The 72,089-nt window shown below is 41.1% G+C and overlaps 1 protein-coding gene across 7 annotated transcripts; it reads left to right on the top strand.

Moving 5' to 3' along the window:
• Positions 1–14,074: 14,074 nt before the first annotated feature.
• Positions 14,075–63,958, top strand: POSTN (periostin). 7 transcript variants are annotated; one of them, XR_014710242.1, is made up of 25 exons: positions 14,075–14,303; positions 15,776–15,874; positions 22,818–22,882; positions 24,090–24,247; positions 24,958–25,122; positions 26,306–26,452; positions 30,100–30,241; positions 34,423–34,635; positions 34,884–35,018; positions 36,158–36,306; positions 36,902–37,038; positions 38,651–38,781; positions 43,342–43,472; positions 43,657–43,759; positions 44,620–44,687; positions 46,472–46,517; positions 47,597–47,668; positions 49,842–49,904; positions 51,360–51,437; positions 54,738–54,827; positions 55,681–55,761; positions 56,390–56,470; positions 58,727–58,874; positions 61,744–61,785; positions 62,750–63,958. XR_014710242.1 is itself a non-coding variant. In XM_084619227.1 (25 exons), the coding sequence occupies exons 1-25, from the start codon at positions 14,182–14,184 to the stop codon at positions 62,785–62,787; spliced, it is 2,643 nt and encodes an 880-aa protein (XP_084475353.1). In that variant the 5' UTR covers positions 14,076–14,181; the 3' UTR covers positions 62,788–63,958. The 7 variants fall into 7 exon arrangements, 6 of the variants coding, with proteins under 6 accessions (XP_084475356.1, XP_084475358.1, XP_084475353.1 ...); XM_084619227.1 differs by having other exon boundaries at positions 14,076–14,303; positions 58,727–58,813; XM_084619230.1 differs by lacking the exon at positions 58,727–58,874.
• The last annotated feature ends 8,131 nt before the right edge of the window (positions 63,959–72,089 follow it).

Below are 72,089 nucleotides of genomic sequence, written 5' to 3'. Positions count from 1 at the left end.
CCAGTCCTTAAATAGCTGCTGAAGCCCCGCCGCTTCCCCAGGTCTCTGGTAGCTATTTAAAGGGCCTGGGCGGGAGAAGAAGTCCTTTAAATAGCCCCCGGAGCCCTGGACTGCTGATGCTACCCCGGTGGGGGGGACACTTACCTTACAGGGTGGGCCGGGGCTGGCTCTGACCCCCTCAACCCCTCCCCTTCCACCCTAGGCTCCGCCCCTTCTGGGGGCCAGAGCTGGCCCCAGAGTACCAGTAAGTCACTCGACTTACTTTCACCCCGGCTGGGTTTTCACATAACATTGTCGGTAAGATGACAGCTCATGTGAAAGAGATACAGAAACCCTACTGTGGAGAAAACTGTAATCTGGATGTTGTATTCTTTTAGATATTTTGCATTGTACAAAACAGAGAAGAAGACACTGTCTCACCAGGAAGGATAAATAATAGAGTGAATTCTTGTTTTTTGTACATCAGTTTTACTATCAGACTCCTGCAGAATTCTACAATTAGGAATAATTTATTGGAATATTGGATTACTGTACCTCTTGGTTTAGAATTATAAATATTTAAGAGTACTGTCTTCTTAAATCAAGGAGTATATTCCACTTAAATAAATAAGGACTATTTTGTAAAAATCAAGGACTATCATATGTATCTTGATATAGTGAGTTTTTAAGCATAACTCCTTTCTCCCATCAAAAAAAGTATAAGGTAAAATTTTCAATAATGGCTGAGTGATTTAGGCGCTTAAATCCAATTGACCTTCAGTGGAGTTGGGCACCTAAGTCATTTATGCACTTTTGAAAATTTTACCTGTGGTGAGTCTGGGCTCAACAGAACCTTCCAAACTCTGAGTGTACATTGAAAAATCGGTTATAGATCTTAGACACACAAGTGCAGAAGCTGTTTCTACAAGGTTTATGCTGATGCATGAATCCATAGTGGAGGGAAGAGAGTCCTTATTTTGTGTCAAATATTGTGTCAAATATTTTGTGTCAAATCTCCCATTAAAACAAAATATATTCTTGCATCTAACCCAGTCTCAGCTTTATCCCCCTCAAATCCAGCACTTCCATTCGAAATATACTCCCCTCCGACCCCAGATATACCTCCTTTCTTATCCAGTTCCATTACCTTCTTCTTTCTTTTACAGTTCTTTTATTGTCAGTCTCCTGTTCTATGGTCTGTAACCCCAATCCAATAAACCACATAAGCATTTATGAAACTTTAAACACACCAGTAGTCCCATTGAAGCGGGGGGCTATTCATGTGCTTAAAGTTACACACATGCTTAAGTACTAGATCATGGCCTCATGTAACGTTAGTCTTCCAATCTCTTATCAACTTCAGGTCCACCCCATTTTGACATCTAATGTTATCTATTTATCAAAATACACTCATAGAATCATAGAATCATAGAATATCAGGGTTGGAAGGGACCTCAGGAGGTCATCTAGTCCAACCCCCTGCTCAAAGCAGGACCAATCCCCAATTAAATCATCCCAGCCAGGGCTTTGTCAAGCCTGACCTTAAAAACTTCTAAGGAAGGAGATTCTACCACCTCCCTAGGTAATGCATTCCAGTGTTTCACCACCCTCCTAGTGAAAAAGTTTTTCCTAATATCCAACCTAAACCTCCCCCACTGCAACTTGAGACCATTACTCCTTGTCCTGTCCTCTTCTACCACTGAGAATAGTCTAGAACCATCCTCTCTGGAACCACCTCTCAGGTAGTTGAAAGCAGCTATCAAATCCCCCCTCATTCTTCTCTTCTGCAAACTAAACAATCCCAGTTCCCTCAGCCTCTCCTCATAAGTCATGTGTTCCAGACCCCTAATCATTTTTGTTGCCCTTCGCTGGACTCTCTCCAATTTATCCCCATCCTTCTCGCAGTGTGGGGCCCAAAACTGGACACAGTACTCCAGATGAGGCCTCACCAATGTCGAATAGAGGGGAACGATCACGTCCCTCGATCTGCTCGCTATGCCCCTACTTATACATCCCAAAATGCCATTGGCCTTCTTGGCAACAAGGGCACACTACTGACTCATATCCAGCTTCTCGTCCACTGTCACCCCTAGGTCCTTTTCCGCAGAACTGCTGACTAGCCATTCAGTCCCTAGTCTGTAGCTGTGCATTGAGTTCTTCCGTTCTAAGTGCAGGACCCTGCACTTACCCTTATTGAACCTCATCAGATTTCTTTTGGCCCAATCCTCCAATTTTATCTGTCTATCTGTCTACTCTATCTGTCAACTCTATCTATCTGTCTTTGTCTTCATATTCAGAGTATGTTTTATCATAGTTTTAAAAATGTACATAGCTTATTTATGACACGGGTAATCAAATGGTATCATATGCTTTTTCTTGAAAAAATGTTACTAAATTTAACGCTTACAAAGAAAACAAGGAAGCAGAAAACATGAGATGTAGAAATCAATAAGAAAACTAGTGAAGGGTCCATCACTTTAGACTTTTTAAAAACTGGACTAGATTTGAATAAATGTACAACAGTGAACAATTCCGCATTGGCAGGATGATGTGCTGGATTACCTAACAGATGTTTATTCTTTTCCATTGTAATTTGTATTGGAGGATTTATCTCTACAACCCCAGTCACCCCCTCTGTGGCCCTACATTTGACTCCTCCACGCATCTGTCATCTGTCACGGACTGACATAAAAGGCAAGCCAAGGTGGAGTTGGGGAGGTGGAAAGGTACAGTGCCAAAAGGGATGCTGCTACAGTCCTATTGTGGTTTGCCCCGTCAATGATAGGCAGTACCAGTGATGCTATCATAACAAAGGCTTCCTTCCAGGCTGCCTAAGTTATGTCTAGGGCTTTTTTAGCTCCCAGATCAGCCCAGAATTGGGATGGGTTAAAACCACCTTTGTTCTCCTCCCTCTAGGCTGGATCTTTTGTGCTGCATCTCCTAGAAGGACCGCACAGAATCTGGGCTTTTGAATGTATCAGTGGAATACCACAGAGACGTTTTAGGGCTGGCCACATTTAATATCTTGATTAATGTCCTTGGAGAGGGATTAAACAGTATTGGTGGGATTCACAAAGGTACTTGAGTTCCTACAGCCCACACTAAGCAGGGAGCTGGGTGCCTAAGTCTGGGTTTAGGCACTTAAGTCCTAGTTTTAGGCTCCACTGCAATTCACAAAACTCCTGCTGAATTCTGTAGGTGCCTAAACTCACTTGGCACCTAAATTTTCAGGATAAAAGTTCCCTAGGTGTTTACATTCCTACCTCCGGGTATGCACAGGGCCAGATTAAGGCAGGGGCTTTAGGGGCTGCCAGCCAGGGCCCTGAAAGGGGGGGCCCTCAAAAATAAATCACAGCCAGCAATCTCCAGGCCGCTAAAAGGGGCTCTCAAGAAGACTGCCTGCATGCCGTGGCCCCATGCCACTCCCAGAAGTGGCTAGCTGCTGGCATGTCTCTGCAGACCCTGGCGAGGGGGAGGGAGGCGGCTCTGCATCTGCCCCCACCCACAGCACCGTCCCCGTAGCTCCCATTGGCCAGTTTCCGGCCAATGGGAGTTACGGGGGTGGCGCTTGTGGACGTGGGCAGTTCATGGAGACCTGCTGCCCCCCTCCCCCTAAGGGGCTCTCAGAGACATGCCAGCAGCCAGCTGCTTCCACGAGCAGCATAGGGCTATAGCAGGCAGGCAGACAGCCTGAGCCCTGCTGCGCAGCTGGCCAGGAGCCGCCTGTGGTAAGTACACCCCAGCTGGAGGCTTCACCTCTCACCCCCTCCTCCACCCCAACCCTCTGCCCCAGAATCACCTCTTAAACTCCCTTCTAGACCCCACACCCCCTCCTGCACCCCAATCCCCTGCCCCAGCCCCCTCCTGCACCAAACTCCCTCCCAGGAAAAGGACTTGTATACAGGGACCCCACAAAATGTAATAGCCCCGGGCCCACAGGAGAGTTAATCTGGCTCTGGGTAAGCACACTGCTATCTCACTCTAAGCATCCAATTGCCTATCTCCCACCTCAGCCTTCAGTGTGATTCACATACTGGGAGAAGATAGACACCCCTCCATCTATCTCAAGTACAGGACCCAATGTGATAGGCGTGCTACGAGGCCACCTCACTTAAAATCTGGACAGAGGAGCAGAGGGAGATGGTAGTGCTTACCTTATAACTTTTAGCCCATTGTTTGGATAATTGGGATGTGGGAGACCCAGGTCGAATTGTCCCCAATGAAGGGGGAAGAGTAATTTGAGCCATGGGATACTCTGATGTGGGATTCCTTCAGTCTCTGCTTGAAGCTGTTCCATTGTGGATAAAAACGTAGAGTCATTGGGACAGAAAGAGTGAGCAAGAGGGTGACTCTTTAATCTGATAGTTAGGGTACCGTCTGGAAGGTGAGAGACCCGAGGCCCCCTCCTCCAATAAATTGGGTGCCTAACTCATTCTCACAAGAAGTGCCTTAGGTGTCTAAGCCATGTGATTCAAGGAGAAGGGTTACCACTTGTGAATCCCTAAAGGAGATAGGTGCCTATCTCTAGAGGGCTAGGGATTAAGACACATTCCTGTTGTTGGCATCTCCCATTAACTATCTTAGGCAGCTCCCTGCCTAGTGTGGTAACTTTTTCAAATCACAGTCCAAGGCGCCTGTCTTTCTCCATTCATTGTATAGGGAGCCTAGCGCCAAAGTCAGGCTTTGTGATTTGCAATTTTGTTCCTGTGATTTCCAAAATGTCTAAAAATTAGGCATTGCCACACTCAGCATCACAATGCCTAAGCCCCTTTGTGAATGTAGACCCACAATAATACAATATGGAAGGTGTCTCAAATACCAATGAGAGCGAGAAATAACACAAATGAATAAGAAACTGGGAGAGAAAATTATCAGCTGAGATTAATTTCAAGCCAATGCATCCAGGCAAAAAAATGGCTTTTAGCTCATGTGGTAGAGGCTCATGCTCTAAGCTCCAGAGGCTCCAGGTTTGATCCTGCCTGCCGATGACTGGGGTTGTCGAAAGAAAGCATAAGCATGAAAGAAAATACCTGCAGTGGGGTACATGTATCTGCATCTGATGTGATTTATATTCAAATATTCTGTTTATGACACTGGAACAGTTGGTTGCTGATTTATAAGACGATCCCAAGGGATCTTTATAAAGCGGGGGGAGGGATAGCTCAGTGGTTTGAGCATTGACCTGCTAAACCCAGGGTTGTGAGTTCAATCCTTGAGGGGGCTATTTGGGGATCTGGGCCAAAAATTGGGGATTGGTCCTGCTTTGAGCAGGCGGTTGGACTAGATGACGTCCTGAGGTCCCTTCCAACCCTGATAGTCTATGAAATACAATAGGCTGTATACACAATGACATTGCATTATGGCAGAGCAGACCAATAGTCTATGGGAGCTAATTATGCAGCCACTTCGTATGATTAGCTCCCATTGAAATCAACAGTGGCTCCTCAGACAACAGTGCAATCACATAGAAATGTTGTTTTCATGTCTGGGCATTCCATTGCTAGAAGGATATTGACAAATCTGAGGAAGTTCACAGGAGAGCAAAATAAACAAATAGGGGCTGGGGCAGTTCAGTGCTGAGGAATGGTTATAAGATCTGTATTTGTGCAGCTTGGCAAGAAGACAGCTAATGGAATTTCTGAGAGCAGTCTGCAAAATATCTGAATACGTGTAGACCAAGATATTAGGAAATTAAGTAGCTTTGTACAGGTGTGGTATAGCTAGGATTAATGGAATGAAATTAATAAACAGGAAAATGCAGGCAGAATGCCAGGAAAGCGTCTTGAGGGCCAGATCCATTAGGCTGTGAAATAAATGCCTTAGGAAAGAAGTGGAGGCCCCATTGCCCACTGGAACACGTATTACAGAGAACAATACTGCGTTGACGTAACATGATAGGTTTTCTCCATCTCTAACATCTATGAGTCTAACCCTCACCCCTCCACGAACCCACCACTCCCAGCATCAAAGCCTATAGCAATATTTCCTTGAGTAGTGATCTTACCAGAAATCATAAAATAAGCAATGTCAGGATGGGAGACCTATGGAAAACTCCAGTGTTGTTGAAAGACATGTTGGTAATTCAGCAGGTGGTGTTTTTCTCAATGAATTATTACTGAACCAGTAAACCCAGCCTTGTGCTAACGAGTGCTGTGCTGATGGAAGTATCAGAAAACAGCCGCCTTACAATTTATTGTTATTAAAGATTTTATGGGACCATTGCAAGTGTCAGAATATTAACTCTGGAGTCCTTGCCAAATTCCAGTTTGGGCAATGTTCTGCTCACTGAAAACTTCCTCTTTCTTCAGCTGGTATTCTTCACGTGGTTTGTGAAATAAATAGAATAATTCAAAGAGTAACATGCACTTACACTGGTGGGCTAACTCAGTGGCCCCTTCACACAAGAACCTCTTCAGAATTCCAGGCTTCAGGGCTTCTGTTTTATTTCTTCAAAATAACGTAAATTCAACATATCCATCACATCTTTTCCCCCAACCCAGGGTCTTCTGCAGCGGCCCATCTACACCTGCAGGATTATACTTTGCAGGCCACCTGCCTGAGGCTCATGCATCAACTGGGATCTTGCTCCTAACACAGGGACAGATATATGTCTGCTTCTCTGTCTAACCAAGGTACTTGCTGGCTTTGATGAGGACCAGGATATCATCCAGCCAGCTGTCACCTGATCCTTCAAAAGAAAGCGCAAGAAACCCTGCAGTGGTGAGTTATGGGACAACCTGTCCCCAGGGAAACCATCCCTCTAACCCCCAGTTATTAGAGATTGGCTTAATCTTGAAGTATGAGGGTCATGTCCCTCTCCACACTCTTGTTTACTTTTTCTTTAGTATTTATTGTCATGACTCTGGATATTTGTGTTATCCACGTAAATGTCCAGTCCCTTTTTGAATCCTCGAAACCCAGGGGAGCCTTAGACTTTCTGTGGAAGCCAGGCTCCATCCCTGGGTCTGGGCCTTTCTAGGTCCCTCTGCATTGCTTTCATGGATCTCCCTTCTCATGGCAGTACAGCTCTCTTGGCCTGATTCTCCACTGCCTTGTGTAGTCATTTTCAACTGTAGAATGTGAATATAAAGTAGGTACAAATCATGACTGAGTAAAGCTGGCCATGTTCAACACCCACTTTGCACAGATATTCTCCTTTTGGTGGCTTCTTCTTAGAGCCCCTTAGGGTACATCTCCAGGATACATGCCCATGCTAGCTGTGGCTGCAGCTCAGGCTCCGAAGCCTGGGGAGGCGGGGTGGGCTTCAGAGCCTGAGCTCCAGACTGAGCTGCAACTTCAAAGCACTTTCTATGCAGCTATTTTTAGCATGCTAGCCTGAGCCCCTCAAGGTTGACAAGGTCTGAGAGGCTTGTAGACATGCCTTAAATGTTTGCTTAGCCAAACTCTTAAATATTTGAATTCAAGGATTTTCCTGTCAGGGAATAAAATTAAACCTTTGATGAAATAATTAAACTAATTGTTTGCAGTAAAACACTTTTTATTCAGTCAACAAATTATTTAGCATGAACATTCAAAGTGTTTAGGGGAAAATAAATATTACTGGGTTTTCTCCACTAGAGGTCTCCAGAGAAATACAAGTAGCACTAGTCAGAATTACTACAGATGCATTAACATTTTTATCTTGACACTGTTCAAATGACTAAAGACAGAAACCAATCTCTACATTTTGTTAAAAGAATGAATTTTGTGATCTATCTCTGTATTTGTTCTGATACTTTTCTCTTACTGTGGATAGTATGTAATCTTTGCAATCATCACTAAAACAAAGGAATTTCATCTCTTATTTATTTTAAAAGTATTTTTAACATATTTTTAATTAGATTTTCAGGATCATATACCTTGGGAAGTACAATATTCCAAAAAGTAATAAGCCCAGGCAAAATAAACAAAGGGATCAGGCAACAACATTGCTAAAAAATTAAAGAATAGATTAAAATAAAAATAATTCTAATAATTACAGGTGAATAAACCCAGGATTGGTTAACCAGCATAGTAGTTTGGTTTATGAATTACAAACTGAACATATAATAGTTTCCTTTGGTGTGCCATACATCTCATTTTTTGTGATACCTTATGGTATGTATATGGGCCTGAGGGTGTGGGTAGGTTATTTATTTTAATCATATAATTCTCTATATTTTATAGGGCACAATTATTCACCTGGAATATGATTCATGAAGCCTATTTCCTTTTTTCTTTTCTAGATTCATGGTGATTTATGTTTTTTTAGCATATGTTTGCTAACTGGTAAGATTGCACAATTTCTGTCAGTTTGATCAATTATAAAATGACTATTTCCAGTATTTACAGAATTTCTTTAGCCATAGAGTCATAGATAATAAGGCCAGAAGGGACCATTGTGATCATCTAGTTGGACCTCCTGTGTAACACAGTTCATAGAACTTGCTTAATTAATTTTTGTTTGAACTAGAGCATATCCTGTAGACAAAAATATCTCATCTTGACTTTAAAATTACCAGTGATGGTGAATCCACAACAACCCTTGAGGTACATCTACACTGCAGTTAAAAACCTGCAACAGACCCATGTCAGCTGACTCAGGTTCACAGGGCCCAGGATAAGGGGCTGTTTAACTGTGGTGTAGATGTTCGGGCTCAAGCTGTAGCCCAGGATCTGGGACCCTGTGAGTGGGGAGAGTCCTAGAACTCAGGCTCCAGTCCGAGCCCGCATTTCTATGCAGCAATTAAACAGCCCCTCAGCCCTGAGCACTGTGAGTGTGAGTCATCTGACACAGGTCAGGAATTGGTATTTAACTGCAATGTAGACCTACCCTTGGAGATCATGTGTATTTGTAGTCACACTTTCCCAACAATGCTTAATACAAGCAATATTAGGCCAATGGCTTATGCACTTTATAGGAATATTAGGGTTGGAGGTCAAAGTTATTCATCCCTTTTAATTATGTTTTCATTTGGCTCACAAAGGCCTCAATTCTGCACATTCTTACACATGTCAATCACAACCATACTATTTCTGTAATGTTCCTAACTGTTCTCCTAAGATTGCCTGAGGTAAGCTTTGTCAGGAAAGAGCGACTATATAAAAAAACCAAACAAACACATGGCTACTTTGCCATGGGATTATTCATATGCTTACAGTTAGGTGTATGTATAAATCTTTCCAGGACTGCACAAAACCATTATTAGACATGGCTAAATCTATGTCTGTCACCATGTCAACAGCTTCCTTGAACAGTGTTTGTGGAATCTCATGCAGCCACAAGATATATGAAATTCAGTTTTCCACACTTTGCTCCCGTGAAGAGAAGAACAGAAGGGTGACCTGCATTATTCGGATTTTTACAGGAGTGTACGTTTTTCCTCCCAAAACTTTACATCTCTGTTGCTTTATTTTTAATATAACCTTTGTCCATATTACTTATCCAGCAAATGAACAGTAAAATGACATGTCACTAGGGATGCTACAAATTAAGGTTGATTTTTTTCTAAATGGAACTAATTAATCTGACTCAATTAATATTTATGTTTTTCACCACCATTTGCCGTGCTGTCTTACCACCTTTGGGAGCCTCCTCTGATATTAAAGCAGCTATATACTAAAAGTGAGGCATGTAATATTAATTTTAAATTCATTTTTAAGCATTTGAAATGGAAATGAGAGTTACTTAACACTGATCTTTACTCTTTACATATGAATGGAAAGCAAAAAAGGTCTTGGGATTGCTGTGATTTAATGCTTAATATGGGGTCTACACTCCCATTGGTACATTTGTGCAGCTCCTATTAGCATTAGAGAACTGCAAACCAGCAATAGATGTTAGAAAGGGATTTCTGCCTATGAGTCAAGGCCCAATACTTTCCCTGCAAGCCAGCAGAAAGCCATCCATACAAAGTCCATTCAGCTGGGGTTCTATGGGAAGCGGGGGGGGGGGGGGGAGGAGAATCTGTCTAGCCAGATGTGAGGAAGAGCCTGAAAATAGTTGCCCTATCCAGCATACTCCTCCTCCAAACCTGGAGGATGTTCCTCTAAATGCATGGAACCCAATGTTGCTTGGAGCAGCATTGACTTCCACCTCATGCTCAGTGAGCCCCACTGAAGTTGTCACAGTATAAGCAGGAAAGGGAACAAGGAGAAAATGACTTCTAAGTTGGGCCCTGCTATCAACTGGGAGGGGAAGTTGGAGAGCAACTCTGACGAGCTTGCTGCAGGGATGGAATTAGATTTCCCTGAAGTCCTTAGCATCCTTGAACTCGTTAAATCTGCATCTCTTTTAAATCAAGGTTTGAATCTCATTTCTGTTGACCTTAATATTTAAGGGTTTGGGTTTGTTTTTATTTTAAATGAGATTCGAAGGTTACACATTCGTGTGATCATGATACCGACTGCAGTTTAAAAGTACAGCCCACTGTGGAACAGGAAATACATAAGGAGTTAAAAACCAAATTCTGAGTGCAAATTCAGCCCAATTCAATAATGAACGAAAGGCATTGGCACTTTATGGCTGTTCTATGGTAAATTAATTTGGTGAACTCACTTTAGTTCTGAGTCACAAAATCATATGTTGCACTAATTGGCAACCTTTTTGGAAGTCTAGAAAGCCAAGGCAGAATGAGCATAGAAGAGTCACTTAACCTTCATATCTCATAGTTTGCCCATCTATAAAATCATAGAATTGTAGGAGTGGAAGGGACCTTGATAGATCGTCTAGTCCATTCCATTACACTGAGGCAGGATTAAGTATTATCTAGACCATCCCTGACAGGTGGGAACATTAATATTACTTACCTACAAAGGTTAATTAATTAATTAAGGTTTTATATATAGTGGCTCTGGTAGGCACAGTCAGAGTTGTGGATTGCAATGGAGAGGCCTTGCAACTGGGACTTTTCCCAGAGACCAGAGGGTGATAGAAGGCTTCCAAGGCACTAGAGGGAGCATGCCAAGGAGAAGTTCCTACACTTTCTATTTTAGAGTTGTACCATATGCTTGCCCCATCACTGTCCCTGGACCACCAGCTGGTATGGCAAAGGCGAGTTCATGGCCTTCGCTCTTCCCCTTTGGAGGGACTAGGGATACTGATGACACTTGCAGATATGACAAGCATTGAAATTCTGTCTGCAATAGAGAAGGGCTCTCTATACTTTCTCCCTGCACTTTATGTACCTGCATGGTGTCATCCAGAATCTGGTCCTTTGAAGACATAAAGTGCTATATTGGTTCAATGTATTATTATAATCCTAAACTATCTTCTCCTTCTTAGATATGGTCCCTCCTTGTACTTATGCCTAGGGAAAATCCCACTGTCTCTGCCCAAGCTGTACCTGTTCTATAGTGAAACAGAGGGCTTCAGTCACAGGAATGTCAATCCAACATTTTTCATGAACACTGCACTCTCCTGCACCACACAGATACACACCTGTTTGTTTAATTTCAAAATGTGATAATTACCTATTTTTATTTCACTTTAATGGCAGGATGGTAGGTCTTTTGAACTTAGGGTTAAGAATTTACCCATTTTCATAAATGATGGATTATTAATTAAAACTGTATGCATATATTTGTTTAAAATATTCTAAGAACATTTCTGGCTTGAAATGGAGAAATTTGCACTGTTCTGGGGGTCAGAAACTCCGGTATTCCAGCCCAGTCCTCTGACACTGACTCACAATGTGCCCTCAGTCATGTTACTTCACATTTCTGCTTCAGTTCCTTCATTTATCAAATAAGATTGACACTTAAGAACATAAGAACGGCCATACTGGGTCAGACCAATGGTCCATCTAGCCCAATATCCTGTCTTCCAACCGTAGCCAGTGCCAGATGTTTCAGAGGCAATGAACAGAATCGGGCAATTATTGAGTGATCTATCTCCTGTCATTGAGTCCCAGCTTTTGGGACAGCCAGTGCATGGCATTGTGTCCATAACCATCTTGGCTAATAACCCTTGATAGACCTCTTAACTTATCTTCCATTAACTTATCCAATTCTTAAACCTGATGCCCAATAATTTCATTGGGTGACCCCCTGGTTCTTGTTTTATGTGCAGGGAAAATAACACTTCTCTATTCACTTTCTCCACATCATTTGTGATTTCATAGACCGCTGTCATACCTCCTTATTTTCTAAACTGAAGAGTCCCAATCTTAATAATCTCTCATAATATGGAAGCTGTTCCATAGCCCCTAATTATTTTTGTTGCCCTTAGCTGTACTTTGTCCAATTCTAATATTTATTTTTTGTGATGGGGCAACCAGAACGGCATGCAGTATTGAAGAAGTCATATAGTGGCATTATGATATTTGTCTGTCTTATTATCTATCCCTTTTATAATGATTCCTAACATTCTGGTTTTTTGACTGCCAGATCCCTTGTGTGATCCCTTCGTAACTCATCCCAGTCACCTTTGGACAAAACTGTCTTAAGTAACTTCATATCATCTGGAAACTTTGCTACCTCAGTGTTTACCCCCTTTTTCCAGCTCATTTATGAATATGTTGAACAGCACTGGTCCCAGTACAGATCCCTAAGGCACCCTGCTGTTTACCTCTCTCCATTGTGAAAACTGGCCATTTATTCCTACCTTTGTTTCCTGTCTTTTAACCACTTACTGAGCCATGAGCAGACCTCCCCTCTTATCCCATAACTGCCTACTTTGCTTAAGAACCTTTGCTGAGGGATCGTGTTGAAAGCTTTCTGAAAGTCCAAGTACACTATCTCAGCTGGCTCACCCTTGTCCACATGCTTGCTAGCACCCTCAAAGAATCCTAATAGATTGGTGTGGCCTCCCCCACCTGCCTCATAGGAGGCTTGTGAGAACTACTAAGGCCATATTTACACTAGGGATGCTATAGCACCATAGATATGGTGCCGTAACTGTGCTACTGTTACCCCGTAGTGTAGATGCAGACTACAGTGATGCAAGGTGCGTATTTCTGTCACGGTAGGAAGTCCATCTCCCTGAGCAACAGAAGCTAGGTTGATGGAAGCATTCTTCCATTGACTCCACCGTATCTGCACTGTGGGGGAGGGTGGCATGGCTATGGCACTCCAGTGGAGAGGGGAGGGAATGGTGGATTTTTCACACCCTGAGCACTGTAGCTGTATCAGCCTAAGTTTTAAGTGTAGACCAGGCCTCAATTAATGTCTGTACAATGCTCAATGTAAATACTAAGTATGATCATTCTTAAATGAATTCACTAGTTAAGCTATTATTAAATTATATTACTAATTAACAAGTGTGTTACTATCACTTTTTCTGATCACACAAACACTATCTCACGCTAGTGTCATTGACAAGCGTTGATAGTGCCATTAATCAGTTTCACTGATAAGATGACTGAACTCAGGTTACAATAGTGAACACACAAAACACAGTAAAAAAAGCAAGGTATAGCTCTGTGAGGCAGAGACAGTATCTCCTTCTGTGTTTCTGCCACACCTAGCACAGTGACAGGTTTCAGAGTGGTAGCTGTGTTTGTCTGTGGCAGCAAAAAAACAAAACCGAGGAGGACTTGTGGCACCGTAGAGACTAACAAATTTATTTGGGCATGAGCTTTCGTGGGCTAAAACCCACTTCATCAGGTACAGCAGGAAGCTATATATACACAGAGAACATGACAAAATGGGTGTTGCCATACCACACCGTTACAGTTGGTATGGCAACACCCATTTTGTCATGTTCTCTGTGTATATATATATATATATATATATCTTCCTGCTGTACCTGATGAAGTGGGTTTTAGCCCACAAAAGCTCATGCCCAAATAAATTTGTTAGTCTCTAAGGTGCCACAACTCCTCCTCGTTTTTTTTTTTTACCTAACACAATGGAACTCTGATCCCATCTGAGGCAGCTAGATGCTTCTGTATTCTAAATATCAAATCATGAATCATGGTCTAAAATTCTTCTAACTACTCTGCTGTTTTAAGTGTCAACTGAACAAAATGATAAACATCAGCTCTTTACAGAATAAAGAAAATTAGTCACAGTGGTGGGAGAGGGGGACGACGCATGCTTTGCGTGTTTTGTGAATGGTATTAATTCAACTCATTGAAGCTGGCAGTTTGAAGTTGCTATTCCTGGAAGAGTCTCAGGTTGATACAACGTTCCCTCCCACAACCCTGTAGCATGTATATAAACTGTGAGCTCTCCAGAACTTTTTGCCAGTTCTCTCGTTAGACTAGGCAGGAGGAACTAAGGATGAAGATCCTTTTTTTATCCACCTTCTCCATTTTTTTGTTGTCTGCTTTTGACCCAGCAGACTCTTCTGCTCATTACGACAAGATTTTGTCCCACAGTCGAATCAGGGCACGTGAGCAGGGGTAAGTACAGGTTTTCTCTTTTAGAATACCTTAACAGGAGTGTTTTAAAGTTCTCTCCCCCACACCGATCTCAAGATTAGCCAGAATATTAAAATGAGATTTGTGCACGGTAAGTTCTTACTGAGTGTGAATCAAATATATTCTTTCTAAAATGCATGTGTTATGAAATATATTTCCAAATTATTTTTTGTGGAAAAACCATGCAAAATAAAATTAAATATTGTTAAACTTTATGAACTGTTTGAAAGCTAAAGATTATATCTGAAGAGAAGCAAAATGCATGTGTTTCAGTATCATTGAAGATCATTATAGTTTACAACAGATATAATGTGTGATCAGCTATGTTTAACATGGCCCATCAAATATTTTACGAGCATTAGTGTATATTCCACAACATGTACTTTTTTTTTTTCTCATAGTGAGAAGTATGAACTCTACCTAATTCTCTGGTCATTTGTAAATGCACAGAGTATTTTTCAAAAGTTCAGTTCCCACTTAAGCTTTATAATAATGTTGCAGAGTAAGACACTGAAATGCAGTGATCAGAATTTATTTATTTTAACAAATTGTCTCAGGGTAAATATTAAGCAGTCTACACATATCTGTTTTAAGATTTATTAGTAAAAGATAGTTTAGCTCTGTGGGCTTGTTTTTTTTTTTTAATAATCAAAAGGATTCCCCCCCCACACACACACACACACTTACAAGATGAACTGGACTTTGTAAAATAAGGGTTTAATGGTTTCCTCTTTTGAAAAATCTTCTGTTCTAACACTCCAACAGATAAATTACTATAATATATAAATTAGAGACAAAATGGAAATTTGCTTTTGAAGAAATTTCTCTTTTGCACACAACTACGTTACAAAGTTTTCCTTATTTGAATTTTCTGGGTTTTTTGTATATGGCAGTTTACCCTTTGGTCCTGTGTAATTATTAGGCTGTTTATTTAGGTGCTCTTGGCATTCCAGACAGTGGCAATCCAAATAGCTGATAGAGTTACTGAAGATGGGGTTCCTTACCAGACAAAGAAAAAGTAGGCTTTCTGCCCTTCCCCCTCTCCGTGACATACAGCCACACAGCTGTGCACAAGCTGAACTTTGATGAAAAGAGCTCGGCAATAGTCACAGCTCAGTCCCTAGTGGATGGTAATTCACTTCGGGAAAAAAAATGCAATGCATAATAAAACTTGATTAGGCACAGCTGGCAGTGACTGTTCATTAGACATACAGGGCTGAGCTGGCAGACAGGGGGAAACACCTCTTGCTTCTGGGGAGTGTGATCTTTCCAAAGAACTCAGCAGGGCGGTGTCAGGAGCTTGGATGGTGGTTGACTGAAATCACACCTGCTCTGGGAATCAGGACCAGATGTTCATTTCTGGCTCTTGTCCATTGAATACTGTATTCAAAACTATTGTTAATCACACTTTTTCAAATATGTACAACAACTTTATGTGTTTTTTTTTTCTCCAGTCCAAATGTCTGTGCTCTTCAGCAAGTTATGGGCACCAAAAAGAAATATTTCAGCACCTGCAGAAACTGGTATCAGGGAGCTATCTGTGGGAAAAAAGCGTAAGTGCTATTTGTTACCTGACTATCCACTATTTATGGAAATGGAATACTTACAGAACTCTACTTCCTTAGAGGCATATTACATACTTGCTTCAAATGCAGATCTCCCTTTGCTAGCAATGGCAATTTGGAAAATGACATCACAGTACAAAGCATTTAAAATTCCAAGTGCTTTCCAAATAATCCCCTCAACACACATTAATTAATCCTCACAACACACATTGAAGGATGGTAGAACTGAGACAGAGGGCTGAAGTGACTTGTCCAGTTCTACAAAGGGAGCAACTATCCAGGCTGGGGACAGAAATCAGTATTTCGTGGCTCCAGTCCTGTGCTCAGACCACATCTTTATCTATGTACATGGAACAAGAATAGAATATTCCTAAGGATTTGCGGAAGTTATTCTGTCTGTTGTTTACTAAGTCTAAGTGATTTTGGTGTCTTTTTAGTACCTTAGAGAAATTTGTTTCTTTACGTTTATTGTAATTGTGACCTCATAATTTCAAGATGAAATCAGTTGTTTCATTATCCCATGATGGTGATAATAAATTTCACTTCCAGGACATAACATCAGAGTCATTAATTACTCCACTTCTGGCCATGCCCTGTCTTTGGGGCATACTCACCCAAGCACCGAAAACCCAGTGCAGAACTCTTCTTGCACTGCTTTTCTTGGGGCTGCGGCCATGAGTGACTAGTACAGCTGGTGAAATCAGTATCCTTAGAAAAAGGTATTTAACACATTCTGCCACTGTAGAGGCACTAAACGATTCAATTAGTAATTTTACAACAACCCACCTTTTCTTTAGCTGTTGAACTACTATTGGTTGGATAATTTATTCAGCAACTATGGCAAAAATCATTAAATATGTTATTTGACTATTCATCTTTGTCAGGCAGATGGTAGATCTAAGATAAGATTTTCAAATGCGCCTAAGTGACTAAGGCATCTACGTTCCATTTTCAAAAGTGATTTGGGCACTTAGGAGTCTTCATCTTATTGAAAGTCCATGGGACATGGTCTCCTAAATGCCTAAAATACTTTTGAAAATGGGATTCATGCAGTAAGTCACTTAGATGCTGTTGAAAATTTTAGCCATTGCATTAAAAAAAATAATGATAGCAAACACCCAGAACAGAAAGTGACTGACATTTTCCAAGCCATTTAAAGAAACATTGTCACTTTCCTTTACTTAATGGCTATTTTCAAAGCCAATTAAACATTAGAGTCCATTTTTAGCCTTTGCTTTCAGCTTAAACCAGAATTCCTAAGTAAGTCCCCAAAGCCTCAAACACCCATTAATCAATTTATTTGGACTTCAGTAAGTACTCACAACCTACATTGTTGCTATTGGACATTGCGCACACATTCAGAGAAGCGTAACCCTTCAGGAGCTTAGATGTCACGGTGACGTCCATGACATAAATGCCTACACAAGTGTTCTTCTCAGTGTCACAAAACAGTTGTGAATTCACGGTAGCTCAGCAGACCTGAAGCAGCCTTGTATTATGGTTGCTACTGGTGCTGTTAGACGCTCATGAGACAGTTTTGCATTTCTTGAGATTCCTGACAGATTCTCATCCCATCTTGTGGCACAGTACTGGAATGGCCCCTGAGGAAAAAAAAGTGGGAAGAGATGGAGGAGGAGGAGATGGCTTCCAGCTTTTTCTTTATCAGAAAATATTTTTCAGCAATGTGTCAGCATAGCATAGAATTATGGGGCCAGTTATGGTTTTGATACACTAATCAAGCAAAGTTCATAACATCGAGTCTTGTGGTGGATATATTCCAATAATTCTGATCTCTAAGGTCAGTTGAGATAATAGGGCTAAAATCTGGGCCCTACTGAAGTCCAAGGAAAAACTCCAATTGACTTAAATCGGGCTAGGATTTCACCCTGTGCTTTCTGTCATTGTAAACTTCATATTTGCTCCAAGAGCCACGGATTAACACCTGTATGATATTAACATTATTATGAAGGATACAATGACATTCTCATCAGAATAGGCACAGATACCTCTTTGCATCTCCAGAAGCTTCTCTGGAATATAATTTAGCATCTAGAATTCTAACCCTCCCATTTTGAGTTAGACTGATGTTTTCGCAAGGTTTTTTATTTCTGCAGCTGAGTCAGGATCTGTCTCCCCTTTATGCAATTTGATCAGCTCAGTTATGCATAAGATTGGGGGATTCTGTGGAGACAATGTAGTTTAATTTCCACGACTCAGACTGGTGCTATAGAAGTTGTGTTTGATCATCCTTCCAACTACGAGCCTGGGTTTCCCAGGCACTTTACTTTGTTTTGTGGTCTTTCTCCCTTCCAGTCTTTCCTTCTCTTCCTGACGACATTGTAATGCAATACTGACATCCATTTTCTTCAGAGCACATGCTGTAAATTGTCCAAGATATTTATTCACCATTTATGTAAAGCCTGCCTTATCACTGTCTTCTTAGCAGAGCACTTTCTTTCACTAGTGACACATTAGGGAGAAGAATGCTTCCTGAAAATGCTTTAGACTGAACTTCTTTGGACATTTTCAAAGCTGATTTTGGAACGTTAGCTGCCTCTGCAGACTAACTGCTTCATTTATGTCATGTCTTGCCAATACCCTCTAAGTGAAAGACTGCTGAGTGTTTTAAGATGACATAGAGAATCGTTATTCAGCTGAGCCACAGTGGTAGCCTGAGGTTTTTGGTTTTTTGTTGTTTTTTTTTGTGGCCAGAGACATCATGATGTGACAGAAGAAATATTTTGAGGCCATGAAGAGATTTTACAGTACTCAAAATAAGATTCCTTTAGTGTAGTTTGGACTCATTGACAGTGAGGTTACACAAAGGTATCACATACATTCTGAGCTCTGCTTTGGCACTTTCTGAGTTGTGCAAATACTAGAAAGAGTAGGTTTGAGGAAGACTGTGGACTGGATTAAATGATAGGCATACTGGCACTTTTTGTGTGGTAACAGTAGAACATTTGGTATAATTTAGATGTGCCTAAAGTAATGTAATTATTAACAGGAGATTTTGAACAATGCCAAAAACAGAACTACCACCAGTCCTAAACAGATTAATTTGCTTCCTTCTCATTTTCAAAAACAATGTTATTTCTTATAGTTATAACACTTCCATGGTAACTCCCTTCAGATTGTATACACTGATCCAGAAAATGTACAAAAGATACCAAAAGGATCTACATTGTATCATTTCCCATCTACAACTGTATTTACAAATTCCCCAGCTGAACTACTGACCTGAGGGCTCTGTAGAAACAGGGCCCTACTGGATCATAAAGGTGTTTGTAGTTTTAATAGTATATTATGCCTGCTAACAAGACAGATCATTTGCAAACAAGCCTCAGGGCCACTTTGAGCTATTCCAGCTGCCAACAGCCCCAAGAGGATGCTTGACTATCCATAGATATGCCCTGGCCATGCCCCCTTTTTCCTTGGGAATGCCTTTTATCCCTGGGGCTGAGATGGGAGTGGCATAGAGCTGGTTTTCTTTACTTAGGAATGCAGCATTACATCATTATCGAAGAGTCACTTCTCTTCAGTAACATCACATCATGTGCTGAATTTGCAGAATTACGTAGCTGAAAGTTTTTTGGAGTGCAATATTAGTGTAAAGGCAACTTTGCTTTGGATTTTATACAATCTCTCTCTATGGTGGAGGGCAAGGGGGCTGTGTTCTTTTTTCCCCCTCTAAATTGTCCTTCAACCTGAAAGGTGCTGAGCAACTGCATCTTACATTGATTTCAATAGAAGCTGCACGTTCCTCCTACCTCAGCATCCAGCTTATTGACAACCCTCACTCTATCACATTTACCGACACTTCATAGACATTTGATACATCAGCTTTCTAGTTGCAATCAACCATGAGGGAACATATGGCTTTGGATACTAAAAGTAAGAACTTGCCAGATTTGAATTACTAGCAGTCCTCAGAGGAAGCATGCTGTAAGTTAAAAGGAATATGATAGCCCAAAGGTATTGCCAGAGAAGCATTCCCTTTGTCCATTGTGCTCTTTAGCCAGTTTTCTGCCTCACATAAATTGTACTCATATCAGACTCAGTCTTTTCTCTGCTGAATATGGTGAAGAAGAGTAAACATGCAATGTCTGATTGGTGCTTAGTCCCCCTTTTCCTGTTATCAAAACCTAAGTGAGATGTCAAAACACACAGGATATTTTCCGGTTTCCTTTTGGAATATTTTCTCTCTGAAAGAAGTATATTTTCTTATAACAAAGCAATTCCGTGGATGGCAGATGCATACTAATTGCTGGTTTGGGACAGGGATTCCACAAGAGCCAGCTTTCGTCTGACTCTAGCATGGGTGAGCAGGAGGCATGGGAGGAATGGTGCAAGGAGCCCTCTCCTCACACTTGTGTGCCTTGTGAAAGGGTTAGGAATCACTCCAAAAGTGTATCTTTGGGTGCACAGGGTGGGAGTAAGAAGGACGATTGTTGCACCCACAGTGAGAGAGTGGGTTTCACTATTGCTGCTTGTTCGGGAGTCAGGGGAAGGCACAATCCTTCTCCAAACTAAATCTAGTCCTACCCATGCAAGGTTTGCACGTTCACCTACCTGTTAGAATATGTTGCCCACAATGTATCATTCTGGGGGAGGGGCGTAAAGGGAATTGTCATCCTCCACAGAGAAGTATATTACAGACTGTTGCACAAAACTTTTTTGAAGCTTAGTTAGAATTGTCTTGTGTAAGGTTTAGCCCAGCGTTTCCCAAACTGTGTTCTGCGGAATACTGGTGTTCCGCACAATGTGAATAGGTGTTCTGTGAAAGAATTGTAATTAAAATAAAGGGTCTTGCACTTGATTTTTGTACTACTTTATACACGCTTTCCAGTTAGAAATTCTTATTTTAAATTTGTATTTTTGCTTTGTTTTATAAAATAAAATGTATTTGAGCATAAATAAAGCAATTTTTTATTTGAAAACCAAACGACTACAAAATAATATTATAAGTCTTCTGTAAATATATACCAGATGTTCCATGGCCAAAAAGGTTTGGGAAACACTGGTTTAGCCAGCTGAAAAATAAATAGATTCATTTAAAAATCAGATTAAAAAGAGAAAATAGGGAGTCAAACAACCTACATTCATAGCACAAACAAATCTAACATGGCAGAGCAAACTCTCTATAATGAAAAGCTCTTTGTTCTTTATCAGCTCTCACTTTGCAATAAATTATGTAGCTCAGAGTTTCATTTTAAACTCATGCTTTGTAATGTAGTTTTTATTCCAGTCTGCTTTCATTTTTAAGTGTCTTCAAATAGATTTTTATCCCAGAATTCTGAAAATTCCAACTTTCAAGTAATTAGAGCAAGCCATTTAGTTTAATGTATTTGTTGCTAATACTTTGTCAGCTCTAACTCATTACAACAACCTACAAAACCCCACATAGCTGTCTCTAGGAAGCTTCCAGCTTCAAAACTGACATCATTGAGCCACATGCATTAAAAAGACATCATGTAAAGCTCTGATTGCATGTTTTTCTAGTAATTCAGTCTGCAGTAATTACTTTGAAAAGCAATAACTGCAAAAGAAAGAGTTTAAAGGTTTAGTTACCTTTCCGTTTCAGTAAGTCCATATAATTTCCTGGGTTTCTTTATCCTCTAGCAACCACATTCATCCTTGCCATAACTCCATTCACTTCAGTAGAGTTGTGCTTATTTACAGCAGGGCTGAATCTGGTTAAAGATGTCTATTTTAAAGCTGTTACTTCCTTCAAATCAGTAAGGTACAATAAAAAGCAATCCATAATGCTGAATGAAACACTACATTTAGCACCAACCCACTTTTGAGTACAGTTTGTACATACAAAGGTAAGGCGATTTCCTTGAACAACTATACATCAGGCACTATCCAATTTCCAGGTCAACTCCATCCTCCCCTTCATGGCTAAGCTCTTACTCCTGCTGCCTTCACTTCCTCTCTGCTAGCTCTTTCCTTCGTTTGTTACAATCTGGCTTTCACCCTCTCTACTCTAACTAATGAGACTGCTCTCACTAAAGTTACCAATGACCTTTCCCTTGTCTTCTCCATATTCCTTGTTTTTTCCACTTCTTTCAACATAACCAGGCAATCTTTATTGATTCTCTTCTTCATTGGCTTTTACAACACTGTTCTTGAATAGTTTTCCTTTTTACCTCTTGCATTTCTCTTTCAGTGTCGTCCTCAGTGGCTCCACCTCCTCCCACTTTCTGTCAGCTTCCCACAGGGCCTATTCCTAACCCCCTGCCTTCATTCCTTCACATTATCCCTGGGTTTTCTTATTTGCCTTCATGACTCTAATTCCCATCAATTTACCCTTTGCATTTAGACTATTGCCAAAGCTTGGCACTTTTTTCCTTTACATCCACGCTGTCAAAAGCTTGTCCATGCTTTGATAATCCTCCCCATCCCTTCCATCCTTGGTTCTTTTGATCCCTCCTGTAATCTTCTCTTTGGTTTTCCAATCCCTTCTCTCCTAGCCAAAATGTCACCATCAGATACATTTTCTTCACCTGTTATTGCAATCACATCATTCCCCTTTACGAGTCCCTTCACTAGCTCCACTTCCTCCCCCACATCTATTCCAAGCTCTTTGTCAACCTTCATGACTGTGGATGTGTTGAGTATTTAAAATGCTACGTAGCTACAGAATACAGTACAGTTGAACCAGTTAATAGTGTCTAATTTGATACCAACAGAAAATAGATTTGATTGTCTGATTTGATACCAACATTGTCTGATTTGATACCAACATTGTCTGATTTGATACCAACATTGCTGAATGTTAAAAAAAATAAGATGATTAGATAACTCTAGCCACAGAAACTGAATAGAAGTAGATAATTTGTAAAAAAGTAAAACTAAGATAATTAACTGTAATTGGTGTCATTTCGTTTGTACTTTATTTAATCTAGCTTTTATCTATACCCTACAGAACAGTCTTGTATGAATGTTGCCCTGGCTACATGAAGATGGATGGAATGAGAGGTTGCCCGGCAGGTACAGTCTTAGATGCACATGATCTTTACATATGGGACCCATTCTAACACAGGAGATTTTCAGAAGTGGTCCGTAATTTTGGGTGCCCAACCTGAGACATCTAAAGCTTATTTCTCAGAGGGGCTGACTGAGCATCCACAACTTCATTTGATGTCCCTGAGTGTGGGCAGCACCACTGGAAATCGTCTGCAAAGTGGTTGACGTTGGACACCGAACACTGAGACATTCATAATTAGAGGCCACTTCTGAAAATTAAAGCCCAAACCCTTAAAATACGAACCTGCCCACTATGGATAATCCTGGCAAGTCTTTGCCCTGCTGATATGATGGGTTCCCTGGCAACGGAAATACCGCAGTCCCACTGTGTAAGGGGACAGGATTTGGGGAACTGTACAGGAGGCATGCATGTCTTGTGCAGTGTGGAGTTCCCTGATGTGTCACTTATGTAGTTGCTTGCAGTGGACCAAGCAGCATTGGGTAGGGGGAGGGATGGTGCAAAACCAGGTATTGGAGGTGAGATGGCACCAGAGTCAAGGGGAGGGATGGGTATTAGGGGTGCATAACAGGTACCAAGGGCTACTCAGTAGAATTGGCTGGTCATACGTTTTCCAGTGGAACATTTTTTCATGGGAAAATGCTGGTGTCAAAATCAAAACTTTTGCAGGAACTTTTCAATTTTGTCCAATTTTCCTATAGAAACCAAGCAGATTTTCAAAGAGAAAACTACTTGGTTTTCTGCCAGCTCACTTGTCTCATGGGCTGCCAGGATTCTGGAAGCCCTCGGAGCCCTAACTCAAGCCAGAGTTGTCAGGACTTCTAGACTTCTCAATAGCCTATCAGATGGGCAGCCGGGGCTCCAGGCAGCTCGGGGATTTCGTTTAGAAAAAATCAAATCAGAATGTCATTTACATTTTTTCTAAACAAAAGTTTCAGACCTTCACTTCTCCACATCTTGGGGTGGAGAATTCCTCCCATCTGGATATTTGTTGAGTTATTTGTTCTGGGCACTATCTGCAATGAGGATTTGGCATATATTGCAAATTCTACTTAATTTGAACCCAAACTATGAAATTTTAAAAGCAATGTTTAGTTAAAAGGATTTTAATAAGATGATTCTCTCCTCCCGTTAAAACAGTGGTAATAGGTAATGATTTTGAGAGACTGACCTGTCAAAGAATTTACAGTACTCTTGTCTTGTGTATTTTAGTTGCTCCTATTGATCATGTTTATGGTACCCTGGGCATTGTGGGAGCAACCTCTACTCAACGTTATTCTGACATATCAAAGCTGAGAGAAGAGATTGAAGGACGGGGATCATTCACATTCTTTGCACCAAGCAATGAAGCTTGGGAACTGTTGGATCGAGTAACTATATATCTCTATATACACACACACACGTATATATATTAATGATATGAGTACTTATTTTTGTATCTACAATAGCTGTGTTTTAAACCACATTAGAAACAATGAAGATTTTTTTATATATCAGAGATAAATATTGAAACTCAATTACTATATTATTCTAAACTAAACTATGCTTAAGGAACACAGATATTTTACATTTTTAAAAAAAATTCTAGAAACAATGAACAGCTGCAAAGGATATCTGTTTGAGCACCGTCAAAGAGAAATTGTTTTTTGTTGCTCAGCACCCTGAGTATTTTCATGGTTGGATGCTTTATAAATACAATTATCATTATTAGTCTTGTCAGCATAGCTTTGGGAATAGTTTTGAAAACTGAAGCAATTCCAGTAAGGGAGGGTGACAGACACTTTTGTGGGTGACTGTAGGGTACTTTCCCTAGAACTACAATGTTAATCCACTACTGAACCAAAAAAAAAGCTTGAATGCCTTGCTTATGTAATGAGGCCTGCTGTCTTTGATACTGAATCAGTCTAGGGAATCCTCTAGCCAGCTGCATACCAAAAAAGTATGTAACTGAAGTAATTTACGTATTCAAATGAAATACACATTCAAAAATATATTGAAAGCATATTTTGTGGCAAAGAAATCTGTATAACTAACTGATTAAGATTGTCCAGGAAATGTCTAACTGAATCTTCTTCCTCAGGAAATTCATAGTAATTTAATTGACAATGTAAATATTGAACTGTACAATGCCCTCCACAACCATATGGTAAACAAGCGTATGTTGACAAAGGATCTTAAGAATGGCCTGACTCTTGTATCCATGTACAATGATCAGCAACTGCTTATTAATCATTATCCTAATGGGGTAAGTTTATTTCCATAAGCTTCTTTTATACCGTATTTCAGAGTGGTCATTTTCATTAACTCTGGGGATTTTTTTTTTTATTTATCTAATGAAGAATTGAGAAAGTCATAATGAGATTATCACTTGGCATTTCAGTTATACATCTTACCTTACAAATGTTAGGAATACAGAATAAATCTGTCCATTAAAGGACTCTTTCATAGACTGACGGCTAATTGCTAAGAAAGGACTGGGTAACAAGAGCTATTTTTTATTTTAAGAAAGTTGTAAAAACACGGAATGAACTTTCCTCTAAAGAGGTAGCCTTTTGTGGATAGCACAGATTATCCTCCTGCTAAATATCAGCAGTTAGATTTATTACACGCTTTTTTCATATATTACTAAATACATTTTAATAAGATTTTTATTCCAATTGCAGCATGTGACAGAAATATTTAGTCATAGAAGAAACACTTATATTATCTTCCTAGATGGGATTTAATTTTTATAAACCAGGATTCCCAAAGTAAAGTCACTAGTATTTATTTTCTTAAATTCATAGAAACTGCATGTTAGGTTGGCACTTAAATTAGTGTAAACCAAAAGCAAGAACCATTTTAACTATTCAGGGATATGGAACGCTAAACAACTGTCATATGGTTGGAAATCAAGATGACCTGCACAAGTTGCTGTATTGGTAAATCTAAGTGCACAGGTGCTGACTTTTGTTTTTGCCAGTTGGTTTGCTCCTCTTGCCCCTCCCCCTTTGTGAGCAGTGGGCAGGTTGTTGGAGGGAAGAGGCTGAGCGGGGTGGGGCCTTGGGGCAGAACATGGGCCGGGCCTGAGGGGAAAGAAGCCAAGCAGGGACGGGGCCTGAGGGGGCAGAAGGCTGAGTGGGGGCAGGGCCTTGGGGTGTAGCGGGGGCAGGGCCTTGGGGCAAAGAGGCCGAGTGGGGGCAGGACCTCAGGCAGAGCTTGGGCAGAGCAGTGGGTGGGCGCATGGTCTGGACGCTGGGGCCTACAGAAGATCAATCCAGCCCTGCAAGTGCTGAGCACCCCAATTTTTTTCAGTGGGTGCTTGAGCCCCACAACACCCACAGAGTCGGCATCTAAGGCTAGGTAGCTGTCCTCCTTAAAAATAAATTATAAGAGATAGGATGCCAAGTCAATGCTGAATATTCTACTGTTCAATTCTTTAAACATAGGTTGTTACTGTTAACTGTGCCAGAATCATCCATGGCAACCAGATTGCTACAAACGGTGTCGTTCATGTCATTGACCGTGTCCTGACCCCTGTTGGAAATACCATTCAAGAGTTCCTTGAAGCTGAGGATGATGTCTCATCTCTTAGAGTGAGTGGGGGGAAATAAAATGCTAAGAAGCTTCTTTGGCTTTGTAATTTTCCTTTCTTTTTTTGTTGTCTTAGATGTAAGAAAAGATTATTAACACATTGTTAGGGGAGTGAAATGAACCAAATCAAGGACTAGTCCACCAAATGATACAAGGTAGAAGAGCTGTATATTTTTTCATAAGTGCCTAGTCCTGCTTTTGTGACAGTCTTGTAATTGATGTCACAAGGCCAGATTCTGGCACCCTTATTCGCAGTGAGTAGTCCTTACTCCTTGAGTCCTGGGGCTGTTCAGAAAGTAAGGTATCACTCAGTGTGAGTACAGATCACAGAATCTGGTCCTGTGTGATCAGAATTAGATCCAAAATGGGGAAAATAATTAAAAGTAATGGAAGTAATGGAGATATCATCATGAAAGTTTAAGTGATCCAGTTGGTTTCAGAAAGTGGGTTAGAGTGTGGTGAGAAGGATATTTACTCACTGGCTTGGGCTGGGGCACCAGGATATTATGGAATCTTTCCAAGCTCTTCCCGAATTGAAAGACTCTCTCATTTGCCTTCCTTTCCTCTGATTTCTCTCATCTTTTCTTCCTTCTGTGGAAAAAAGAGAAAAGTTACAAGCAGCGAAGAACAGAGGGCCCAGCAGGCTCCCTCTTTGTAGGATGAGGAGGTGAGAAAAACTATGGAAGGTGTGGGAAGTCAACACTCATATAGGGCTGCTTTTCTTATTTCCTGGTTGGTGGAGTCATATACAATGTCAAAATATAATTGTGCTGTTATACTCAAGGGGAGACATTCATGACAAGATGTAACTATAATTCTTATATAAGCCCAGACATCTTAATATTAAAGATAAATTGGCTTAGAGATGTTCCCATCTGTTCAGCAACGTATTTCAAGTACACTTACACTGTTCTGTAAATAACTATATTAATCTAGATAATTTATTTCAATGTTTTACGTTGTGACACTGGAAGTAGTGGATGCTGCATGAATGGGCTTATTTAGGCTGCAGAAGAGAAGAGTGAGGGGGGATTTGATAGCAGCCTTCAACTACCTGAAGGGGGTCCCAAAGAGGATGGAGCTAGGCTGTACTTAGTGGTGGCAGATGACAGACCAAGGAGCAATGGTCTCAAGTTGCAGTGTGGGAGGTCTAGAATGGATATTAGAAAAACTTTTTCACTAGGAGGGTGGTGAAGCACTGGAATGGGTTACCTAGGGAGGTGGTGGAATCTCCATCCTTAGAAGTTTTTAAGGCCCGACTTGACAAAGCCCTGGCTGGGATGATTTAGTTGGGGTTGGTCCTGCTTTGAGTAGGGGGTTGGACTAGATGATCCTTTGAGGTCTCTTCCAACCCTAATCTTCTATGATTCTATGAAATCAAAACATGATAACCCCATTGGTCTGATGAGTTCCAACTTAGAGCAGGTTTTCAACAGGGCAAATCAAATATCAAAAATGTTAGTGGCTCAATTCAGCTATGCCTCCAAAAGTTCTGGAGTAAATCCCAAACCCACTGAAGTCTAACGGCAACCCCCTATCATAGAATCATAGAATATCAGGGTTGGAAGGGACCTCAGGAGATCATCTAGTCCAACCCCCTGCTCAAAGCAGGACCAATCCCCAATTAAATCATCCCAGCCAGGGCTTTGTCAAGCCTGACCTTAAAAACTTCTAAGGAAGGAGATTCCACCACCTCCCTAGGTAACGCATTCCAGTGCTTCATCACCCTCCTAGTGAAAAAGTTTTTCCTAATATCCAACCTAAACCTCCCCCACTGCAACTTGAGACCATTACTCCTTGACCTGTCCTCTTCTACCACTGAGAATAGTCTAGAACCATCCTCTCTGGAACCACCTCTCAGGTAGTTGAAAGCAGCTATCAAATCCCCCCTCATTCTTCTCTTCTGCAGACTAAACAATCCCAGTTCCCTCAGCCTCTCCTCATAAGTCATGTGTTCCAGACCCCTAATAATTTTTGTTGCCCTTCGCTGGACTCTCTCCAATTTATCGCCATCCTTCTTGATGTTTGGCCCAAAACTGGACACAGTACTCCAGAGGAGGCCTCACCAATGTCGAATAGAGGGGGATGATCACGTCCCTCGATCTGCTCGCTGTGCCCCTACTTATACATCCCAAAATGCCATTGGCCTTCTTGGCAACAAGGGCACACTGCTGACTCATATCCAGCTTCTTGTCCACTGTCACCCCTAGGTCCTTTTCTGCAGAACTCGGTCCCTAGTCTGTAGCTGTGCATTGGGTTCTTCCGTCCTAAGTGCAGGACCCTGCACTTATCCTTATTGAACCTCATCAGATTAACCTCAATGCAGATTAACCTCAATGCATCAACCTCAATGCAGCAAGGATTTCACCCTGATGTTTATCTGCACTTGTCTGGATGTAGCCAAACAAATGGTGTGAAAATCTTAAGAGTTCATGCTTTCTTGAAAGACTCCTAATCCTCCTGGTATTGATTAGACTAAAGCTACCTATAAAACAGCCTCTCAATATATATTTTTTTCATTATACTTGTTTATCTGAGCATGGACAAGCATAGGGGCATGGGGAGAATTTAAAGTAAGCAAATTAAGAAAATGTTTTTCTTTAATCAGAAAAGGGTTGCTTGATTACACTTTTGGGACAGGGATTGAGTTAGTTCATATTTCATTCAGATTGATTCTTACATACCTAGTTTCCAGGAAGTAAAGGTGAACCCCTATTGAGGTTAGTTATTTCAATCCTACTTCATATCTATTGGGATAACTTTTAGCCAATCTGAACAAAATTGAAGGAATTAAACCATGTAAACATTATGGCTAAATGCATTCCTATGGCTTAGGAAGGGTTAGGAAACAATGTACTGTGCAACAACACATAATTCACTAGCTGTATTATGAAAGATTTTTCACCTTCTTCAGAAGTATCAGGTCTTGGCTACTATTCCAAAGGCAAAAGAATGGATTAGATAGACTGTTGGTTTTTTCTGGCAAAACCTATGTGCATATGGTCTTCAATGCAATGAGCTTTTTCAGGATTCTTTGTATTCATTTAACCTAAAGGTTTGTGTATAGAATTTCACTTACTCAGCTTTATTTAAATTTGCTACTGAGTGTTTTCGTGTGGTGGATGAATCTAATGAACTACATTCTAATACAGTTTGGACTGGAGTAAATCCAATCTATCTCAACTGAAATCAACAGAGTTATGCTACATTTGAATCATTATAAATTGTATCAGAATTGGGCTCTTTCTTAATATCTGCTAAATTGTCAAAGAAACTCAGAAGACTGAGCCAAGGCGTTTCCCTAGAGCATTTCGTTTTCTACATTTTGATTCTGTAATTTTACTTATGTAAACAGGCTTTTCTCTGAAGAATATTATAATTCATTTCAACATATCATTAAAATATCTGGATACAAATCCTAAAGTGCTAAATCATAATATAGTATCAGTTGCACAGAAACTACGTGCCAAATTCTGCCTACAGATTCACATGCAACAACTTCCACTGTTCTCAATAAGAGATGAATGTGAGCATTCAAGTGCAGGATTTAACCTTCTGAGGTTTCAAAATTAAGGGTTTTGTTTTTCTGTACCCATAAGTTTAATGTATTTGAACAATGCTGTCAGTAAGTAATATATTTCTTTTCTAGGCTGCTGCCATTACATCTGGTGTATTGGACACTCTTGGAAAGCCCGGCCATTACACACTCTTTGCTCCTACTAATGAAGCTTTTGAGAAACTTCCAAGGGGAGTCTTGGAAAGGATTATGGGTGACAAGGTGGCCTCTGAAGGTATATCAGTGATTCTGTATATGGGAAAATGTGAAAATATATTTCAAACATAATCAAATCAGGAATTAGCAACAAAGGGATTATAAAGCCATACAAATATCTCAAAAGAGTGAGCAGAGTGAGTGCTTGTATTTATTTAATGGAAATGGATCTCAGCTTTATATTCCGGGACATCTGGATCTGGGCTTTTGCCTCAAACGTCATCTCAGCTATAGCTGTTTCATAGTAAGAGTATATGTATTCTATGGGCCAAATTCTACTGTGTAAACTTTTCAAGGGATTGTCTTATTTTTTTACAGTGCACAACGGGGCTGCAATCCTAATTCAGCCTTCTGGGTGCTACTGTAACACAAAGAAATAAAAAGCACAGACAATTTGGTCTGTGAAATGCTATGCACATCTATGTGCTGTGTTAAAAATAATAATAATTACCAATAAAATAACCTTCAGTTCATCTGAGAAGGGTACTCAAATCAATTTGATTTTAATTCCACAAAAATGTACAGTTGTTCCCAATCCCAAAGGGATCCAACATGTTGTTTATGGGTAAAATTTTCCAATGCACCTAATTAACTCTAGAAGCCTACTTCCCATGGATTTTCATGGAGACCTAGATGAGTCACAGAGGTGCTTTTAAAATGTTTGCCCTACATGCTTTAAACTGGATATTCCTATTCTCATGCAGGCAGAATTCCCATTGAAGTTTATAGAAGCTATGCCTGCAGGCTCTTTACTGACAGGCATCAATTGGAAAAGAGAGCAGAATGTGCTGGGCGAGATCTACAGGTGGTGTAAAGTGGTGTAGCTAAATTGACTTACGCCAGTGGAGGATCTGACCCATCATATATTAATGAAGAAGAATCATTTAATGGTGGCTGTACAGTGCATTTTAAATAATGGAGCAGATGCCAATTTTCTTGTCCTACCTATGTCTGTGGTGTGTAAATGAAGGTCAAGAGGAAGATTGTGCAACTATGGTTTCGAGACAATCTAATTTTAATCCTTGAAAAAGATGTTACCAGTCACTGATCCCCAGTCCTTAAGCAGATTGTATAGCTATTACCACCCCTTTCCAGCACATTTATCTGCAGTGGTCTGATACCTGGGGATAAGAATCCTTTAACAACCAAGCTGTCAAATGAAAGGCTATGCATCTAATGCAATCAGCATTGATTAAATGCATGCATAGCTCATAAAATTTACTTTCCACAGAATGGAAAAGGAAGTCCCATTAGAATCATTATAGTTGTAAGTTACAGCTAACATCTGTCCTTCTCATTAAGAAAGGGCAATTGCTACATACTGTACTGTAGGAGTCAGAGTTTCTGTCCTGCTTTAAATTACCAAAAAAAAAAAAAAAAAGCCAAGGGATTCAGAATAAGCATTATAAGCAGGATGTCTGAAAGCAATCTATGGAAACTATGTCTTAAAGACTGAGACTGCAGTTTCTGCATGCACTGCGCTGCATATTTAAGGCATTTTAAAGATGAACTGCAAAAGGCACTTTTCTGCCTTTTTAGTAAGTGCTTCTTTGCAAAGAGTAAAGATGGCTTCAAAGTTTTCTTCCCAAACTAAAAAAAAAAAAAAAGTGTTTTTGGGGGGAGTTTAGAAATAGCAAGTTTTGATTTCTTCTTTTCTTCTGGAGAATTCCTTGGAGTACTGGAATCTGTGGGATGTTTCCTAAAAATGTATTGAAGCTTGTGCCGGGGGGTAATCTTTCAAAAACACAGGTTTTCTTCCAACTGTTTATCAGGAATTACATATTAAAGCAGTAAGCTAGTTTAGTTATCCAATTCTCCAAGAAGTCCTCCAGCAAAAAGAAATAAATCGGGGCCTGATGAGGATGAGGGAGGCAGTCTGGGGACTGTAACAGTCACCTGATTCTCAGAACATAAGAACATGAGAATAGCCATACAGGGTCAGACCAAAGGTCCATCTAGCCCAGTATCCTGTCTTCTGACAGTGGCCAATTCCAGGTGCTTCAGAGGGAATGAACAGAACAGGTAATCATCAAGTGATCTATCCTCGTTACTCATTCCCATCTGCTGGCAAACAGAGGCTAGGGACACCATCCCTGCCAATCCTAGCTAATAGCCATTGATGGACCTATCCTCCATGAATTCATCTAGTTCCTTTTTGAACCCTATTATAGTCTTGGCCTTCACAACATCCTCTAGCAAAGAGTTCCACAGGTTGACTGTGTGCTGTTTGAAGAAATATTTCCTTTTGTTTGTTTTAAATCTGCTGCCTATTAATTTCATTTGGTGACCCCTAGTTCTTGTGTTATGAGGAGTGAATAACACTTTCTTATTTACTTACTCCATACCAATCATGATTTTATAGACCTCTATCATATACCACCTTAGTCGTCTCTTTTCCAAGCTGAAAAGTCCCAGCCTTATTAATCTCTCCTCCTGTGGAAGCTGTTCCATACTCCTAATCATTTTTGTTGCCCTTTTCTGAAACTTTTCCAATTCCAATATATCTTTTTTGAGATGGGGTGACCATGTCTGCATGCAGTGTTCAAGATGTGGGCATACCCACATTTTTTTAGATTTTTATAGAGGAAATATGATATTTTCTGTCTTAGTATCTATCCCTTTCTTAATGATTCCCAACATTCTGTTCACTTTTTTGACTGCCACTGCACACTGAGTGGATCAGGGCAGATTTTTTCTTGTCCTCGACCCACATAATTTAGAGTAGCCTAAGGATTGCTCTATCTTGTGCTAGCTAGCTATGGTCCTGAAGGGAACATATGCCAGTTACGAATTGGCAGAGCTCCAGCTGACTCTTGTTATGACCCCACCAGAATGTGAGCAGTCTGCTGGGGGTAAGGAATTGGGTTGGGAATACTCTGTGTCATGTTACACAATCTGCAAACTTCCCTACTCTTGGAGAATTATCATTAGGGCCAGATCAGGAAACTTGCCATCATCTGAGTGGCATAAAGTGGCAAACGCTGGAGGGGGGGAATCTGAGCTGATACTTGTAATGTAAAAACAATAACCAAGAAAAGAGAATTTTTTGAAATCTCATAGAACTTCTTTATACATCATAAAAAAGTAAAATGTGATTTTTTTTAAAATTTGTTTTGCTTTTAAGTTCACCTATAAGAATTTCATCTTGTCTTCTGGGCACCACACCCAGAAGACTGGACTCTGAATCTCACTTCTCTGATACAGTCAAATGCAACAGAACCCCCTCTTGTATATTTGACAACAAAAGAGGAAGAGACAGCTCTGCTGGGGCTACACACCTGTGAGCTGAATTCTGTCCTTCATCATACAATAAAGGCAGCAGGGTTGCCCATGGACAGAATATGGCCCACAGTGTTTTCAGTATCTGCAAAAAGTAAAGAATTCAAACCAGCAGACAGTCCTGTAACACCTTCTTTAAATTCCTCCACAAAGTTCAGACCACCCAGGTTGTCCTCAGCACCACATGTCTAACAGGCGCTCCCCACGGCCAGCAAGTAACCACATTTCACACTCCCTTCATTTTACAGGGAAGAGCAAACATCTGTGTCTACTACCAGCCTCTCCACAGACTAGCTGCAGATGTTTAGTGACTGGCAACTAATGACACTGGTGTATCTGAAGGGGTAAGGGCACTAGCTAGAAAATCCTCTCACTGGATCACTAGCAGGAGGATATTTCTCGGAGGTGCCTTTTTTCCCATCTTTTTTTTAAAAAACCCTATGGGAGCTACTAGAAACAAATAATGAACAATAGTAATTAAAAGCTGAGGCTTGGTTCTGAACACTCAATACCGAAAGGTGTATGTTGAGATCCACTGGCAACCTAATATTACCCATGGCCATTAAACTATATGCTCTGGCTTACACAGAGCTAATTAACAGACTAGGATGTATTTAATGATATTATGGGAATCACTAAAACATTTCTTAAACATAATGTACTATAGCAGTCTGCACTTATGAGTTGTTGTACAAATAACCCTATTTTCAGACACCAGAATAAAGAGTTATCTGTACAGTCATTAAAATAATATTATATTTTGTATTTGTCAAACTTGGTATGAGAAATTATGGAAAATAAAGATAGTTATTCAAAATTATTTTGTAACAACACTAATTGAGTCAATGCATTAAATTGTCTTAAGCAATCCTCTTCCAATCAAGTACCTCTACATGGACCTGTCTCTTCTGTTCTCCACAGCTCTCATGAAGTTCCATATTTTAAATACTCTTCAGTGCTCTGAAGCCATCATGGGTGGAGCAGTCTATGAGACCTTGGAAGGGAGTACAGTTGAAGTAGGTTGTGATGGTGAAAGTCTGACTGTAAATGGAGTCAAGATGGTAAACCGCAAAGACATTGTGACAAGCAACGGTGTTATCCACCTCATTGACCATGTGCTGATTCCTAACTCTGGTGAGTGACTGACATAGTTTCATGTATGTATCACAGAGATAAGGAATGTTGACTATAAGACATTCTCCACCTGCGAAATCTGTACAAGCCCGTTTATTGAGAGGATCTGTGTGCACACCTGCTCTGTCCTTATCCAGACTCTCTAAACCCTCTTCTATTGAGTTCTAATTTGTAGGGAGGGAGGTGGCTGAAGCAAGAAAACTAATTAACAGGCTACAATTAATTATCTTTTCCTTTATCAATTGCAGCCAAGCAAGTTATTGAACTTGCAGGTGACCAGCAGACCACCTTCACAGACCTTTTAGCACAGCTGGGATTGGCTTCTTCTCTAAGGCCAGAGGGACAATACACTCTGCTGGCTCCTCTGAATGGTGCTTTCTCAGGTAGGTGGCCTTGGAGGGGAATATTCCCTACCTCTGAGGCAGTGTCAAAAGCATTTTCGGCCATCATGGTTTTCTAAAACCAATTTTTTCCCCAGTCTATGTTCTGAGACTGCAAAGAATTGGCGCAACTAGGAATAAGAGATGCTTTGTCCTTTTCAGTATGCATAGTGGGTAAAATTTACCACTGTGCAGAGCGTCCGCAAAAGACCTATATGCCACTTGAGTCTTACTTAAGCCTACACAATTTATTTTATTCAGTATATAGAGAACCTCTTTATTTGATGGGAAAAGTAAAGTTAAAATAAGATGCAAAATATACCCTAATGCTTAGCAGAAGAGCTGGATGAATAATGCAATAATATATTTACAGTAAATCCCCTTAAATTCATTTGAGTTGTCATCAGAACCCCCTTTATTTACTGTCAAAGTACCTTCACACAAGCACATTTTTATTTACCAGGATGATGGAGCAAAGAGACAGTGTCACATATGTATGTGCCAATAAACATTTGAATTAGTATTTGCACTAGGAGTGGCCACATGGCCCTTCTGAAAGCTCTTTGTGGATTTGGTAGTCATCCAATCAGAGATAAGAAGCATCTCCATGTGACCTAGATGTCACAACACAGAATGGATTTCAAATGGTGAATACTCAAAGCAATAGTTACCAGAAATATTTTACAAGTAATCTAGAGGTTAAAACATGCCTATACATAAATCATCTACCAAATGTCTACTAAAGAATTAGAAGCCTGTTTACAGATAATTGTAATAATAAAAATGAGTTAATCAATTTAATTTCTGGTTTCAGAGTAGCAGTCATGTTAGTCTGTATCTGCAAAAAGAAAAGGAGTACTAGTGGCACCTTAGAGACTAACAAATTTATTAGAGCATAAGCTTTAATGAGCTACAGCTTACTTCATCGGATGCATACTGTTTTTTCCATGAAAGCTTATGCTCTAATAAATTTAATTTCTGTGAATATTTTTCCCAGTTTTATTAAGTCTAAAATGATTGATCTAAAATGTAAACAATGCAAAAAGAACAAGTATTTTCATGATTCTAAAACATAGTGTGTGCAGTGAACCTTACTTGAATGAAGGAATCATTTATACATTATTGTCTAAATGATTTGGTAGATGACACTTTGAGGATGGACCAACGGCTTCTTAAACTGATCATGCAAAACCACATTTTGAAAGTGAAAATTAGCCTCAATGAGCTCTACAATGGACAGAACGTGGAGACCTTGGGAGGAAAACAACTCAGAGTCTTTGTATACCGCACAGTAAGTGAATGAAGATTTCCAAATCCTGGGGCAGTGACAAATAAAATCTATCCAAAACCTGAAGCCGGGGAAGGATGGAGCTCACTGTAGAAGACAATACTATTGGTGTTATAAAAGAGCTCACCATTGAAAGTCAAAATTACCAACATTTACCACACCACTGTATAGGAGAGAGATCTTTGATTTTGACGTATAATGCAATTAAATTAAATTAAACTTTGGCTGAAATAGATGAATGAGTGGAAAACTAGAAGACAGCTTCAGGATTTGGCTTGAGATTAAAAATAAAAATTTCTAGTTTCAAAACAGCTAACAATTTTTTCAGGTGACACAAGTAATCAATTTTCAATCTAATTACGTATTTATTTCCTACATCATTTGCTTCCTTTTGCACATTTTATTTTAAAAAGGAGGAACAAATAACTTGCCAATGAGAAGTTGGAGAAATTCTATTTTTAAATTATAGAGGCTACAGAGGAGTTCATGTTTCAGGCTGATTACAAAAAAATATGCTTCACTAATGTTGCCGTGGCTGTGGCATGGATGCTGTGACTATAATCTTAGGTGGTTTGTCTTGTTTTTTCTTTTCAACCAGGCTGTATGTATTGAAAATTCATGCATGGTAAGAGGAAGCAAAGAGGGAAGGAATGGTGTCATTCACATTTTCAGACAGATCATCAAACCAGCCGAAAAGTCACTGCGTGAAGTGTTGAAGAATGATAAGCGCTTTAGGTAAGCAAAAGGTTTTCACAGCATAGAAATCTCTCTATAGACGGTGGGTCTGTCTACACAAGACATGCTACAGTGGTACAACACATATTACAGTGATGGGTTCTTCGGTCACTGTAGTCGATCCACTTCTATGAGAGGTGGTAGTTAGGTCAATGAAAGAATTCTTCTGTTGACCTCGTGGTTTCTATATCAGGCTTAGGTCAGCTTAATTACATCTTTCAGCACATGACATTTTGCCCTGAGCAATGTAGTTAAAATGGCCTATCTTTGTAGTCTAGACCAGCCCTTGATCAATATGGAGTAGAGCTGCTCTGAAAAATTTAATTTTGACAAAAAATGGGGGGGCGGGGGAATGGATTTCTTTCCCCATTTTCCATGCAGGTATATTTTGTAATACCAGAGTGACACAGTGAAGCTATAGGCTCCCATTCTGGTCAGCATTCTAGCTCTTTCATGCCATTCCAGAGACAATAAGGTCGAGAACCTAGACCTCTTTCCCTGATGGTAAGTCCCCCAGCACTAGGGCAGTGTATGGCTGGTGTAATAGCTTTACATGGCCACACCCACTCAGCTGCTGGCAAGGTGTTCAGAAGGGCTGGGACAAGGAGAGCAGAGAGGATGTATCTAGAACAGTGGTTCTTAACCTTTACTGCAGCCTGCACCCCTTTGGTTCTCAAAATATGTTCTCGCACCCCTTATCAAAATCATTGAAGTAGGTCAGTTCTTTAAACCTACATATATTTTTGTTTTTATATTACAAATGGTAATGGTTAAAAAATGTATAATGTTAATAAATACATAGGTTTGATGAAACAAAGTAGTTGTACTTAACGTGGCTGTGCTTAATTTGTTTCAGAGCAGCAGCCGTGTTAGTCTGTATCCACAAGTACTTCTGTTCTTTTTGCTTAATTCGTGTTTTCGATGATTTACCTTCAAAAAAATCTGGCATGTGTTGCACCACCAGAAAGGGTATCTCGCACCCCCATGGGGTGCATGCACCCCAGGTTAAGAACCTGTGGTCTAGAGTGTTTTCACTAGGACTACTTCTCATGAGTAAGTGTGGTGATAGCCTGGGGCCTTAATTTTGCTCAAACCCTAATCTCTGTACACAACTTGCTTGTACACAGGGTAGCCTGAGTACATGCTCTAGTATCCCATTTAATGAAGTACTACTCCCTTGAACTCACTTATCTTACTATTATCTTCTCTTCCCTTTTATCTCCTCCCCCAGGAGCATACAGTCTTGGCTTGCCTTTCTCTCCTCTACTTCCCCAATGGATTCTGTGCAATCTCATTTCTGACTGCTCCACTCCATGAACATTGCTTGTATCAAAGTCACCAACATCCTCCTCTCCTTCTACTCCCTTCCCCTTCAGTCTAGCCATTACTTTTGACACATTCAGTGACTTACCATCTCCTCCATTCTCTCTCAACCTTGAAATCATTGGGAATAATTGCAGAGTAAGATACTACATTGATGCTTAGGAGTGACAGGAACTGTCTTAATTAAGCAGACTTTTGTGTGCTGATGTTGCCTTCAAAATTCCTTGTGTAAACAAATCTTTGGGAACTGGACCATAATTTAATGTGTGCTATTTTTATTTCTGATTAGCATATTCCTCAATTTGGTGAAAGATGCCGATTTAGATGGTATTCTATCACAACCTGGAGAATGGACTTTGTTTGTCCCAACCAATGAGGCCTTTAAAGGCTTGACTGATGAAGAAAAGGAAATACTGAGAAGTAAGTCGCACAAGAATATTAGAAATGTAATTAACTAGGGGTGAAATCCCACTAAAGTCTATGGCAAAGATCAGTGGGGCAGAATTTCACCCTAAATGTTTAATGTGCCTGAAACCTGCGTGCTTCATACTCCTAGGAGCTGGAGCCAGTTCGCACCCGTTTGCTAGAACCGGTTGTTAAATTTTAGAAGCCCTTTTAGAACCGGTTGTTCCGCGAGGGACAACCGGTTCTAAAAGGGCTTCTAAATGTAACTGGCCAAGAGTAGCGCCTTAGTGCCAACTCCACGGGTGCTCCAGTCCTGGAGCACCCAAGGGGAAAATTTGGTGGGTGCAGAGCACCCACCGGCACCTCCCTGCCCCACCCCCGGCTCCAGCTCACCTCCGCTCCGCCTCCTCCCCTGAATGCACCACCCCGCTCTGCTTCTCCACCCCCCACCCAGGCTTCCCGCGAATCAGCTGTTCGCACAGGAAGCCAGGGCAGGCTGAGAAGCAGGCGGTGGCTTCGCACTCAGGCCCAGGGAGGCGGAGGTGAGCTGGGGCAGGGGGACGCGAGGAGGGCCACCCACGCCGCAGCAGGTAATCTGGGGGGTGCACAGGGGAACCGATCCCCGCCCCAGCTCAACTCTGCCACCCTTGGCCTGAGTGCGAAGCCACCGCCTGCTTCTCAGCCCTCCCAGGCTTCCCGCCGAACAGCTGATTCACAGGAAGCCGGGCACAGGGCGGGGAGCTGCCGGTGGGTGCTCTGCACCCACCAAATTTTCCCCCCGTGGGTGCTCCAGCCCCGGAGCACCCATGAAGTCGGCGCCTAAGGTGCCACTTTTGATGTGATCAGTGGGGGGAGTGGCTGCTCCCCCTGCTCCCCCCCTAGCTATGCTCCCCTGCCCCTAGGAGCCAGAGGGACCTGCCAGATGCTTCCTGGGAGCTGCCCCAGGTGAGCCCCGCCGGGACTCCCCACCTCACGCCCCAGCAGGTCCCTGTGGCTCTTAGGGGTGCAGTGGGCACCCACTACGGTGGCCCACGAGACCCTCCTGCACGGTTCTGGGGGCAATCAGGGGACCCGGGAGGGGGGTGGATGGGGCAGGGATCCTTTGGCGGGGGCATCAAGGAACGTGGGGCGGTGGATGGGACAGGAGTCCCGGGGGGCGGGGGTGGGCAGGGAACCAGTTGTTAAGATTTTGGCAGCTCATCAGTGCCTAGGATCCACCTAACACCCCATCCCTGCTAGGAACTCTGGGTACCCCCAGGCAATGGGATCAGAGTTTATAAGCTGGCATCCCTCCTTTTCTTTCTTTTCTCTTCCCCTGCCTCCAGCACAGCCATCGCTGCCCTCACCCTGCTATTAGAAAAGCTCACCTTCACTGGATCCTTGCTACTTTTGCTACTTACACCACAATACTTTGCATTTATATAACGACTTTCAAACAAGTTAGCACTCTCAGTCCCTTTTTAACCCCACAACTTCCCTTTGAAATAGGCAAGGGATATACACTGCTCAATTCAAACACTACTGTACTCAGGTAAGTTGTGGCAAGGTACAAAGGCTTTGACCACTTTGTATGTCCCTGGGCAAAGGCCAGAAACAGTTCCAGTCTCCTCACTTTACATACTAGAATTCAGCAGTGATGCTAAGGTTAATACCTCAGATCCTGTGGAAAGTTCCAGAGGATCTTTAATGAGTGAAAAGAGTAAATATCAGAGCCATAGTGTAAAGCTGTGTCAATTAATTACACCCTATCCTACATCTCCAATCATTCTGTCACTTACTTATCCAATTGCTTCAGTTAAGAGCTACACCATAACTTATTATTATTTGCCTCAAAGGCTGAACTATTCCACAGGAACAAATCCACTTTGTCCTGGCCCTCTAAGTTCATTAGAGAGATAAAGTGGGTGAGGTAATATCTTTTATTGGACCAACTTCTGTTGGTGAGAGGGGAACTTTCTAGCTGCACAGATTGTTTAGCATAAGCAGTTAACACATATTGCAAGGGTTCAAGGTACAAATGGCCCATTAAGGTTAAGTGGCCCATTAAGGTTAAGTGGCCATTCAAGGTTAAGTGGCCCATTAACACCTCTCCTAGTCATAGGGAGGAAGGAAAAAAAGCCTGGTGAGTAGGAGGGAGGTTAAGTGATTATAGATTGTTGTAATAGGCCTTAAATCCAGTGTCTCAGTTCAGTCCATTAGAGTCTAGCAAAGTTATTAATTTAAACTCCCGGGCTCGTCTTTTGAAGGTGTTGTGCAGGTTTTCTTTGAGGATGAGGACTGAAATGTCAGATACACAGTGATCACTTCGTGAAAAGTGATTATCCAAGGCATAGACAACTCGTGCCTCTTGACCTAGGCGCCGATTTCCCCGCTTTCCCACGGGGGCTTGATCCCCATGCTCCCCGCCCCCACTCCGCCCTGTCAATGAGGCCCCACCCCTGCCCTGCCTCTTCCCACCCCTGCCCCGCCCCCATTCCAACCCCTTCTCCAAAGTCCCAACCCCAACTCCACCCCCTCCCTGCCCCTATTCCAACTCCTTCCCCAAATCCCCACCCCGGCCCAGACTCTTCCCTACCTCCTCCCCTGAGCACCCATGTTCCCGCTCCTCCACTTCTCTCCGGGAGCATGCTAATGCTGCCAACAGCTGTTTGGAGGTAGGCAGAGGAGCGGGGACGCGGCGCATTTAGGGGGGAGAGGAGGCGATAGAGGAGGAGATGGGGTGGAGGGTGAGGGGAGCTGGCTGCCAGTGGGTGCAGAGCACCCACCAATTTTTCCCCGTGGGTACTCCATCCCCGAAGCACCCATGGAGTCAGTGCATATGCCTCCTGATACCGGGGGGGGGCACAATCTAAAGGGGAGGACACATGACCACTCCACTTGTCTCCTCTGCCCAGTGACCTCCCCGTCCTGTGCCCAGCCTGAGGCTGCTGCACTCTCTCCGCCCCACCAGACTTACCTGCAGGGGGAGGGGGAGCGCTGTCCTTCTCCCGGGGTGCCTCCCCTCCCCCGTACATTCGGCCGTTCTCCCTGCTGGCAGGTGGGGAGCAGGAGGGAGCCGCTTCTCACGCCAGCTGAAATTGGCCTCTCTGGGTTGCTGACTCTGTGCAGCGCAGCAGCTGCCTGAGAGAGAGCCTGGCTGGGGTGGTGGCTTGCCCTGCTCCGCCCACTCTGCTCTCCTCCCCAGCCTGCCTGCCGGGGACAGCAGCAGAGCGAGTCAGAGCTCCACCTCCCCCCTGTCCCTGGCAGCTGGGCATGGGCAGGGAGTAGAGGGGGTGAGGTGGGCCACTAGCCCATCCAGACTGTCTCTCAGGCATCCGCCACACTGCACAGAGCAGCAACCAAAGCGGCCAGTGTGAGAAGCAGCTGGTCCCACCCCTTCAGCTCCCCACTGGTCAAACAGAAGTCTGGGGGGTGGGCACTTAACCCCATATACCTCTCCTACGCAGCACCTATCCTCAAAGGTGAGATGCTGTTTTTGTCTTTTATCATTTTTCTCTGTTAACAACTTATGCTAAACAATCTGTTCCACCTTGTGTTTAGCTGTCACACTCTGAGTACATGTCCCAGATCTGAAGAAGAGCTCTGTGTAAGGTCTTGTCTACACTTCAAATGCTGCAACAGTGCAACTTCTCCACTTGAGCACTTCAGTGAAGACGCTACCTATTGATGGGAGTGGCTCTCCTGTCAGCTTAGTTAATCCACCTCCCCGAGAGGCAGTAGCTAGGTTGAAGGGAGCATTTTCCCAGGGTTTAGGTCAATTTATTTGCACTGCTCAGGGGTGTAGATTTTTCACACTCCTGAGTGATATAGTTATACCAACCTAATTTCCTACAGTAGACCAGGCCTAAGCTCAAAAGCTTGTCTCTCTCACCAACAGAAACTGGTCCAATAAAAGATATTAACTCAACTACCTTGCCTCTCTAATATGCTGGGATCAACATGGCTACAGCAACACTGCATATAACAATCTAAGTCCATTATCACTCTCTTTAATTCACTACTTAACTTTTCACCCAGAATTTACTTCTCCTATCTTCTGCCATTATTTTCACTCTGAGAATTCATATAAAGCCTGGATCCCATTGGATTTTTTAAATGGCTTAGCTTCTGAATTTGTTTAAAAAATTGCAGACTGTTTAATATGATCTCATTCTATCCATAGTGGGCTTGGCACACCATTACACTGTTGTCTGGTAGCTGCTTATTTATGGGATTTAAGTAAGAGGAGATCAGACAAGTATTCAAAGACTGAAGAATTCATAGCTGTGATTTTTCAAAGCAAATGAATAGGAGCAAAATGCTGAATGCTTTTCTGGTTTATTCTATATAGGTTCTAATACCACTCTCATCACTGTATTTTCTTAGTGCATTCTCATTAAGCAATGTGACTAACACTTGGTCACATCTGGTTCGTGCTCTCTCTCATCCTCTTCCTAGGGAAAGAATGGCATGTGCTTTTGAATATGCCATGTTGTGTGACTGTTTAAGCAGTGATCTTATTCAAGCATCATTCCATGAGTCCTTGGTATCTTTACAAATGAACTAACCAGTACTATTTAATGGCTATTTTTATAGGGGACAAAAACGCTCTCAGGAACATTCTTCTTTATCACATAACAAGAGGAATTTACATTGGAAGTGGTTTTGAACCTGGCGTAACGAACATTCTCAAAACTATCCAAGGAAGCAAACTGTTCTTGAAAACAGTAAGTTCTAAAAAAACCTTATGATACTCCCTCTAATAGGGATTGGCATATCAGGTCCATATATTAAATAGTATATATTACAGAAAGATGTGTACTTGAACAGTATAAACTGCCGTAGTAAGACTAAACTTTTTTAGAAATATACATGTTCAGTATCTTGAGTTCTCTTCTCATTGTTTGTTAGGTAAATGACACACTTCTGGTGAATGAACTGAAATCACAAGAATCTGATCTCATGACAACTAATGGTGTTATTCATGTTATAGATAAACTCTTGTATCCAGTAGGTGAGTATTGACTTATTGCAGGAAATAAATATATAGAAAACCTCTGTCTGCCTCTTCTCAGACATGTCTAAGCATATGCAAAGAGTTAGCAGTACTCTATGTTTTGTGTTTTTTTAAAAAAATCACTACTTTTATAATTACACAATGCAGAAAAGCAAATAAGAATTGGTTCTTGGACAACCCTTGCCTGGTGCTGTGGTATTTTCTTAATTGTGAGAATACCTCAGGCTCAGTGCTTAATTTGTAATGAAAGAAGTGACAGAGTTCAAGCAATTAGATGCTGGGGTTCAAGCAAGGTTTTTTTTGCATTCATAACTGATGCAGCAAGGCCAGAGGTGCTGGGGCTATGAACTGCCAAGCCTAGAAGTGCCGGGGCTCAGCTTTGGCAAGCCCTGGCACAAATTAAACACTGCTCAGGCTTATGGTAGGATACAAGATGATACAGGCTGTGTACCCAATAGAAGAGAGATTTGGACTCCATGTCCGTGTTGTAATCACAATCCCTTCTGATTGCTAAGAACAATGGCAGAAAGAAATAGTTACAGTTACAGATGTCAGATATACATGACTACTGTTTCTTCACAGGGTTTCTAGGGTTTCATGACTACAGTTTCTTCACAGGGTCTTACTAATGGCAAGCTTCCTTTACCATTATTTAAATTGACATATTTAAATTGATATATTTTTATTCATTACTGGACTTCAGATTGTGTCATTTAATTATAAATTCAAATCTGAATGCTTATTCTGAACCTGAAGAAATGCCTTCAGTTCAGAACAGTGCAGTCCTTGACAGCTGATCAGTGGAAGATCTTTACAACTGTTTCCTTTTCCCAAAATATTTGCATTCTTTTTTGCAGATGTACCTGTTGGAAATGATCAGTTGCTCACCATCCTTAATAAAATGATTAAATACATTCAGATTAAGGTACTTTTTTAAATAAAGGTTTGATTGTTTATGCTTTTAGCCATATATATGCAAACAGAAGGGTTCCCTCCACCAGTATTTCTTCAATGAACAACACTTTAATCTGATTGATAGAGCCCTGTTTGTCCTAGAACAAGGATCCACTTTCCATAGAGTCATCACATAAGCCATTATATTCACTGTCAAATGAAACTCGTAAATATCAGATTAAACAAATATCCTGCCAAGGATCTTTGGTTACAGTACGTTTGAACACACTGAAGTCTCCGACACATTCTGGGCCAGATTCAGATTCCTGCTGTGGTTATATTCCACCCCTCCAGCAGCATAAACCAGTTCTAAAGCCAGATGGCTCTAAACCCTTGAGGATTCCCCTCTCTGCAATAGTGGATTAATGCCTGGGCCCATGGGGCTCATGCCCAGGGCCCCTGGCAAAGATGGGGGCCTCCTCAGGAGCTCCAGAACCTGGGTAGAAGTGTGTGTGTGGGGGGCTCTTCCAATGCTGGAACTGTGGCCCCGCCCCTTGCTCCTTTTCTTCCCCCCAGAACCCCACCACCTGGCCAGGACAGAAGCCGAAGCTGGGCCATGGTAAGAGCCTCCCAGGGAGCTAGGGCCGCCATGGGGAGCCCTGGACCCTCCACCTGCCCTAGGCAGGGGCCAGGGTGCTGAAGAGCAGCCCCAACCTGTGTTCCCATCCCCCACGGGTGGGACCAACCGGTGGTGGCTCTGGTTGGGCCTCCTGCCCTCTTCCTGGGACCTGCAGACAGACTCTGCAGGGAGAATAGGCCCTGCCCTGACTGAGAGGCACTGCAGGGAGCCCCGGGAAGGTCACAGGCAGTGAGGAGCCAGGCAGGCAGGGCTCCTCTGGCACAGCTCCCGTTGCTACTGGCCTGGCTAAGCAGCCACCACACTCTGCCTGGACTCTCTCGGTGCCTGAGCCCAGTTCCTGCTGCCAGGCTGCCCTTGCCAGGTCCCTCCTGCCCCCGGTGATAGACTGCCCTTTCTGCTGCCTGGGCTTTGTGCCCAAGGCAGCACTCACGTGCGGCAATGCTCCTCCTGTCACCTCAGGCTCGAGGCTTGCTGTTTAGGGAGGAGCAACGCTCCCCTGCCACCCTTCACAACTACCGCCACCTTGTGCCTGCCCAAGGCCACTATGCCCATTTTAAAAAGTGGGCAGGCATGCCCCTCCCATTGTCAAAACTGTGGAGGGGCCATGGCCCACCTGGCCTGCCCGGTTCTGGCACCCCGGGGCCCCCAGGATGTGGGGGGGCCCAGATGTTCTTTGTGCCCAGGGCCCCAATAAACCTTATCTGCCTCTGCCTCGCTGGGAGAAACCTTGCGTGGCAAAGGAACTGCCGTCACCTATGTCACCACACACACCAGCCCCCAGCATGAATCGGGGGCAAAAGGAGGCACAGTCGAGGCACCATTAGAAGGGAGCTCAGAGGTTTGGCCCTTCCACACAGGCGGGCAGAAATGGGCAGACCATTATGGTGCCCTAAGCTGTAGAATTTTCAGAGGGTATAGCAATTGTCACTCTTGTGTGTCCTCTGCCAACATCCCTCATGGTCTGTACAGCCAGGGGCTAGAGCCTTGCACACCCTCATGTCTCCAATACTACTGTGGCATAGGGTCTGATCCAATGCCTAAGGAAATTCAATGTGGCTCTTGCCCATGATGTCAGTGGGCTTTGGATCTGGTTCATATAATATTTAATGCATTAAAAAGTGAGTTTTTATTGTAAAAGTCCTTGTATGTTTTCTGGATTTGTTTTTTATTTATAGTTTGTTCGTGGCAGCCGCTTCCAAGAGATCCCCCTGACATTTTTCAGTAAGTTAATTTGGAATATTTCCAGATACCATTGGTGATATTGCTTCTAAAAATTGTTGCCAGTGCAGCTTGAAAAGCATTTTTCAATTAAAAAGAATGTCATCTCTATGAAATTAGGCCATTCTAATGGTGTATGGATGAAGTAGTACAAAGTAGTACAAAGACACAGATTTGCCTTTATCATGATACCCAATGCAGTATTTTCATATTTCACATCTGTGATGGGGCTGAAGGAAGCAGTTTAAATTCCTCAGGCTAGGGTGGTGGAAAAAAAAGTCCTCATTTAGCTTTCAGCAATAGCCCAGGATTAGGGGCAGTGCAGAGCCATATGGCTTCAAAGAAGCGGCAGGAGACAGCATTGACCTGTGAGCTCTCTAGTGTAGCCATAGCCCAAGACTCTGGTGCCGCAAAGGCTTATGCACATCAGACTTTGGCACATGCCTATGTCTTTGCAGGACTGGAGCCTAAGACTCTAGATAGATATAGAGAACACTGCATTGGGCATTAGAGAATTCAGAACTGATAAGCTGAAGTTTAGATTCAGTTCTCAGAATGACATGGGTCGACGCTATTTGTTTTTTGTCTCCCTATCACCTGTGCTGTCTCTTGAAAAAAAAATGTAAATCTCAAATTTTAAAAAAATGTTAGAGAATTGTAGGAGTCTCTGCTTTCCTTTGTTTATCTTCTGTTGTCATGGAGCTGATCTTTTCAGGAGATACAAACAAAGATAAATAGCATATTTGTGTAGTCCAACACTATAAGCCTCAAGCCTAGAACACTATTGGTGCTACACAAAAAATAAAACCTATTAATAATATATGTAGTTGATTTTTCTGTTGAATAGTTTCCTTCTGTGCATAACGTGTATAATGTCTATAACTAGAACTGATTAGGTTCTTACTCTAGATCTCTAAAAAAGTTCTTTTTTGCATACAGTACTTCACACTGATTGTACCTCATTCCTTATAGCCACAGCTAATCTGAAAGAGCCATACTATAAAGAGATCATAAGAAAGGAACAACTTTGTTTGGATACTCTTATGTAACCGTGCTTCATGTTCCACTTTCTGTACTTTCAGCATCTAAATTTATAGTGGAGCCAAATATTAAAGTGATTGAAGGCAGCCTCCAGCCCATCACCAGAAAAGAGGGTAAAACTGGCTCCTTTTCAGCTTGAAATACATTGATGTAATAGGATTAATTTTGGAACAGAACAAATCCAGGTTTTCACATGTTGCTTCAAAAGCAGAGATAACAACTAGAAGTGGCCAAACTTTTCTGAACAAAAAGATCTTTCTTAAAAGGCCTGTTTTCTAAAGTAATTTTTGTCATGGGAAATGGCTGGCATTTTAATTTCAAAATCAAAACAAATTGTATCTTGTTTTAAAGATTTGTTGGGTTATTTTAAGTACCAAAAACATTACTCAGTTTTCAGTAAATAAAAAAAAATCAAGTGAAGTTTTCGATAATGTTTTGTTTAACATTTTTAAAAATGGGACATTGAACAAAAAATGGATTTGTTCCAAACAGTTTGAAGTGAAAACATCAGCATTTTCAATAAAAATAGATGTCCATTTTTCAACTAATATCAATGTTGGTCCTAGCCATTTGGTATGGACATTTTAGGAGGACTCTTCTCTCCCTGTTTCTCAGGAGTGATCTCCTTTCCTGTGCTGCAGGCTGTGGGAGTGGTGCTGGCATAGGAGCCAACTCCATGGGTGATCCAGGGCTGGAGCACCCACAGAAAACAATTAGTGGGTTCTTAGCACACACCGACAGCCAAGCTCCCCTCCTCCCCCCCAAGTGCCTCCTGCCCGCCGCCGGCCCCACTGATCAACTCCTCCCCCTCCCTCCCAGTGCCTCCTGCACACCACGGAATAGCTGGGAGGGAGGGAGAGGAGCGGGGACGGGGAGCACTCCATGGAGGTGGCGGAAAGAGGTGGGGCAGGGGTGGGAAGAGGCAGTGGGGCCTTGGGGGAAGAGGTGGAGTGGGGGTGGGAAGAGGCATGGTGGGACTGGAGGCTTGGGGAAAGGCCGAGCCTGGGCAGAGGGGCAGTAGAGTACCCCCGGGCAGAGAGGAAGTCAGCACCTATGGATGGTGGGACCAAAGAAAGTGGGATAGAAATCTTGGAAGGGATTTTCAAAAGCATTCAGTGTTGACCTAATACTGCTACTACTGAACTCCAAGGTAAAACTCCCATTGAGTTCATTGGAAGCAGAATGAAGCCAACACTGAGTACTCTTGAAAGTCTCATGACTCTCATCCCTACTGGATAAATTCTATGAAGGAATAAAAAATCTTCAGTCATTTAAATGCTGCCTCATGAACTCGGTACATAAGGCAGAACACACCTCCGCTGCTTCCTTAGGCACCCAGCAAACCACTTGGAAACCCCCATGTCCCACTGGAATGTTCCAAAGGGAATTTGCTGAAGTCAAACCCAGCAAAGAAAGGATTAAATAAATGCTTGTAAAGTTTCTATCAAGGTTATTATCTGTTGTTGTTGAGGGAGTTTCTTCCCAACATGAAGGTCGTGATCTTGCTTATTCCACAGTTAATGACAATGTGAAATAGTGTGATTTGGTACTGTCTGATGCACAGGTCAGAACCATTCACCAAAGCAAGATGAAATAACAGTACAAATAGTGAGCATTGACTAGTCACTTCATCCAGCCAGCTATCACTGGGTGGCAAAGCAGTAATCCTACCTCTGGCTATACCCCAGTGCATGCTTTTTGTTTGCCAGTATTCTGACTCCTCCCATAGTCTCACCATTGAGTCTCACTTCTGGTGAAGCCAGTTTTGGCTCTCATGGCTTGCCAGCAGCAGCAGCAGCTGCAGCAGTCCCCAAAAGACACAAATGCCTGTAACTGTCGTTAAAAAAATGTCCCAAAGTTGCCAAAATGTTACTTTTTCTAGCGATGGCAGGAAGTCTTAGACAGATCATAGTGCTAGAGGAGGATTTAGTGAAAATAAATACTCTTCCAAAGTCTCTTCAGAGGGTAGGGTGGGCTACCCATCCTGAACTAAGCAGAAAAGTACTGCTTTATGGAACCCTCTATGTGCCACATATTTTGATTGCACTAGTCTGACAAAAAACAAAGCAGATTAAGGTTAAAAGGAGCAGAGTTTTAAAAACCACCACATAACTTTATGAATAATTGTATTGAGTTGTGTGATTAAATTCTATTACATTGTGTTATTATGTACCTGCTTAATATGCCCGCAATTAAAATGCAAAAATTCCTCTAAATTTAAAGCAGCAACAACTGAGCATAGCTGTTATTGATGTGGTCACTAAAATATGTATGTATGTTTGTCAGAAAAACCAGGTAGAAAAATCACGAAAGTAGTTGGTGGTGCAACAATTCGAAAAGTTACTCAAGGTAGGATTTATTAACAGAGCTATATGTTTTGTGATGCACCAGTGTGCTCTAGATTGAGGTTCATTTAGCTAGTTATTTAACTAGCTAAAAGCTAATCTAGGACCCTGTGCATCACCTCCTATTACAAACATATAGGAGGTCCAGCAAGTCTGGACTGTATTGTTTTAACCACTTGACAATAAACCAACCTGTATGAAAACACAATGTCAGGTGAATCATGATTAATAATCATAAATAAAACCTTCTTATAGAATCAACTTTTATGGAAGGTCAACTTTTTAAAAAAAGACGGTTATTATCTGTTATTAAAACAACGAGGAGTCTGGGGGCACCTTAAAGACTAACAAGATTTATGTGGGCATAAGCTTGTTAGTCTTTAAGGTGCCACCGGATTCCTCTTTGTTTTTATGGATACAGACTAACCCGGCTACCCCTCTGATATCTTTTACAAAGAGAGGAATTGTACAATAAATGTCAACTAATAAGGTTAAGGACTATATCATGCTCTTAGCACCAAAAACAGAGTAAGGGGAGGTGCAAAAACACATCTCCCTTTTGGGAACACCATAATACTCTGTAAAGAAACTGCACTGATGTTGTGTTTTAAACTTAGTCATGCATTACTCAACTGCTGCCTTACAGTTAGAGATGAGTCTGAGCCAGACATTCAAACTCTGCCTCCCTCAATCAGACTTTGGGGCCAGGTTCTTTGCTGTCTTAAATCATGTGTAGTTATTGTAGTCAGTATAAAATGGCTTTAAAATACTAACTGATTGGGATGGGGATCAAAGACAATAGCCACCTGCACTGACAGGTGTCCCTACCACACCAGTCCCTACAGGCTGCTCCATTGGCCTCCAGTATGGCTCTGCTTGAGATATGCTACCATTGGCTGCACAGTGGTAGCTGCAGAGAGATCTGACAAGGAGGTAAGGTTGATTGAAGCAGAGCTAACTGGGTATCTGAATGGTTAGCAGGAGACAGTGCCATAAAGAGAGTCAGGAGTCCTCCTCTGCCCCAGCCCACCTCCCAAATCTCCACAGAGCTCGTTCCATGCAGAGCTCTGGTGCAGAAGCATCTGTAGGGTTCCAAGGAGTGGAGACAATGCCAAAAAGGAGATGTGTCCCAACTTATACCCAGGAAGGCAGATCCCGAGGAGATGATTTTGCCATAGACGGGACAGAGGCTAGTCAACAAATCTTTAAACTCCCAACATACAACAGGGTGAGGGATATTATGACTCCAACTGGTATGAGAAAATGCAAGGTTATTCAGTTGTTCTCATGAATGGATACACTTAGTTTTATTTTCTCATATAAATCTCTGGCATTATCCAAATGTATTATTATAACAATAAATAATCAAAATGGAATATTATATGTTATGGTTTTTGTGTGGAGGGTGTTAATGCCTTTTCTACCTTAGCTGATTTGAATATTATATATTTTTTTCCAGGCACGAAAATGCTCGAAGGGGAACCAGAATTAAAATTGTTCAGAGAAGGCGAGACAATAACTAAAGTGATTCATGGAGGTAAATAAACTTTCTGCGGCTAGACTTTATTAGCCAGAGTACTTATGAAAGCTTTATAGTTCCAAGTCAGGTTTTATTTCAATTAAGAGCCATGTGGGTTTTTATGAGTCATCGGATTTGCTTTTATTATTTCATTCAGGAAATATAGTAGCATTTAATTCCTACTTGTTACAGATTTTGCCTAACTCTTCCCAAATACACTGTATCTGATCAAGAATCAGGGGGTAGCCATGTTAGTCTGTATCCACAAAAACAGGAAGGAGTCCGGTGGCACCTTAAAGACTAACAGATTTATTTGGGCATAAGCTTTCACGGGCTAGAACCCACTTCATTGGATGCATGGAGTGAAAATTACAGATGCAGGCATTATTATACTGACACATGAAGAGAGGGGAACAGAAGTGGAGAACCACTTGTGAGGTAACTCCCTTCTCTTCATGTGTCAGTATAATAATGCCTGCATCTGTAATTTTCACTCCATGCATCCGATGAAGTGGGTTCTAGCCCATGAAAGCTTATGCGCAAATAAATCTGTTAGTCTTTAAGGTGCCACCAGACTCCGTTCTGTATCTGATGTTATGTTTCCAGCACTTTACATGCTGGGTTGCCATCTGTCTCAATTTAATTGTGTTTGGTGGCTGTTGTCCTGCCTTCTAAAGTGCAGTAGGTAGAAGTGATAGAAAGTGAATATGTTTTGATATAGAAGTGAATCTTAGAAGCGTAGGACTGGAAAGGACCTCAATAGGTCATCTAGTCCACCCCCTGAATTCAAAGCAGAAGTAATAACTAGACAGTTCCTGACGGGTGTTCATCTAACCTGTTCTTAAAAACTTCCAATGATGGTGATTCCACAATCTCCCTTGGCAATTTCTTCCAGTACTTAATTACCCAGACAATTAGGAAGATTCTCCTAATGTCCAACCTGACTGCCCTTGCTGCAATTGAAGCCCATTGCTTCTTCTCCTATCCTCAGAGATTAACAAGAACAATTTTTTCACCCTCCTTCTTGTAACAAACTTTTATATACTTGAAAACTGTTATCATGTCCAACTCAGTCATCTCTTCTCCAGCCAAACAAACCCAGTTTTTTCGGTCTTTCCTCATAGGTCATGTTTTCTAGACTTTTAATCATTTGTGTTGATCTCCTCTGGACTTTCTCCAGTTTTTCCACATCTTTCCTGATGGTGCACAGAACTGGGTACAATACTCTAGATGAGGTCTTATCAGCATGGAAGAGAGTAGAAGAATTACATCTTATGACTTGTTTACAACATTCTTGCTAATACACCCCAGAATGATGTTTGTTTTTTTGCAACAGTGTTACACTGTTGACTCATATTTATCCTGCAATCCACTATAATTCTCAAATCCCTTTCGGCAGTACTCCTTTCTAAGCAGTCATTTCCCATTTTGTATGTGTTCCTTCCTAAGTGGAGTACTGTGCATTTGTCTTTATTGAATTTCATCCTGTTTACTTCAGACAATTTCTCCAGTTCATCCATTTCTACAGTTCATTTTGAATTGTAATCATATCCTCCAAAGCACTTGCAACCCCTCCTAGCTTGGTATTATCTGCAAAATTTATAAGTGTACTCTCTAAGCCATTACCTCAATAATTTATGAAGATAAATTAACATAACCAGAACCAGGACTGATCTCTGTGGGACCCCACTCTATATGCCCTTCCAGCTTGACTGTGAACCACTAATAACTACTCTCTAGGAATGGTTTTCCAACCAGTTATGCACCCACCTTACAGTAGCTCAATCTCGGCTATATTTCCCTCATTCGTTTATGTGAAGGTCATGTGACACAGTAACAAAAGCCTTACTAAAGTCAAGATATATCACATCTACCACTTCTTCCCTATTCACAAGGCTAATTACTTTGTCAAAGAAAGCTATTAGGTTGGTTTGACATGACTTGTTCTTGACATATCCATGTACTTGTCACCTTATTATCTTCTAGAGATGTTTGCAAATTGATTGCTTAATTATTTGCTCCATTATCTTTCTGGGTACTGAAGTTAAGCTGACTGGTCTGTAATTCCACAGGTTGTCTTTATTCCCCTTTTTTATAGATTGGCACTATATTCACCCTCTTCTCATCCTCTGGAATCTCTCCCGTCTTCCATGATCTTTTGAAGACAATCACTAGTGGCTCAGATATCTCCTCAAGTCAGTTCCTTGAATACTGTAGGGTGTATTTCATCAGGCCATGCTGACTTGAAGACATCTAGCTTGTCTAAGTACTTTTTAACTTGTTCTTTCGCTATTTTACCCTCAGATCCTCCCTCATTTCCACTATGTTCGACGTCCAATTGCCACTAACCTTTTTTGGTGAAAACTGAAACAAAAAATGTCATTTAGCACTTCTTTCATTTCCACATTTTCTGTTATTGTTTCCCACCCCCATCATTGAGTAATGGGCCTATCCTGTCCTTGGTCTACCTCTTGCTTCTAATGTATTTGTAGAATGTTTTCTTGTTACCCTTTGTGTCTCTAGCTAGTTTAATCTCATTTTGTGCCTTGACCTTTCTAATTTTGTCCTTACATGTTTGTGTTGTTTGTTTATATTCATCCTTCATAATTAGACCTAGTTTCCACTTTTTGTAGGGCTTTTTAAAGTTTAAGATAATTGAAAATCTCCTGGTTAAACCAGGGTGGTCTCTTGCCATACTTCCTATCTTTCCAATGCTGTGGGATAGTTTGCTTTTGTGCCCTTACTAACGTCTCTTTGAAAAACAGCCAACTCTCTCAAACTATTTTTCCCCTTAGACTTGCTTCCCATGGGAGCTTATCTACCATCTCCTTGAGTTTGCTAAAGTCTGTTTTCTTGAAATCCATTATCTTTATGCTACAGTTTTCCCTCCTAACATTCCTTAGAATCATGATCTCTGTCATTTCAAGATCACTTTCATCCACTTCCACTTTCCACGTGGACATTGGCATTTCCGCCCACTTTCCCAGGTCCTTGAATTGTTTCTAACTAATATGGGCCTCAACCAAAACTTTGGATATGACCATCCCTGGACTTGAGGGAAGCTTAGGTCCTGATCCAGATCCAAGCACTGAGGCCAACTCCATAGAGCCATTCTTCTCAGTATTATTAATTTGTATTACGGTATCACTTAGGGGTCCCAATCAAGATCATGTCCCCACGGTGCTAGGTGCATAGTAAGAAACAGTTCCTGCCTGAAGAGTTTACTATCTAAATAGAAAAGACAAATAAAGGGTAGAAGAGAGGCAATATAAGTACAGAGAGGTAATGTCTCTTTGAATTTTTAAAATATCATTATAGAGCCTATTATTAAAACATACACCAAAATCATTGATGGACATCCTGTGGAAGTGACTGAAAAAGAAGTGACAGAAGAGAGAATTATTCAAGGTAAACTATATGAAGCACCTTTCTAGTCACACTGGCTGAAATTTACCTTTCTGCACCAGGCCAATCTATGCATTTCTGAGGTCCCACTCTGGCTTTTGTGGTGCACTGTGCAGAAAGGTGAATGCTATCCAAAATTCTTAAGCCCTTCCACTACTCCTAGGGAAGGCCAGCTCCTGGCTGTGGGTTGTACACAGATGTGTCTGCAATATTTTAAACACAATGTAGAAGTATCAAAAGTCAGCATGTTTCTATATTTCAAAAAGGAGTGTCTTTTGCAAACATTTCACTAATGTATGCCATGGTGGGTTTTTATTATTAATTATTAGTAATATTTTTGAGTTTTTTAAAAATGGGCCCATTTTCAAGATAAGAAGATTTCTGAGGAAAAAGGATAAAAAAAGTTCACATTGCTGCTATGGAAAGGACAATTTTATCAGTATTTCAAATAAAGCAAAATTTGGGAAGGTGGCAATATCTCCAAAATTAAATTTAAAATTTTAATATTAGCAATTAATGTATTACTAGGATTTAAAATAAATTAATGTATAATAAATCATTAATTAAGAAAAAATATAGGCATGGTGGGTAAAATTTTCAAAAGCACTTACGTGAATTAGTCTTCTAATTCCCATTTTGAAAATGGAACTTAAGCTCTTAGGAATCTAACTAAGTACCTTGGGAGAGTGGGTGGAGATCTCAATATTGCATTCTGGGGTCCTCTTTAATTATAATTTTGAACATGATGCTTCTGTTAAAGACAAAAAACATACTAGATGTTTCATAGGAGAAAATACATTAAAATGCAACAGTGTAGTCTTTGTTTCAATGCTGCCTCTTTTAAACTTTGTTTCAGGTCCTGAAATTAAATATACCCGAATTACTGCGGGTGGTAGAGGAGATACGGAGGAAAATTTGAAGAAATTGCTTGAAGAAGGTTAGTATTTTTCTTCTCAAAGAAAAATGTAGGCACCATGAGATCCACCCAGGTATTTAATTATTGGAAATTATGCATCTTATAATTTTAATAGATATACATATACAAGGTGGGCCCAAGCCACAAGTTCAGAGCTAGAGATTAAACAATCCAAAGTTTAGGAGTGCTGAGATCTGATCTATTATTTGATCTATTATAAAGATGTAGGGTTCCTTGAAATCTGAACCTCAAAGTTGAGGCTTGTTTGGATCTATATAAACATGTGCTTGAAATGCAGTAGAGAGCTTTATTTTTCAACATGTTGAGTTCCACATCAAGACAAGAAAAGAAGTCCCAGAAGCAGCTGTGAAAGACATACTACAAATGACCCATCATTGGTACCTGTCTCAATATGTACTTCATTAGCAATTCATTTTAAGTGGAACTGCTCATGTATACTGTATACCGAGAACTGATCAAAATTATTGCTTTTCTGTCATGATGATAACCGGATGTTTGGCATGGAACTTCTTATAATAAATGGATTTTGTAGTTATTCAGCTTGGTTCGTTAATGTAATGTAATGTAATTTAGAATTCTGAATGTCTTATGTAAATCAACTTTATGCCGTAAACATGTATCCTCTCAGAGGTTACCAAGGTGACCAAATTCATTGAAGGGGATGGTCATTTACTTGAAGATGAAGAAATCAAAAGACTCCTGCAGGGAGGTTAGTGAGTGTATGACAACTAACCTCTACATAACAGGTTCTGGTGATTGAAACCTCTCTCAGACAATTTGATCTCTTAACATTTTAAAGATTGACCTAGCTGATCTAGTTTAAATATAAATCTTCACCAAAAAAAAAAAAAAAAAAATGAAGTAAAAGGCCTCCTGAACTATAAGATGGCAAACTTTGAACAGCCAATTTTCATGCTCACATTGATAATGAACAAATAGAAGCTTGTTTGTTTTTTAGTCTTTAAAATGTTACCTAATTCAAACCTACGGGAGCAATGAAGATTTATTCCATTAGCTGCAAACCTTTTTTCCAGGAAATCGTTAACTTTTAGAAACACTAATGAAATGGAAAGTGTTACAAGAGGACAAATCCATTATGCTTTTCTGTTATCCAGAAATGAATATTCATTGCCCTCAAGTTAACAATCAAAGGCATGTTTAGCATCTCTCTTTGAATACTGACAGGTAATGTGGGTCAAAATATTAACTTTAATTCTCTTCAAGTATAGCATTCCTGGTAATGATTCTCTCTCTCTCCCTCTCTCTCTCAATTCTAACAGTTTTAGCAATAAATAACCAGTGGATGTAGAAAAAAGTAGAAAAATGTGTGCATATGAAATTATTTCTTTATCTATAAATATGGAATGTATTCTGCTTACTGCATAGATTAAAACAACTACTTGTAGTAGCAAAGGTGACAGTGAAAAAGAATTCAAGTATTCTGGGGAAATTTAGTATTGGCCTGACTAATAAACTCGAAAGGATATTTGTCTATTTCTCAAGTCATACAGTAAAACCTCTGATTTAGATTAATTGAATCCATTTCTTCTTGTCATCTTTTTATTAATGACAAGTTTGGAAGTCAGTGAAGTAGGTCACAAACAACCCTGGACCTAATCCTATGGACAAATTCAACTAGGCTCAGATTCTCAAAGGCATTTAGATGCCTAACTTCTCATTGGAATTAGGCACCTAAATACCTTTGAAGTCTGGGCCTTAAACATTTGCCTAAGTAAGGATTTAGAAAAGGCTACAGGATATAGCCCTTAGCTCTTTTATAAAGTAAAACCATCACAGTAAACACTCATTGGTCTACCTTATCTTAACTGGTAGACTCAGCAGGCAAGCAAAGGACTGGTCATAGAGCCTGAACTGCTGCATTATCTTTACTCATAAGCTTCTCTAGGTCAGGATTTAAGGAACTGTGATTAGGGCAGTGTGGGAAAGCTTGCATTACTGCTGAATATAGTGTATACATATTAGCAGTAAAATCTCCAGGGCTACCCATCTTTTATCTTTTACCTGCACTAAATTCAGTTAAAGCTATTTTAAAATTAAATTGAAAAATTACAAAAGATATAGCAGACAAATTAGAAGCACTGGACTAAATTCCATTGTCTACAGTGGAGGTGCAGAAGTCAAAAATGCTGAATTTATGCCCTAGGGGTGTGCAAAGCTCTAAAGTTGTGAATTAGAGTGGCCTGACACCTTGGATCTCTTCGGTATCTAGCTATTGCCCTAAATTATCAAGCTCTGCAATTAAATACAATTGATTTCTAAAGCTATATGACTCTACAGATTTATATAATGGTGATACATTGAGTATTAGTAATAAATTGGGTAATACAACATAGTCTCTTGAATTCTTTTCTTCTCCTTGCTATCATAAGGTAGTTAGTAAAAGCCTCTTGCTTTATGTAATGGAGCAAATGAGCGGATTATCGGTTTTTCTTCAGTCTTCTCTACACTTTTCCATGTTTTAATCAAGTCTTTTACACCACAGTACAGTAGTTCTAGCCAAGAAGAACAGCTACACATGCTGCATTGTGGCTTCTGTAATAATGGTGGTGATGGCTCCCTGCTCCCTCTGACTGCATCAGAGCACTTCTGTTTTACAACAGAGAATTCCCCAAGCACTTGAACAAACCTGAGTCCAGTCACAAATGTATGTCTTGCCTTTGTGCAAAGGAACATGCTCTCTAATGGGCTGTTATAAAATTATATATAATCCAGCAGAGCTTTCTGCACTAGGCAGGCTTTGTTGAAACAAAGCCCCAGTTCAGCCCTAGAGAAGGAGACTCCCCAGTGTCAGGGTTGAGAAAATTGGCAGGATTGTACAATGCTTATAACATGGCATCCTGCTCACCACTATGCCCCCAGAATGAAATGTGTCCTGACCAGGCACCCTTCATATTGAAAAATGCTATCCCAGATTTAACTCATTTGTTTTTAATGCTTATCATAGCTGGAACTGAGTACACCAAGGTTACTAAAGTAATTGAGGGAGAGCCACAGATTATCGAGAGAGAAATCAAGGAAGTCCATCTGGAAGGTTAGTTTGTCTAATAATGCAAAAGCACTGAGACCATCTTCATCTGCAGTGATCATCCCAGGTGGGGTTTTATAGTGTTTGTGCACATAAGTTGTTTAGCTCCGAAACTACAGTTTTAGCAGGAAGAGTTTTGACAATTTTTTTAAAGGATTTGATCATACGCTGACATTGAAATGACTCTCTGCAAAGTTTATTTTGAGGTTTATCCTAAATAAATTAATTGCCATGTGTAGTAGGCAAAGAAAAAGGTCTAGCTGCAAAATCTGGGCAAGAATACTGGAAAATGAGCATAATAAACTTACTGCCTTTTTTGTGAGCAGCACTATGAGAAGAATATGTAAGTTCTCAGTAACTTTAGTTTGTTTCCTGTTTCAATGTCCATCCATTAGGCTAGGAGTTCTCAACTGCGGGGTCACAATCCCGGGGGAGGGGGGGGGGAGAAGGGACATAAACAGGTGGTGGGTTGCAATCATTCTTCCCTTCTCATATTGTTAAATGGGAAGGAGGTTCCAGTTAGATGTTCTGGAACAATCTGTATAACGGGGGTGCTGAGAGCCATTGAACCAAACTGTAAACCCTGTATATGATGGAAACCACTTCAAGCCAGGGGATGCGGCAGGACTCCTAGTTCCAGCACCTGTGGTTCCAGTGGGATCCCAGTATTAAAAAGGTTGAGAATCACTGGAGTATGCAATGAAATTCTTAGGGACCACATTCATTCCTGGCTTATGCCTGGGCTGAATTTAGATGTTCTAGTTTAACTTGCAGTTACTTGTAAGTTGCTCACCTAACTCACCTACTGTGAGTTAAAACAAAGCAGTGATTTCTTGTGATATTTTTGTGTGTCCTCTTTGAACTAGCATTTCTAATCATTCAAGATCCGTTGCTAAAGTTTATCTATTTCTTAACTGTTCACATTCCAGATATAGGATACATAGAAACAAATATAGTTTCTGGTGAATGAAGTTTCTCATGCTATCTGAAGTACCAAGAAATTAATTTGTTTCAACTATATTTTCAACTTATGTTAACTTAATGGATTTTGCAAATGTGAAAGAAATTCAGAGGATAAATTTACAATATACCAGAGGATTTGTTTGGTTGGTTGTTTTTTACATAAATATTCACATTTTAATTGTTCAAAATGAAGTGTCGTATTTGTGTTTACAGGACTCATGATACATCTGTATAGATTAGGGGTGGCCAAACCATGGCTCGCGAGTTGCATGTGGCTCTTTTACAGTTAAAGCGTGGCTTGCAAAACTTCCCATACTCCTCCCCCCATTCTCCACCTACCAAACGTGGGGATGGAGGAGCTTTGGGCTCTGCCCAGCAAGGAGAAGGGGCTCAGGGCTTTATCAGAAGCAGGGTTGAAGCTCCAAGCCCTGGCAAGCACCTCCCATGGGGCTGGAGTCCCAACACTCACCTTCCCACAGCCCTGAGCCCTGGCAGGCACGTCCCAGCTCTCAAACATGTGAAGATTGTCATATGTGGTTCGGCGGGTCAGTAAGTTTGGCCACCCCGGTATAGATACTTATAGGACATATACTGCATAATGGTGCGCAGTAAACTCCGGGTTTGATCATACACAAAGAAGATGTGGAGCATTGTGTGTATAACTTCAGTGATAAGCAGGACAGGGAAGGCAGAGAAGTCTGATCTTCCATCAGTGAGAGAGATGCCCAGTAGCTTTGAGCCTAATAGCTGATGTAACTTAATTCAGTGAACAACCTCAGCTGGGAGGATATGTCCCTAAAGGGGGACCTGATTAGCATGGTGAGGCTTGCACTTAAGACCATGTGTCTGAATCAGCCATTTTCTGCACACATCTTCCACACTTTCAAGTGATGTAGGGAGCTTGAGACTCACTATTCCCCAGTGCAGAACTTCAAAACTTTACTTTGCTTGTAATCCAGTGAAAATAGAAGTGAAGACTGTAGATAGGTGCGAGAAACTAGTGTAGCCTGCTGTTCATTGTGAAGTGACTTCAAAGAAATCAAAGTGTTAAGGTAAACAAAGTAAAGTGCAAAGCTAGTTAACTGCATGTGTTAGTAAATACAGCCTTAGTCGGCTGATGGATTCTAAGGGGAAAACTCTCCACTCAGATCAATGGATCTTGACTCTAATATTTTGGTCTCCCTTACATGTTCAGAACTCCTATTGACATTAACAGGCATTCCATGCATGTAATATCCGTGGCAAGATCTGCAGTGAGGATGTCAGAGAATATTTGTTTTTCTTCCTCTGGAATTTGTCTCATATTTATGTTTTCTTGCACTAATCTACAGATGTGGGTTACAACATTTAGCAAATGCCTGTAGAGTCACAGATCAAATGGATATTTTGAAAAACGTCTATTAATTAAGAGTGCCTCTCCAACATCTTACCTGTAAGCCTCTCATCTCAAAAGAAGGGAATTCTGGGAATCTAAATTGTATATACAACGGTGCTGCGACATCACAATGCTGACTGCACTGTACATGGTTATTTGGAATTTCCAACTAGCATCTCAGGGATGGTTCATCTTTAAGAACTATAAAAAACAGTACAGGTCTTATGTTTATCTTCTGATATCAGTAAGTTATCAATTAGTTATCAGTGAGTTATCAACTACCCTTTCCAGGAAAAAATAGCTTGTCAGCAGCACAATCATCCTAACTCACATTAGGGATAATTCTGTAGTTTTAAAGGATTTTTTTGTTATGATTTGTAGAATGAACAAAATGACAATGTTTTATAATTTTTTCTTAGTACAAGCCTTTGTGTTGCAGGTCATCAGTAATCCCAAACTTGTTAAATACCTACAACAGTGTTGACTTCATTTTTTAAGCTATGAGTTTCAAATCAGCTGTTGATTTGAATTAGAATTGAACTCTAATTCAAATACTTGTTTATAAATCATTCCTGACTGCAATATTTCTATTTTGTAGAAGCACCAGCAAGGAGACCAAAACCACCCAAAAAGGCACAAGGTACAGGAAAGGAAGCATTTTCATATTATACTTTTTCGAAGGATATTTTTAAGACAATAAACCTTTCCTGAGACTAAAATACATTCCAGTAAAAAGAACGGTAGTCATTTTTCACTGTGTTCTTTTGCAAGGTTGGTAATGTTAATGTTTTTTTAAAACACTAATATGCCTGAAAAACAACTCCTAGGGACTTTGCTCTGTATAAACAGGGTTGCAGATTTCATTTATTGAAACAAAGGTTGAATAGTGAAAAGGTATTAACCAGTACTTCGACTCTGAATACAGGCTTTATAAAAATGGCATTGTGGAGTTCCATCTTTATTGTGTTTCACAAATTTGATATCAACCTTGGTTGCTTGATAAGTAAAAGGATGCTTTTTACTTTGCTAACTGCCAGGCCTGCAACTCAATGTGACATCTGAAAGTCAAGCTAGATACTTTGTTTCTCATGAATTGGCAGCTGCAGCAAAGATAAGCCAGTCATACCCTTGGCTACACTAGTGGAAGCCCATTGTCTCTAAATGATGTCCTCAGATGGGTTTGTGTAACATCGTTAGCTTTTACTGGAGTAGCAGATGGGCATCACTGGAAGATAGTTGGGTTGCATTTGGCCTGCAGCACTGATATGGTGAAGTCATTAAGAATTTTGCTGGCATAAGGAATAAATAATAACTGTGTAAGGGCCTCAGGATTTGTCCCACTAAAACTAGATATGGGATTAAGAGGGGTCTAGATTCCAAGTATTCTCAAAGTTTGGGGGTATTTGGATCCAGGGTTTTAGTGTAGCCTATTATCAAATGAGTAGATGTCCATGAAGTTCAAAGTCAGATCTGTTGACTTCCATTGGGCTATTTGAAGAAGCAAGAACGGATTTAGGACAAATTAATTTTTTAAATACTTTACTGACCTATTGACTATCCATTATATTTGCAAATAACTTTCTCCTATTATGTTTTGCCACTAGGAACACCACGGAGAAGGACAAGGCTAGTTCGTCCTTAGAGCTTTCCAGTGAGATAGAGTCCATAGAACTAAAAATGAATAGCCTGATCTTTGAAAGGAAAAGAAGTTGTTTTAAAATAAAATCAAAAGGAATGTGTCATTTGCTAATCAAGTATAAACTGAACCATGAGCCCACACAAAGGGTCTGATAGTGTAAACATTCACTACTGGGCTTCGTGCCCACTAGCATGAGAAGCATTATTTAGAGTGAAATGCTGGCCGCACAGAAGTCAATAGCAAAACTCCCATTGATGTCAGCGGAGCCAGGATTTCACCCTATGCCTGGTAATAAGTGTTTACAGAATTGGGCTCAAACTGAGCAGGGAACATTTCAGAATGTAAATTTTATTATTTCTTATAAATGAGAAATATACATGAAATTAGATCATTTCTAGAAATATATCATTTTGGTGACTTGATGATGGGTAATCTAGGGCGAGTTCTATAAATCTAGCACTTTTGGTTCAGTAATATCATGCATTTTGATGTCAACTTTCATCATGTTTTTAATGTCATTATGACACCAAAAACATTACCTTTTTTAAATTAACAATTATACCATATATTAAATGTATCATCTAGTTCTGCATTACATATTCAAACATTTCCTGGTAATATGGCTAAAGGATTTTCTAAAAAAATCACAAATGAATTTCCTAAAATTTATTTGGTGTAGGATTGTGCTGGTGACATTTTCATCTATTAATAAAAATAATTCCTATTATAGGAATCCTATAGCAGACACAAAACTTAAGATACTAAAGGGATAACATTTTAAGTAAGAATGAGCCCTTGAATTGTTAAAGCATAAGGGATAAATAAAATGTATGCAAACTGTTACCTCTGCATGGAAACAAGCATAACAATAATTGGGGCTTGATATGAAAGCTTTTATATCAAACATGCTTTGCTAATGTCTGGTACTAATGTGGGTTTGTTTGTAAATTATGTCATTTTTATAACTCCAGTTTTGTACTCATAAAATGTTTAAGTCATTTGCCTTTTGCAATATTTTTATGTCAAATGTTGGAATGCAACTATTTGAGAAGAAAGAAAAAAAAACATTTCTTCAAGGTGCCTTAATTCTGCAGAACCAAGGTTTAGGAGGAGTCATTAGATGTGCTATTATTCTTCTGTTTCGAAACAAATACTCATTAAAAAACTGGCTGAATTATGCTTCTTTTTATTTGTAAGTAAACCCTTTTGTGACAGGGCAAATTCTAAATATTCTTAAGATTCCCCAAGGTAACTTTTAAACAAACGCATTCATATAAACGGGTATATTTTTTCTTTTTCCCACTTAGCATATGGAGTTTATCCTAAACTTAATGTGTATGTGTAACCCACACACCTCCTGGGTGTGGTGTTCTGTTCCATCTATTGGCACCGAGACCACTTAGCCCTAGTCTACACTGGGCGGGTGGGAGTCGACCTAAGATACGCAACTTCAGCTATGCGAATAGTGTAGCTGAAGTCGGCGTATCTTAGGTTGACTGACCTGGCTGTGAGGACGGCGGTGAGTTGACCGCTGCCGCTCCCCCGTCGACTCCACTTCCACCTCTTGTGAGCTGGAGTTCTGGAGTCAACAGGGAGCGCGTTTGGGGATCGATTTATTGCGATAGATCACTATAGATTGATCACTACCCGCCAAGACCTGCCCTTAGAGAGAGTTAAATAAGTCTGCTCTACAGCCTTAGCTAACAGCCAGCTGGCTTTTAGCTCATGCACTAGAGGCTCATGCACTAAACTCCAGAGGTCCCAGGTTTAATCCTGCCCACCAATGACCAGGGTCTGTCAGCGTTACATCGAGTTTTAGCAGCACAACTCTGTAAGTACATAATCCATAGCCCCTTGAAGTCAACAGAAAGTCTCCCACTGAATTCAAGGGGCTATGGATCAGGCCCTAAAACACTCCATAGCAGTCCTTTGTCAATCAACTAGTGACTGACAGGGGTAGTTATGCTGTCAGCACCTGATAGACCATTTAGTCTTACTGGACTAATATAGTATCTTACTGGACTAATCCTAGTATCTAGGAATTTATATGGTGACTTAATATGTTGGGTGCCCTTTAAAACTGGGGACCAGATCCTCAGTGGTTGTATATCAGCATAGCTCCACTGATTTTATGCCTTGGCAGGAGGACAGCTTTAAATTCTTGCCAGGGCTGTATATGAGCTCTGCTGGTGGAGGCTGCCCACGAAAAGGCCAGTTTTAGCACATTTCCCCTAAGCTCTCAACTGTATGTTCCACAGTCCAGCTGGTTCAGCCTCCCTGTCACACTGACCTGCATAGTCTGGTGTGTTTTGCAAGATAGGAACTCATGGCCTGCAACTTTGAGACCTCTGCTCTTCTGCCTGCCTCCAAGAGACCTGTGAGGGAAATAGGGGATCTGGACAGGAGCTTACAGAAGATTCCAGATAGGGGAATTGATGAAGAGGGACTGATATCTTTTTCACCAGAGAGGAGGAGGAGAAGGAGCAAAGCCAGACCACAGCTGCCCCCCGCTTTCTGCTTCAACGATTCACATCCCAATTTACCTAATTCTTAAAATGGTAACAAACAGTCTTACTCTGGAGAAGTGTTTATTTTTTGTATCTCTTTGTGTCTCACAAACTTTTTTGATGCCTTCAAGCAAATACCTTCACTATTCACTAAAGTATGTAGTTTTGTTTACTTCCACTTTAGGTAATACACCAACATATATGGTATGGATTATATTAAGCGAAACTCATTTCAACATTTTCATTTCCTTAAATGGAGCTAAAATGTGCCTTTCATTTTGAATGCTTAGTTTAGTACAGACTGTATATACCCAACTGTACTATATACACCCTTTCAATGGAATTTTTTTCCAGCTGTCAAAGCAAGATTCTGTCTTCTTCTCAACACTTCTAAATTAAGAAAAATCAAACTCTGTGTGATCTGTGTGTGCACACATGCACCTACTTGCCCAAAACATTAGCCACCACAACTCACATTTCCTATAACTCTCTACATCTCCTATAACATTTTCACTTATTACACATGATGCTGGGGTCTACAGAGGAACTCCCTCAGAGATAAAAAGAATGTAGATAAAGATCATTTATAGTACTATCACAACCTCACAGCACTTTGTGGGAGAAAGTATGGGGAATCTTCTTTTCAAGGCTCATATTACACATGTGCGAGAGAAACAGTTGCAATGGCAAAAGTTCTTGAGACTGACAGTAAGTCTATACCTAATATAGCTTGTGAAAAAGTTCATCCATGTGCAACCGCTGTCCCCTCCCACTCCGCAATTAAAAAACACACACAAAAAACTGCTCCCAAAGACCTCATTGTCTCAAGCTATCAGGCTCAGAACAAAATCTTTGCAACCATTACTCTATCAGTTCACCCATACCATGTCATCTATAGAACAAGGTAATCTGTGAGGATGAGAAAAGGGAGCTGGCATTGAGGGGGAACTCTACTGATAGTCATGAGGAAAAAATGATGTCCCACCAGCCACCAATGAGTCCATTCATTTAGACCGTCGGTAACTTTGCCTCTATAGACGGATCAATAAAACAGTTCAGCCGGTATGCCCCAACCCCAAACTTTAGCAGATAACAGTTCATAAAACAGGTGTCATCATAGTAACATAGCCAAGGAGTCAAGGGACAATGACCTCTGACATGTCAAGCCAGAAGAAACTTCTTCTGTGTTGGCCCAAACACAGAAATAAGCAAAAATATAGTTTCAGCCCTACAAAGTGTGAAAATGTTGTTAGAGTTGAGATCAGCGTAGGAAAGTGTCAAGAACTTTTTTTTTAAAGAAGAATTTGAAAGAAAAGGACAATTGGTACACAGGAATTGTGGGGAAGCATGGGGGATATTCTTCTGAACATGTAGAATAGCATGAAAGAAAACACAAAGCTGAAAATGTGGAAAGAAGAAGGAACTTAGGACAGAAATAACGTCCTGGAACAGACCTGGCAGATCATCAAATACACCCTTCTGCAAGGCTAGGTTATAAAGTGTGATTGTTGGCTCACTTAAGTCAGTAAGAAGATGTGTTTTCAGTGAAAGAAAAATGTGGATAATTATGCTGATATAAAATTGTCATGGTTACTGAGCAAGCTGCAATTTAGGCCCTCAAGGGTACTCTGGCTATCTTTACCTCCTTGGGTGTAACTATGTGGTATTAGCCACACTTAGACTGGGTCTCTGGGCTCCAGCCTCCATGTTTCCCAACATAATAATGAAACAGGCTCAGCTGAATTTGGCACCTGCAAGCCCTCTGGGAGCCTGGGACCAACTAGCTGATTAAAGCGACTCAAAAACAACATCTTCACAACAACGGTATGAAGTACGCAGAGCAAAGGCATAAAACAAAAAAGGCCTATCTGCATATTTCCATTGCCTAATATTTCCTTGCAAGCTTTAGTGAGCTCCATTCAGCCCAGTTACCACTATCTGAGGATGAGGCCGCAGCATGCTTTCTGTGTCTTGTTCAATGGGTGTGCCAGCCTCAGTCTGCAGACAACCATTTCTCTCACCCTTCCTGCCTAGGTTAGCATGGTTAAGGTGTTAGTAATTAGCAGACCCACCCTTAGATCCCAAGTTAGGCCTTAGAAGAGTAAACTTTGGCAGTCTACTGGCCCCCATGCTGGAGAAGGGGAGCTGGGAAGAGATTTCCCGCCGGGGCAGATTGGTAGTGCCCATTTCTTTTTTATTTTTATTTCTTTTTTTGCTTCCTCTGCAGCATAGGGCACAGGACACTTGCTAGGATCATCTAGGTATTTGTCACTTCATTAATAGGCTATGTCTACACTATGAGATAAGGGTGTAACCGCCCCGCCAATCTCGTGTACACGTACTTGCACTAGGTCTCTCTGAGCTAGCGTGGAGGCATGGCTGAGCCGTGCTAAACTGGCTGGCATGCACTTGGTCTAGCTCAGCTCTGCTCTGCTGCTGTTACCCATGCTACAACACTACTTATATTCTCACTAGCTTAACAAGAGCTAGCACAAGTGTGTAAACACAAGCAGAGGAATCACAGCCCTAGATTGCAGTGTAGACGTAGCCATGCAGGATGATGCATGGTCCCTTCTGGTCTTAAAATCTATGACTATGAACTTTCCATTTTGGCATTTTATAAAGACCAACACACCATCACATCAAAAACTTTCCATAAGTTATTCTCTATGGCCTTTTTTTAAAAAAGTATTCTATAGTATAACATTATTTTAAAGAGATTAGGCCTCTAGTTTCTGAAGAAATATGGTTTGCATTATTTTTTGGATTTCCATTCCATTTCATTGAAATCCTATTTGTGTCAAGAGAATTACAGAGACTTTCACAAGATTACCAGTGTGCCAACGTATTACTGCAGTTCTTAGGATGACATTCTACAGAGCCCTTTCAAAAAATACCTGTTTTTTTTTATACAACAAGACAACAAACATGTATAGTGTCATAATTTAATTAAGATTAGTATTATGTATGTTATTCTGCTTGCAGTTTTTTCAAAGCTGTATACAATTAGTACTGGATAAATACTCAAAAAATATTTAGCAAATGAATTAGTCAATAAATGTTGCTATTATTTGCCAGATGATAGCTATGATTAGCTATAAAGCCGGTGAACTACTACAAAATATATTGTCTAATAAATTATTTGATGAAAATGGCAAAAATTCACCCTACAAAACAGTCACAAAATGTCTTCTATTTCTACTTATTGAAAATATTTAGTTAGATGAAAATGTTTAATAATAAATATTGTAAAAATACCTAGATATTATCATGATCAGATCTCAAAGTACTTCACATAGGAGAGTGGTATCATTATCCCTATATTCAGATGAGGAAACTGAGGAACAGAGAGATGAAGTGACTTGCCTAGATCACCCATCAAACAAGAGGCAAAACTAGGAGTAGAACTTAAGTCCTATTCCAGTGCTATCCACTAGGCCACCCCTATCTCTTTCTCACCTGTGGTGGACATTTGACCACTGCATAATCACTATCATAAAATTTGACATATGTTGCAAATCCTCCAGGGCTGAATGCTCAGAAGGAGTTATTTCACCTTGTAACTCCCAAATGGAAGTTAGGAGCCTAATTCCTTTTGAGCATTCTGTCCCTAGCTACTTTCCATTCTGAAGGCCAAATGCTGTGCTTGGGACCTGACCCTATATAGCTTTAAGCACATGAATAGTTCTACTGAAGTGTATGTATGGGGAGGAGAGGCAGGGAGAAGTCCGTTAATCTGTCCATCCAGCTAGAGATTTCATTCTAGACATGAAAAACTTTTTCAATTAAAGTTTCTTTGAAACAAATACACACCTGACCAGCCCTAATCATGGCCTTTTGTCACTGACTTCATGCATACCCATTTGTAAAGGTTGGCCTAAGTGACTTCCATGATCTCACAGCAAATCAATAATGGAAAGGAAAAAAGACTTGATCCCCATTCCTCCACTCCAATCACTAGAACACATTGATTCATAAGCTTTCTTCCTTCCTCACATTTTACTTCAATATTTTCACACAGTTGAAGTGAAATCAAAGTTATAAAGCAGTACAGTCATAGGATAATGATAGATTAAATGTTGTGTGATAGTAATGGCTCATCACAGAACTGTGACGTACAGTATGACCCATCCTCACAGGCATATTTAAATAAGCCAGACCCCCTCCCACATACTCTTCCAGGCTGAAATTCACCTTGATACAGGGCTAGCTCCAGACCTATAGATCACTTATACATAAACTAAGTCTGGAAAACTGGTTGAAACTGGTCAGAAACCCCTTCTCTCCTCCCCACACAAACCAACAGTATAAAGTTTCACTGGAAACTTTCAAAATCTTCTACTGTTTTTTCAAACTTTTGAAATTTTTTAAGAAGTCAAAATTTCAATGAACTTTTCAATTGTCAAAAAACATGAAAAATGTCTATGAAAACTTGTAAAAAATGTCAAGAGGTTTTTTGGCAAAAAACTGAAAATTTGACCAAAAAATTGGTTGAAATGTCAACTTTTTGAGCATTTTAGCTCTAAATCAGATTTCAGTTGTGCATAGACCTTGTGCTTCCACTCTATATATGGGTACGTTTCACATAGAAGTTCTAAAGGAGCGTGAAAAGCATAATTTCTTGTGGCAAAGACAGACATAAATGCTGTGTGAGAGCCCAGCAAGATGAGAGTGTACCACCAAGGACTCAGTATACTAATTAAACAAACCCAGTGATATGTTCTTTGATTCATTATACTGAATCCCTACCGGTCTCCTTTGCAGTCAAATAGTTTATTCATAATGCTATAAAAGACTTCACTATTTCTTTTCTGTTTGCTTTATCTGGCATCCACTAAATACCACAGAGCTGATTTTATGGATTTGTGACTCATTAAACAAAAATAACCTTTACAAAAGAATGTATAACTCCAAAGAAGAGCATCTGCACTCGCACTACAAGCTATGAACGCCATCAGTTCTTAGGCTTTCTTGCATAAGCTGATCATGACAGCTGGGATTAGAAAGAGACATCTCCCTCCATAATGTAATGTTGCACAGTGACCTAGAGCAGAGGCGCTGAGTTTTTCTTTTGCCGAGGGGGTGCTCCACACCACTCTGCCCTGAGGTCCTAGCCCCCACTCACCCCTCCCCTGAGGCCCTGCCTTCACCCTGCCTCTTCACGCCCCTGCTCTGCCTCCTTTTCCAGGTCCTGCCTCTGCTCTACCCCTCCCCCAGATCTCTGCCTGCTCACTGCTCTTCGCCCTCCACAACCCTCTCCCCCAGCTGCCAGTCAGCTGTTTGGCCGCACTTCCAAACAGCTGTGGCTAGTGGGTGCTGAGCACCCACTGGTTTTTTTCTGTGGGTGCTCCAGCCCTGGATCACCCACGGAGTCGGCACCTATGACCTAGAGTTTTACACCTCTCTCTGAAGCACCCATTTGTAGCCACTAGTGGAGAAGATACATCAGACTCAATTATTATTTATTCTTTTTATTACCATGGCACCTGGCACCTCCAGTCACAGATCAGCATCCCATTGTGCTATTGTGCTATATGTGCTATAGAACAAGCCGCTGGTCCCTGCTGGTCCCTGCTTGCAGTCTAAGAATAGGATACGAGACAACAGATTGATGCAAATTGGCATCATGGGCCTAATAGAGATGGGAATCAACCTTTCAATGCTGGATGAGATGATAGGTAGGGTACGTATACGCCATATAAGCAACAGAGAAGGGAAAGCCAGTGGAGGAACAAAAAAAGAGGTGACAAGGTCAAAGTGATGGGCTAGGAAAATGATATTTGCAGCAGAATTCTGAATGGATACAAATGGGGCAAGATTGCGTTTGTCAAGTGCAGAGAGAAGGACATTGTAGTAACTGAGATGCAAGATTATGAGAACCTGGATGAAAGTTTTAGTTCTGGATGGATAGAAAAGGCCATATCATAGAGAGGTTATGCAGAAAAAATCTGCAAACTTCATTTATATAGCCTATATGTTAGGGCCTAGAGAGAGATCTGAATCGAAGATGATACCCTGGTTATATGCCAGAGCAGGGCTGCCCCTAGGGTGGGTGCAGGGCCTGGGACATAGGCTCCAAGTTTCTTTCTAATTTCCCGGGGGTTGCTCTCCACCCCGGCTCCACCCAGGCCCTGCCCCCGCTCTACTCCTTTCCCCAAGGCCACATCCCCCACCCTACTTCTTCCCACCCCTGCTCCACTCCCGCCCCACCTCTTCCTCCCTGCCTCTGCCCCACCCAGTTCCATCCCCCAAGCGTTCTGTGCCCTCGCTCCTCTCCCCGCCCCAAAAGAGCCTCCTGATGCTGCAAAACATCTGATCAGGGGCAGACGGTAGGCAATGGGAGGGAGGGGGAGGTGCTGATCGGTGGGGCATACCGGCGGGCAGGAGGTTCTGGGGGGAGGGCCTGGTAGGGGAGTTCCTCCTCACCCCCCCGCCCACTGACTGCCTGCTGCCAGCTGCTCATCTCCCCATTCGCCTCCTCACTTCACCCACCTCCTGCCTCACCTTCCTGCCTGCCTCCTCACGAATTTTGCAGGGTCTGGGGTGGTCACCCCAATTCACTGTACTCAAGGGACAGCTCTGTGCCTGAGTGATAGGCAGGATGCTGGTGTTATCCACAGTGAGACATGTGCTTGAGAAAGAGACAGTAAGGAGAGCTTGGAGGTGAAGGGAAGGTTTGAAGAGCTGAGTTCTCTTTTAGCCATATTGAACTTAAATTGATTGCTAGACATCCACAAGGAGATGTCAGAGAGACAGGCCAAGAGATAGTTGTTGGATTTCTGTTTGTGGATGAGATTT

This window comes from Lepidochelys olivacea (genome assembly GCF_965140295.1).
Source record: "Lepidochelys olivacea isolate rLepOli2 genome assembly, chromosome: 1".
Taxonomy (NCBI): domain Eukaryota; kingdom Metazoa; phylum Chordata; order Testudines; family Cheloniidae; genus Lepidochelys; species Lepidochelys olivacea.
The sequence above is the reverse complement of the archived record's forward strand: the minus strand, read 5'-3'. Positions and strand labels throughout refer to the sequence as shown.

Excerpts from the sequence above, each read along its gene's own strand:
- POSTN (XM_084619227.1), top strand. The coding sequence starts at position 14,182 with ATGAAGATCCTTTTTTTATCCACCTTCTCCATTTTTTTGTTGTCTGCT. Across the intron at positions 24,248-24,957 it reads CTTGGGAACTGTTGGATCGA|GAAATTCATAGTAATTTAAT; the intron begins GTAACTATATAT and ends CTTCTTCCTCAG. Across the intron at positions 46,518-47,596 it reads GATCCCCCTGACATTTTTCA|CATCTAAATTTATAGTGGAG; the intron begins GTAAGTTAATTT and ends CTGTACTTTCAG.